General features: G+C 39.3%; 7 protein-coding genes across 7 annotated transcripts; 3 read left to right on the top strand and 4 right to left on the bottom strand.

The window, feature by feature from the left end:
- Positions 1-8,075: 8,075 nt before the first annotated feature.
- On the bottom strand, positions 8,076-9,522 carry LOC135935951 (protein yellow-like). Its single transcript, XM_065478587.1, has 4 exons — positions 9,483-9,522; positions 9,072-9,402; positions 8,380-8,988; positions 8,076-8,264 (listed from the first exon to the last, which is right to left on the bottom strand). Exons 2-4 carry the CDS (start codon positions 9,384-9,386, stop codon positions 8,076-8,078), a joined length of 1,113 nt encoding a protein of 370 aa, XP_065334659.1. The 5' UTR covers positions 9,387-9,402; positions 9,483-9,522.
- A 3,022-nt stretch (positions 9,523-12,544) lies between these two features.
- LOC135935691 (glutathione S-transferase-like) lies at positions 12,545-14,061 on the top strand. Its single transcript, XM_065478204.1, has 4 exons — positions 12,545-12,737; positions 13,397-13,567; positions 13,648-13,790; positions 13,849-14,061. Exons 1-4 carry the CDS (start codon positions 12,602-12,604, stop codon positions 14,014-14,016), a joined length of 618 nt encoding a protein of 205 aa, XP_065334276.1. The 5' UTR covers positions 12,545-12,601; the 3' UTR covers positions 14,017-14,061.
- Positions 14,062-15,548: 1,487 nt separating this feature from the next.
- On the top strand, positions 15,549-21,679 carry LOC135935955 (uncharacterized). Its single transcript, XM_065478594.1, has 10 exons — positions 15,549-15,579; positions 15,633-15,726; positions 15,785-15,996; positions 16,049-16,230; positions 16,290-16,425; positions 16,477-16,690; positions 16,785-17,035; positions 17,088-17,305; positions 17,366-17,447; positions 17,504-21,679. The coding sequence occupies exons 1-10, from the start codon at positions 15,549-15,551 to the stop codon at positions 21,304-21,306; spliced, it is 5,223 nt and encodes a 1,740-aa protein (XP_065334666.1). The 3' UTR covers positions 21,307-21,679.
- Positions 21,680-26,585: 4,906 nt separating this feature from the next.
- On the top strand, positions 26,586-28,026 carry LOC135937924 (uncharacterized). The gene is made up of 3 exons (XM_065481281.1): positions 26,586-27,049; positions 27,102-27,433; positions 27,494-28,026. The coding sequence occupies exons 1-3, from the start codon at positions 26,606-26,608 to the stop codon at positions 27,966-27,968; spliced, it is 1,251 nt and encodes a 416-aa protein (XP_065337353.1). The 5' UTR covers positions 26,586-26,605; the 3' UTR covers positions 27,969-28,026.
- A 3,114-nt stretch (positions 28,027-31,140) lies between these two features.
- On the bottom strand, positions 31,141-32,809 carry LOC135936635 (hatching enzyme 1.2-like). Its single transcript, XM_065479515.1, has 7 exons — positions 32,801-32,809; positions 32,598-32,745; positions 32,373-32,546; positions 32,114-32,310; positions 31,544-31,652; positions 31,369-31,490; positions 31,141-31,319 (listed from the first exon to the last, which is right to left on the bottom strand). The coding sequence occupies exons 2-7, from the start codon at positions 32,740-32,742 to the stop codon at positions 31,233-31,235; spliced, it is 834 nt and encodes a 277-aa protein (XP_065335587.1). The 5' UTR covers positions 32,743-32,745; positions 32,801-32,809; the 3' UTR covers positions 31,141-31,232.
- Positions 32,810-35,319: 2,510 nt separating this feature from the next.
- Positions 35,320-36,874, bottom strand: LOC135937260 (zinc metalloproteinase nas-13-like). Its single transcript, XM_065480372.1, has 5 exons — positions 36,846-36,874; positions 36,617-36,781; positions 36,001-36,174; positions 35,754-35,950; positions 35,320-35,703 (listed from the first exon to the last, which is right to left on the bottom strand). The coding sequence occupies exons 2-5, from the start codon at positions 36,771-36,773 to the stop codon at positions 35,377-35,379; spliced, it is 855 nt and encodes a 284-aa protein (XP_065336444.1). The 5' UTR covers positions 36,774-36,781; positions 36,846-36,874; the 3' UTR covers positions 35,320-35,376.
- A 6,799-nt stretch (positions 36,875-43,673) lies between these two features.
- On the bottom strand, positions 43,674-45,852 carry LOC135935958 (putative ankyrin repeat protein RF_0381). The gene is made up of 2 exons (XM_065478599.1): positions 45,242-45,852; positions 43,674-44,292 (listed from the first exon to the last, which is right to left on the bottom strand). Exons 1-2 carry the CDS (start codon positions 45,850-45,852, stop codon positions 43,674-43,676), a joined length of 1,230 nt encoding a protein of 409 aa, XP_065334671.1.
- Between the last annotated feature and the right edge of the window lie 24,588 nt (positions 45,853-70,440).

Here is a 70,440-nt window from a genome sequence, read left to right on the forward strand (position 1 = left end):
AAAAAAATGCCAGACTATTTATATATCACTTAATTCGGAGACGGTTTTGAAGATTATTACATTCTTCTTTTAAAAGTTAAACAATCAGGATATGCTGCTCATTTTTCCACCACAAAATACTCAAGACTAAAACGCTTTAACCTTTAACAACGGTTCAATTATCTTCGGGCGCGTCATATTCGTCATATTCATAACTACTTTCATATACATATTCTACTTCCGTAGGTGCAATAACAACTTCAGTTTTAAGAAGTTCGAACCCTCCATCGAATCTTATCAGAAACCAGACATCATCGCGTTCGTCAACGGTGAATCTTGCGTACCATCGCACAGGTGACAGTTGTTTATCGTCCTGAAAAGGAAATTAAATTAGCACTGGAGTTTTTTTCCTATAGATTTCTTTGAAAATATCACATACTCGAAAAGCCACTCCCTGCCAAAAGGAATAGTTGGTGTTCCATGAGCCAACTGCAGTGTCTCCTCTTAAGTCGAAGTACAAAATTCCCTTGCGGTCCATTACCAGTCTAAGCGAAACCGAAGTCTTGTTCGCAACTAGTGAGGGCGTGAGAACATTCTTCTTCCTTTCAATCAGATCGGAAACCAGTATCGTGTACACTGCCGGTTCTGTTCTTCCCCTAGAGCTGAGATAGAGTAACTTATTCTCTCCTACCGACGAGACGGCCATTCCACTCAAGGGACTGCCTCCAATCATTCCTACGAACCACGTCTCTTTCGAATTTAAGCTGAACACAATTACACGTCTGTAGTTTTCTTCTAATATGAACGCGTAGACATCGTTTTCTTCTTCATATAGTGCCAAGCTGCCCAAGTCCATTTTGAAATAAGGAGAAGAGTAGACGGGGATGTCGTGCACAAGCACATCCACGTCGTTGTCGTTCAGGTTGAAAATCCAAATCCTACTTGATCGACATTTCCCCCAATTTTGATCGACTACCCAAAGGTGGCCGCGGCTGTCCACTTCTATGTCCTTGACATTTTGCAAGGTGGCGCAGTCTCCTTCTTTCTAAATTTTTAATTTTATAAATATAATATAATGAAAAAATTAAAGACTTACATGCATTTTCAGTGACGGGAATGGTTGAAGTGGTGGAGATTGTAACTCCGATTCATAGCGCAGCGAGGTGAGGGTCACTCGAATATTCGACGATTTTGGAAAACTGATGAAGAGCCGATCTCTGTACACGGCAATGTCTCCCACGACCGCGTTTTCAGGGCTGTAGAATATCCCTCCCAGATCCCCATTACTTTTTTCCCCGCTGTGCGACGAAAGGTTAAACGCACGCCACGCAAAGAATGAAATAATGTTCACACGGGCCGTCGAAAGGCCAAAAATAATTGCAAGAAGAATGAAGTGCTTCATCGTTGAGCTGTCAAAACAAGACTATGCCTTAAAATACACTAAAAAGGTTTGTTCATATTGTACTTTGAGCTCTTCGAGGTTCGCAAATATATAAATATTTACTCGACACATAGTCTTTTGGATTCTATAATGTGCTATGCAAGGAGCTGGGTTTTGGGTTTTTTAATCAAATGAACAAATTATAAATCGATGTTATTATATGCAAGTTTTATTTTGAGCAAGAAATGACCCTTAAATTTTACAACAATTAGCTCTGGTTTTAATAATAATTGCAAGACTAGATGTAACACAACACAGATGTTTTTCAAACAGACGAAATATGTATTTCATATAAAAGTTGAACAATCAGGTTCACGTCACTTATTGTGATAAAAATCCTGCCCTTTTCGATCATAGAGTCAACCACAAAACACACTACACTAAATCCATGATCAATTTTATCTCACGGTGATTGGGCACGAACTCGGCTTCATAAATATCAATTTTCCGATCAGCCAATTCAGCAACAACTCCAGATGTAAGGAGTTTGAAACCACCGTCGAATCTTATCAGCAACCAGACATCATCGAGTTCGTCAACAGTGAATCTTGAATACCACCTGTCAGGCGAAAGTTGTTCGTCCTTAAAAAGAAATTAAATTAGCACTGGAGCTTACTTCCTTTAAAATATTTAATACTTGATAAACCACTTCCTCTTCAAAAAGAGCACTCGTGTCCCGTGCGCAAAATACAGTCTTTTCTCTTATGTCGAAATACAGCATGCCTTTGCGGTCCAATATCAGTCTGTACGAGCCTGAAGTCTTGTTGCCGATTAATGTGGGCGTGAGAGGATTGATCTTTCTCTCAACCAACTCGGAAATCAGTACGACATACAGTCCTGGTTGAGTCCTTAGCCAAGAGCTGAGGTAGAGTAATTTATTCTTTCCTACCGTCGAGAGGGCAATGCCACTCAAGGCAATACCCCCAATGTGTACAATCCGCGCCTCTTTCGAATGCAAGCTGAACACAACCAATTTTCTGTAGTTACGTTCTACTATGAACGCGTAGGTATCGTTTTCTGCTTCATATATTGCCATGCAGCCCAAGTACATTCCGAGAGGATATGAAGAATAGATGTGATCGGGGAGGTCGTGCACAAAAACACTCACGTCGTTGTCGTTCAAGTTGAAAATCCAAATCCTTGATCGACATTCCCCCCAAGTTTGATCGACTGCCCAAAGGTGGCCGTGGCTGTCCACTTCTATGTCCTTGACATTTTGCAAGGTGGCGCAGTTTCCGTCTTCCTGAATTTTTAATTTCATTAATATTTTAAAAAAAATAAAAGACTCGACTCACGTGCATATTCAGTGACGGGAATGGATGAAGTGAAGTAAAATTTGAACCAAGGCTCCGCCAGGCGAGCGTCACAGGAACACTATCCCTTTTTTCAAAACTGATGAATAGGCGGTCTCCATACACGGCAATGTCTTCCACAACCGCGTTGCGAGGCCTGTAGCGTATCCCTTTTAGTTCCTTATATTTAATTTTTCCATCGCCGGGCTTTGAAAAGTTAAACGCGGGCAACGTAAAGTAGGGAATAAAGTTGACAGAGGACGCCGAAAGGCCGGATACAGTCGCAAGAAGAATGAAGAGCTGCATCGTTGAGCTGTCAAATCATGACTGTGCCTTAGAATATATACAAACATAGAATTGTACTTTGAGCTCTGGAAAACAAATATTTAGATAGTTGACACCATAGTATTTGGTCTCTGTGTGCTATGTAACCGGCTGGGTTTTTGGAAATATTTTATTTATTAATTTCCTTGAACACGTTTTGATCGAGAGTCTATATAGATTGGATTTGATTTCAACCATAACGTTAGGTCCTGCTCGAAAGTAAAATGAAGTTTATGGGTTTCTAATTAAATGAACAAATTAAATCGGTGTTATTATGCAAGTTTTTAAATTTTACAACAATTAGCTCTAGTTTTCATAATATTTGGAAGTCCATAGATGTCATACAATACAGATGTTTTTCAAACAGACGAAATATTTCATATAAAAGTTTAACAATCAGGTTCACGTCGCTAGTGATAAAAATCCCGCCTTTTTCGATCATAGATAGTCAACCACAAAATACCCAACACTCTGTACACTTAAACAATGATCAATTCTCGTCTTCATAAATATCAAATTTCCGATCACCCGATTCACCTACAACTATCTAGATGTATGGAGTTTGAATCCTCCATAAAATCTTATCAGCAACCAGACATCATCGAATTCGTCAATGGTGAATCTTGAGTACCATCGTAAAGGTGATATTTGTTCTTTGTCCTTAAATAGAAATTTAATTAGCAATGGAAATTTATTCCTTTAATGCTTTTGAGAAGATATAACGTACTTGAAAAACCACTCTCTCTCTAAAAGGTAAGTTGGTGTCCCATGCGCAAAGTACAGTCCAATCTCTAACGTCGTAATACAGCATGCCCTTGCGGTCCAAGATCAGTCTATACGAGCCTGAAGTCTTGTTGCCAATTAATGTGGGCGTGAGAGAATTGATCTTCCTCTGAACCAAATCGGAAACCGGTACCGTATACAGTTCCGGTGTTGTTCCTTGCCAAGAGCTGAGGTAGAGTAATTTATTCACTCCTACCGGCGAGATCAGGGCCATGCCACTCAAGGATCTGCCCCCTTCAATGCGAACACTCCACGTCTCTTTTGTTTTCAAGCTCAACACATGCACTACTGATCTGTAGCTATTTTCCACCATGAACGCGTAGGTATCGTGCATTTCTTCATATAGTGCCAAGGTGACAATGGTATTTTCCAGATATTGATATGGAAAGATGGAATAGGGAAGGTCGTGCAAAAACAAAACCTCATCGTTGTCGTTCAAATCAAAAATCCAAATCCTTGATCGACAGTCTTTCCAACTATGATCGATCACCCAGAGCTGGCCACGCATGTCCACTTTTATGGCTTTGACATTTTGCAAATTGGCGCAATTTCCTTCATCCTAAATTTCAAATTTTATTCATTTAATAACAAAAAATAAAAGACTCGACTCACATGCATATTCAGTGAATGAAATGGATGAAGTGAAGGAAAAAATAAACCAAGGTCCAGCCAGGTGAGGGTCGCTGGTATACCAGACATTTTTACAAAGCTGATGAATAGCCGGTCTTCATACACGGCAATGTCTTCGACGAACGCGTTGTGAGGGCTGTAGATTATCCCTTCTATTCCCTCATAATTACTTTTTCCATCGCCGGGCTTTGAAAAGTTAAACGCGGGCAACCTTAAGTAAGGAATTAAGTTGATAGAGGCCGCCGAAAGGCTGGACACCATTGCAAGAAGAATGAAGAGCTTCATCGTTGAGCTGTCGAAACTAGACTATGCCTTAGAATATATGAAAAAGATCTATTATAAGTTTGTACTTTTAGCTCTGGAGATTCAAATGTGTGTAAATATTTAATAACTTGACACAGGCTTCGGCTTCTATATATGTGCTATGGAACCAGCTGGATTTTGGGATATATTTTTTTTAATTTCCTTGAACATGTGTCGTTCAAGAGTCTGTTTTTTAAAGCAGCCATAGATTAGATTTTGATTAAAACCACAACTTTATAGTTCCTGCTCGAAACGGAAATACAGTTTTTGGGTTTTCCAATTAAATGAACAAATTAAATCGAGGTTACTATGCAAGTTTTATTTTGAACAAGAAATAATCCTCAAATTAAACCATTAAATTGACTGTCACGTAATAAAGATGTTTTTCAAATAGACGAAACTTTTCTTTTCAAAGTTAAACAATCAGGTTTGTGTGTTGCTCATCGCTACAGGGCTCGTGATAAAATCCTACATTTATTCAACCATATAGAACCAACCAAAAAAAAACCCCAAGACTAAAACGCTGTTTACACCTAACCATAACCACTAATCAAATGTTCCTCGACTTGCTTGGGCACGAAATCGTCGACATCTTCATTATTATCAAATTTCCGATCAACCAATTCAGCAACAGCTCCAGATGTAAAGAGTTTGAATCCTCGATCCATCGAATCTTGACAGCAACCAGACATCATCGAGTTCGTCAACGGTGAATCTCGAATCCCATCGTGTATCCGATATTTGTTCTTCGTCCTTAAAAAGAAATTAAATTAGCACTATTTCTTTAAAATTGCTGTGAGAATAAAACATACTTCAAAAACCACTTCCTCTTTAAAAGGTAAGTTGTTGTCCCACGCGCAAAGTACATTCCTATCTCTAACGTCGTAATACAGCATGCCCTTGCGGTCCAATATCAGTCTATACGAGTTTGTAGACTTGTTGCCGATAAATGAGGGGATGAGCGAGTCTTTCTTCCTTCCAACCAAATCGGAAACCAGTACCGTATACAGTCCTGGTGTTGCTCTTTTCCAAGAGCTGAGGTAGAGTAATTTATTATTTCCTGTCGTTGAGAGGGCAATGCCACTCAAGAAAATGCCCCCTTCAATGCGTACACTCCACGTCTCTTTCGATTTCAAGCTGAACACATGCACTAGTGATTCGAAGTTAGTGTCCACTATGAACGCGAAGGTATCGTTTGCTTCTTCATTTACTGCCAAGCTGACCGTGGTCATTCCGAGAATATTATTTGGAAATATGTAATTAGGGAGGTCGTGCACAAACACAACCACATCGTTGTCGTTCAAGTTAAAAATCCAAATCCTTGATCCGCAGTTTTCCCAAGTTTGATCGACTACCCAAAGGTGGCCGCGGCTGTCCACTTCAATGGCATTGACATTTTGCAAGGTTGCGCAGTTTCCGTCTTCCTGAATTTTTAAATTCATAAATAACATACTTAAAAAAAGAAACGACCCACATGCATATTCAGTGAAGGAAATGGATGAAGTGAAGGAAAATGTGAACCAAGGTCCAGCCAGGTGAGGGTCACTGGAAAACCAAATATTTTTAGAAAACTGATGAATAGCCGGTCTCCATACACGGCAATGTCTTCCACGAACGCGTTGTGAGGGCTGTAGCTTATCCCTTCTATTCCTTCAAAATTACTTTTTCCCTCACTGGGCAATGAAAATTTAAATGCGCGCAACTTAAAGTAGGGAATAAAGTTGACAGAGGACGAGGACGCCGAAAGGCCGGACACAATTGTAAGAAGAGTGAAGAGCTTCATCGTTGAGCTGTCGAAACTAGACTTTGCCTTAGAATATATGAAAAAGATCGGTTATAGGTTTGTACTTTGAGCTCTGGAGATTCAAATGTGTGTAAATATTCAATAACTTGACACAGGCTTCGGATTCTATGTGCTATATAACCAGCTGGATATATTAGAGTTGTTTTTATTTATTATTTACTTCCTTGCACATGTTTTGATCGAAATTCTGTGTTTGAAGCTCCTGTATAGCCGTAATGGCATTCACATCCTCTACATAACCTATCATTACTTAGTTGAGTCGCTCCAAGTTGATAAAAAGAAAGACAAGCAGAGATATAACTGGCTCATATCATTCAAGGACTAATTATTCAGAGACTATTTAGTTTCAAAATTAAGTTTATTATGGGCTATTTACATATTGAACTACTTGAGTGTGTAGCATGTCTTGTAGATTCTAATTTTTATACTTGGATATAGACAGAGAGACACTGCATTTCGTTGCTCAGGCAAATAAGTATCGCATCTAATTTTTAATGTCATTTACAGCGACCAAAACTAGGCTAAAATTTACTTACTTCCTTGCACATGTTTTGACTGGAAAAGTCTGTTTTTGAAGTGGTCAGATTGGGTTTGATATCGACCACATGTGTCTGCAGTTCGTTAATTATAAAAATGCTTTAATTAAGCTGACGTTTTTATTGAATATTTCCTTGTTATAAGTTGTACATGTGGTACTAATTAGTTCTGATGAACATATTTATTTTCAATAGATATAATGTATAATATATGGAATTATGGGAATATTATATTGTTAACAAAGCTAGCGGTAGGACTTTGCGCCGAGAGACTGGACATTAAGATAAATTTCTGATCCAGCAGGCGATGGAACGACTTCATCGTATATATCCGAGTTATAATAAGGCCTGGAGTTCCCGAAGCCGACTTGGCCTGACGTGGACGCGATTGGGGGACCAACGTCGTCGTAAATTTCCTCCTCCAAATCGTCGCGTTCGACTACGTTCTCAACAGGAATAACAGACATTTCCTGGTTTTCCGTCTCCGTCCCTGTGACGATTTTCCTCAATCCATTCCCCCATATGGCCAACCACAAAATAATGCAACAGGAAACCTTGCTGGAAACTACCAAGCAGATCAAAGCGATGATCAAGTGCGATTTTTCGATGGGATTGACGTCAAAAAGGCCCCACAACAAGGAAGGCGTCTGTAAAAGGGAAGAATTGAGTTTAAATTTCGGCAATCGATATGGAATTTTTCTTACTTCTTGCTTAGGCTTGGGCTTTTCAGTTAAAATTACTTGAACGGCCGTTGTTTGAATTGACACTTTGACAGTTGTAGAAGTTTGTGGCATCTTGGTAGGTTTGACAGTGGTCAGTTCGTATTTTTTTGTGAGGTAACTCGGGGGAATTCTTCCGCACCCTGTAAACACAGAAAACATTGGTTGAGAATCTACCTGACAGTTAAATAATTATTATTATATAGAATTAAGTATGTCCCCTTGATTTAATTATCTGTAAAACCCCCTTTCGGTTGGTGTTAATTAGAGTATTTCGCGTGCTTTACCTTTGGGAGGGATGAGGTCGTTGTATAAATAGGACTTGACGCCGACTTCAGCGCGAAGGAGCCGAAAATTCGTCGTTTTTGTATTATCTTTGGACATTATCCAAAAATTATTGCACGTGTCAAAGGCGAAATTGAACTTAAAGTCGTAATGCGTCAGTCGCTCGTCCTACAACAATGCAAAATAGGAACCTTAAATTACGAATTTAGATACCGTTTATGATTATTTAATATTACTCAGGCATTGAATTGCCCACAGTTAAAATTTTAACCAGGAAAAATACCTTGTAGAGTTCTTCTTCCTTGATTTGAGCATCTCTGTTGGTGTCCCAAGTTCCGACGTAGTTAAACGTTTCAAGGTCAAAGTACAATTTTCCTTTGTTGTCCATGAGCATTCTCGAGGAGCCGGCTTTCTGATCGCCAACCAGAGTGAGGGTCAAAGGAGTATTTGCTCCCCTCATCCTTAATTCCGAAAGAGGAACTGAATACAGTTCGGATTCTTCCCGAGATCCCAGATAGACCACTTCTTTCCCCTTTATTGGTGAAAGGGCAATGCACCTAACGTGGATTTCCTGAATTTCGATGGTCCATGAAACGTTCTCCTTCAGGCTAAAACCGATCAGGTTTCCTGATTCATAGTCATGAATGTACGCCAAAGTGTCGTTCGGTCTCTCATCAAGGACCAGGGAATTGAGTTCCCTGCTGCTATAAGCATGATCCACGATTTCATTGGAGAATTGATGCACCAGGCTGACCGAATCTCCTTCCGTTAGGTCAAATATCCAGAGCTTAGCTGGACAAGTCTCATTTCCGTTATCGACGGCCCAAAGCCGACCACAAACATCGACCACCATGCCCTTGATTTGCTGCATGGTCTTGCAGTTTCCTTTGATCTGTTAAAAACGGCAAAACCATTCTATAATTTCACCCCAGACTCTAAATAATATCATTACAAATTAAAAAAAAAAACACTTACTTGCAATTTCCATGAAGGATAGGGATTCAGTTTCGGAGACTTCGAAGACGCAGTGGATGGCAGCCAGGTCAGGGTGTACGGAAATGGGTGTGTTTTCGATTCGTAAATGCTGATAAACACTCTCTCCCCGTAAACGACATGCTCGTGCGGAACAATGGTTTTGTGATAGTAAATTCCCTTTTTCGAAGCTTCTTGCTTTTTTTCTTCTGAGGGCCACTCATATTCGAAAAAGTCCCACTCAAAGACGGTAGTGAAGTTGATGGAGGCCGCGGACAGACCGAGCGTTAAACCCAGTAGAAGGAGGAACGGACTCATCGTTCAAGAACTGCGTCTGAGAATGATATGAAAAAAAATAAAAAATAAATGCAAAAAACCTGTGGCTCCAGAAAACATGTACGTGTGAAAACTAACCTTTGGTTGAGTGTGAACAGCTCAAGTCTTGTCGCGTTCATTACTTGGAAGAAATGAATTTCAAGCCAATTAGTTTATCCTTTTTAAGCAGTCAGCACAAGGAAGTTCTGGTTAACCGCTAAAAGAACCCAAAATAGCAGCGCCGGATATGACTGGTCTGCGATTTCCAGAAGCTAATATGGCGCAAAATCTCTAAACAAATAAGAAAGGAGAGGAAAGGGGCCCAATAAGAATTCGTGAGACCACGTGATCGCATTAACTTTCGCTTTTACCCTCTTCCCGTTTGCCATGCCCCTCAAATCCTCCGATCCTATGCGCAACGCATGAATCATGATTAATCAGAATCACTCCTTGTACTTCTACTGCCTTTCCAAACACCCTATTACATTGCTGAACTAGATTCAAATAAATGGCAGACGGGTGCGTAGGGAAGATTCCTCTGGCCACCGCGGATATGTGCAACTCTCTCACTTTTCCTCTCGATTCTGCCGAAACAAGTGTCGGGCTGGCACATGACGTGTTTTTTGTTCTTGGCGTATTTTGGGTTACGGAGGAATTCGCGACCAGAACCGCCACCAGGATTACCAAGCAGGCGTACTGCATTCGGGAAATTCAGGAAATTCACGCAGCAACGATCGCAGAGAACTTTCAACTTCAAAATTCTCACGCAGACTGATTGTTTGAAATACTGCATTGTAAAGAGAATTTGATTTTGTTAATTGTTGATTATGTATTCAAACGAAACAATTGAATTGGAATTAGACCAACAGACAGTTTTAAAATGTTTTTAACTGTCATTGTCAGCTAAAATTGGTACTCATACTCATTGTAGCTCAATAATATTAAATTTCCCCCATTTTTTAATTTTATAAATGTATCGCAGGGACTCTCAATCAGGGCTTAAAATAACTCGCAATTAAGAGTTGCGTAGCTTAGATATTTATTTTGAAGCTTTTTGTCTCGTTCAAAATAATTTATTATGTTACAATTCGTACCTCAATTTATTGCAAAGAAATAACACAGTAAATTATTAAAAAATCGTTTTTAAATTGAGCCAAAAAAGCGCTTCCTCTCAGGAGAATTTAATTTTAATCTAATTATTTGCTCTTGGAATCAGATTTGCGTCAATGCCAGATGTTCAGCATGCGTATGTGTGCATGGCTGTCGGAAATAAATTTAAAATTAATTAATTTTATACAGAAACCAGACGTTTTCCTGCGGTTGCGGCGGCACCAACGGGTTCTCTTTTTAAATAGATGTGTTTTGCGCGGACAAGTCATCTGATCGGAGTGTGGTTGGCTCGTGAAGTCACATAGCGATCACGTGACTCGTCTTGCTTTTTGAAATCCCGGCAAGAAAATACAATCCGCCATGACAGAAACGAACAACGAGTCTGATAGACGACAACGGGAACGATGATTTGCCCCTGAAATTGAACAGCATATGCTTATTTTCGTGATTATTCGAAAACTGCACCTCATTTTTTACTAGATACCGATTTCTTTGGGGTCCCTCCTAACTTGTTTTTAAAAAAAAACCGCTGTTTTTCTGATTTTTCTTGCCTTGAGAATTTGAAGCGGTTTTAAGAAACACTGAATTAATTAATCTATAGGCGAATACAGTGCGAACGTTTGTAGGTATAATCGTGTTCTTGTTATGTCAAACAAAAATCACAAATATTTTCAAGTGTATTTTTTCAGATTTCTTTGTGCAATAATACGTCGAATACTTAACCCACTGCGATTCACTCTTTCGTCCACCAGCTGACAGAGCGGACAAGAGAGGCGCACCCCAGTTTGCTGTGCACGCGTTTCATCAACTGAATTAACATCTTAAAACGCGAAACAAGAACAAAATGAGCGACCGACAGACTGAACTTTTCATTTACAAGTACACGGAAGGGTCTGAAAGCCGCAGAATATGTAAATTCAACAAATACGGGTTCCTCATGTTCATAGGTTGTATATATTTTTTTAATTTTGGTTCACTTAATCCGTTTCTGCCCGCAGCTTGTTCGGCTGTGAGCTTTTTAGGGTTGCTGGCGTTGGTCGGCTGCCCGCAATCGCAGATTCACCCATCCTACAACGGAGCCATCGGTGGAATTGTATTTTTCTACCTCATTTGGGCCCTGGTATCCCTGATCTGGGGCGTTAAATTCATCAGCTACGCCTGGATTTACTCAGTTGGGGCAATGCTTGGTGAGCAGTATTTTTATTCTTTAATTTGAGCCAGAAATGCCCCAATTATGTTGAAAACAATTTATTTGTGGTCTGTCAATATTAATAATCAAACTTAATTGAGAAATTGATTGGAGCAAGTTCCGAGGCGCTTTTACTCTTTTGAGTTATTTATTTGGTTGAGAAGATTGAACAGTATCATTTTTCCTTAGACTATACTCGGTTTTCTCTTCGATTTTGGCTTTTCTTGTCGAAGTACTGAAGAATTACGATCAAGACGACAGCCAGCACTGTCGCTTAATTGAGTTGATTGTCGCTTTGGCGCTACCGTCTCGATCTTAGACCAACCAGTGCTTTGTTCATTAATCAAACATTTTTTTTACTCAACAGTATCTGGACTCATCGCCGGATATTATTTTTCTCACAATCAGGAAACTTCAGACGATGATGTGTCAGAAGAGTAAAATATTGAATTAGAAATAAGATTGATTGGCAAATAATTCAAATGTACGATCGCATTATATGATGCATAAAAAAACATTTTTCGTATCCGTCCCATGCAACAATATTATCAAATTTTCTAGGATGATTGAATAAAGAAAATATACAATCTACAGTAAATATCGGTTTTATTTTAATTGTCGATGAAACATAAAAAATGATGATTTTTTAATGATTTGCAAGTATCTCGCCTCTATTTAGCTGCCCTTATCAGCAACTCTCGCTGAATCACGGCGCTTATTTATTTCTGTCTGCAGGCAGGGCACGCATTTTAGGCATATGTGACACTCGTAATCGAGTGCGTCGGGCGTCGGACGAGAGCAGATATCAGCAGCGGCCTTATCAAAATCGAACGAGCGATAAAAAACGAGGGAGCGGACCATTTTTTCACTTTGTCACGGCGAACGCAGGCAAGAGCAGCAGCAAAAACCACTGACCACGATGGCGCCCACGGTGAAAATGATCTACTTTCCTTTCCACGGCCTCGGCGAGCCGCTGCGCTTCCTCATGGCCTACACCGGCATCGAGTGGACCGAGGAAATCATCTCTCTCGAGGAGTTTCCCGCCAAGAAACCGAGTAAGTGTTGAATTTTAATATTTTAAATTTTGGAAAGGGCGTAATTCATCTGGATTCCTGGATATTCAGTTTTAGTCTGAAAGGGGTTGGCTTAGAAAAGGTCTGAGGGATAAATACAGTTGATTGGAGGTATTTTAATATTATAAATGTCGTTATTAAATGGCTGAATTCATAAGAAAATTAAATTTAATGAGTTGTAGTTTATAAAATACTCCTTTTTGAGCGTAATAGATTTTATTTAATAATTTAAGAGTATGAATTAAACTAAAAATCGTAGATTTTATAATTGATTCTCGCAAAAAATCTTATCTTTCAGCTGTTAAGTGCTTCAGTGACTTGCACAAATCCGTTAATTTAATATTACCATTAATTAAATAACCCGTAAAGTGATAAGTTTTGCTGTAAAACGCTTGAGTTGTAATAAGATTTACACAATTTTAAGGCATTTTCTGCCAAGTCGATTATTTCATCGCACTCTTTATCTACAACTCAGATAAGGAGCACGCTCTTCCGTTAAGTTTGTAATTTCTTATCTCTTGCGTAATCTGCTGCACCTAGCTGTCTCTGTTAATGAGAGCATGCACTTGAAAATATTCACTGTCATTGTCTTTCAAAAATTGTTGCAACCCTTTTATTATATTTTCATGCTCTCCTTTGAGGCTATCCCTTCGGGAGGTTGCCGGTGCTCGAAATGGACGGTTTGACGATGCACCAGTCGGCGGCCATCTTGCGCTACCTGGCGCGCAAGGCCGGCGGCTTGTACGGCAGAGATAAGGTCGACGCCCTGCACTGCGACGTCGCCTACGACACCATCTCCGACCTCAGGATCAGTAAGTCTATAATTTTAATTAAAATATGATACTAATTCTTCTCACGTGGCCTTTTATTATTATTTTGATTGTGATCGCAGTGATGCTCGGCTACTTCTACGAGCCAAATAAGGAGTCTTCGGACGAGAAGCGCAAGACGGTGCTTGAAGAGCTGGCGCCCATGTACATGCGGAACCTGGAGAAACTGGTCAACGAAAATGGCGGATACTTCGTCAATGGACAGGTATGTCAGCAACCTTTGGACATAATTATAGACTGTTGGTGTTTGTTGCGTGTTGCAGTTGACCTGGGTGGACATCGCGTTCGCTCCGTTGATCGACTACATGTCGCACATGGCCGGCAAGGACCTCGTCGCCGACAAACCGGCCTTGAAAGCCATCAGGGACCGCGTCTACGCCCTTCCTTCCATCGCCAAGTACGTCGAGACGCGCGTCAAGTACGCCTACTGACCTGCCAAATTTGTTAAATTCAAATAAAATGAAGTAAAAACACGAGTCTCCTGATTCTTATTGTTGAAAATAAACAAATTTTGAATAAATCTGATCCTCAAATGGTTTTAAAATATGCCACTCATTTTGATGGAGATGTAAATTTAAGATAAATTTAAAATTATAAACCCTTTCCAGTCTCTATGTAGTTGCGATTAAAAAAAATAACCGGAAATTTTTTGAATTCCACTGAAATTTAATTTGGAAACTTTAAAATAAAACATGTAAGCTGCTGATATAATGCAATTTCATTCATCCTCTCATTAAAATCATTGTTTTGGCAGCGTTAATCAAGGCCTGTTTCGTCCGTCTTTCTAATCTCCATTAATTACCGCTGACGTCACGGTTCAGCAATCGAATCAATGAGAGTAGAGATAGGACTGGAATAAACTCATGCGGGCCTTTGATGGAAACAAATCAGCTGTTGGAGGTAGCACCTCTGTTTTAAAGGTAAATTAATATAAAAATCTTTTCTAAATAGTCAGCTGATTGCTCCAGCCGATATTAAGACCCTCTGAGAAACTGATTTATCGCAGCGACCGTCCAGATCTATTTTAAGTTAAAATTTTGTCATGACTAATTTTTACCTAAATGATATTAATTTATTTTTACCTTTGTACAAAACTCAATACTGTTCAATTTGTCCACAGTAAAATAGAAACAAAATTAACTAACAAAAAAGCAAGGAGTGTGGCTGGTGCCGCCTCTGTGCAGACGACTGTGGAGAGAGCGAAACCGCTTAATTGTGACTCACTCTCAGCAAAAACGCCTTACTCGCGTCGCGCCAGCCGCACTTTGCACTCAAAAAGAGAAGCAGTGGCCGCGAGTGTGCACATCCGCGCAGTGAGTTGCTCTCTTTTATAGTTTTGTGAACTGTTTTTCATCAATTCTCTAACTGAAAGGGTGGCATCAATTACACGGTAAGTCATTTATATCTTTATAAAATTTAAAAAAACCTCTTTAAGACCCGCGGAGTTGTCAATTAAATTAAAATTATTAATATGGTTATTCTAGCAACGTTACAGTCAACAATAATTGCGTCTAAAATTTAACCGCATGTAGAGCTCGCGTAATGCAGTTTCCGTCTGCGATTAATAAAGAGCGCGAGCGAGCCAGCGGTTATCGCTCTTGTTATGCGCACTTGTTGCTCTTTCCTCTCGCGCCCATCCGCCGTCAAACCGCGGCAGTTCGACAGGCAGGCTATCCAGCATCCAGCAAAAAATAATTCAACTTTTTGGAATTATGCTTATTAGTTAAATGGTTGCCGTTTGTTTTATTCTATTATCGCGATTTTAACTCTCTTTATAATTTTTTTAAATCAAGATGAAAGCTTCAAGATCAATATTTCTTTTAATTCTGACTTATACAGAATTTTTAAATAGTATTTGTAAAATTCATATTAATTATTAAATAGAAATATCAACGAGAGGAGAGAGATGCTCGGTTAATTGATTTTATTGGCAACCTCAACTCCGTAGAGCTTCCATCCTGATATGGAGGCACTCAAAACTTTTGTTGAAGAAGGTAAGGAAAATTGTATTAAGGTATTCATTTAAAGTAAACGATACATTTTATAGTATTTGTAGGGAAGAAAAAGGGTCGACCTAAGGATCCAGCAAATTTGGGATATTTTGTGTCGATGAAAGACCAAACGAGAAAAAACGCAGACAAGTAAAATAAAAATCGTGGATGTTATCCAATATAATTAATTAAAAACCCTAATTCTCAGTGTTTGCGTGCTCGTCATCCACTACAACTTTCAAAATGCAAAAAACAAAAACCTTTTTCGGAATGGAGATTCTCAGGACGTTGAGAATCTCGAGAGAACCTTCAGGGTGAACCGAAACTGTAACTTTCGCAGTATTTTGTCACCGGAAAAAGGGCACTTGCTTCAGCTTCTCGCTGATCAAGAAAATCTGTTACAATTATTCAGCTGTTCAGGTAAAACGAATCACTTTTCGATAAATTGTGTTCTATCATAGTGATTTTACAGAAGTTCCATCAGTTTTTGTGCTTTACATCCTTTCTCACGGCTACAGAGATGGAAAAATATTCACAGACCACTACCAGAACGAAGACCCGAACGACTTTATTTCGTTCACAACAACGGAGATATTCGATTCTCTGAAAATGCTGACTGATTTCGAGGAATGTCTCAAATTTATAAACTTTGGTGTAAGTTTAAGACAAAATTACCTAAGTATTTCAATTAAAATAATAATTAACCCTTACAGCCATGTCGAGGGGAACTAACAGACGCTGTTTTTGTTGCAAACCTTAAAAATATTCCGTTCAAGAATGAACATTCTTGCCGAATCACTTACCGCCCTCTGATGAGGAACATGGTCGTGTTCTTCTCGACAGTTGAAAGTAAAACTTTTGCCAGATGAAATATTCTTAACCCTGCAATAAATTTCTCAGCGACCAAGGCAAAACGAGACCAGTCAGGAACCACTTTCACCCGCCTAACTTGCCAGGTCTTGAATTCAATTGAGGAGGACGAGAGTCTCATTAATGTCCTGGCAACAATTCAAAATGAGAGTCACAAATATGTAGACATCATGGAAAACAAATACACGGGACAAACCCCAGAAGTGAAGATGTTTTCGCAGGACAGAGGTTTTGTCATCTCAAAGTGAGTTTTCATCAACTTAAACTTATAATTTTCCAACATTAAACAATATTAATCTGCACGCTGATAAACTTTATGCTCAAATAATATATTTCAGGATAACATTTCCTCCAAAATACTCGTCTTGCTCGACCACTGACGCAATGGGTGTCAAAAATAAAAGGAAGCGCGAGTTTTTCTCTTGGAAGTCAAGCTCAGGGGAAAACTTGCGACACCGCCTTGCGTTCCTTTTTTCCACAGAGCCAAATGAGTGGTTGAAAGAAATTAAAAGGGCGCTGTCCCAAAACTTGAATTTTGAGACCAGTGAAAGGATGCTGAGTGGAAAGCCATGGACGTCAGTTAATGAAGGTTTTGGGATAATTTAATCAATTTACTAATTAATTATACGTACTTCTTTCAGCCTCGCGGCTTGGCTCCAACATTGGCTGCATTTTCCTGATTTTGTTCGGTCAAGTGAGCGAACAAAAGGACACGAACGAGGTTTGCGTTCAGGTGGACAGCAGAGAAACTGCAGTATCTGAAATATTGCGCGAGTTTATCGGGCCAAAAAACGATCAATGGATCGGAAAACCTAAAATATTGTTCCTTGTCAATCAGGAAGCGAGCTCGTTTGACGATGTAAGTGATTGATATATCGTTATATGCTTCAATATATTTTTATTGTTATTCTGCATCAAGATCGGGTCATTATCACAGTCCAAGCTGGAAATATCAGCAACAAACCACAGTGGATGGTTAGTTCTTGTTTTACACGGCAAAGGTAGTTTATATTTAATCCAAATGTAACAAAATAGTTAACGTTTTTCTTATCTATAGCTACACTTGAAAAGCTGATCGAAATCTTCAACGGGCCAGAGCTGAAAAAGGAGAAAAGTCTGCAAGAACTGCTCGCAAGTCTTCTCATTTCCGAATCAAAAGAAAATAGGGATTTGCTTGACTCGACTCTTCAGTATCTCCTCAATTTTCCCGACTGGCCCAGGTCTTTTGTTAAACTTCATTTTTCAGTGAAAAATTCTCAAGAATATCAAGAAAAGCACGTCTGTTTCGATGGCTTGGTTGAAGAATCGGCAAGAAAAAACCAAATCTGGCTCTTGAGTTCGGTCGCAGGTACAGGAAAGACTACAATCCTCAGGGAAATGGCTTTTCAGCTCGGAAAACTAAATCCAGAGTTAAAAATTCTACGCGTTTCCCTCCCGAGATTTTCATTCAGTTCTCTCAAGCGGAACGTTACTGAGATTGAATTTCTCGCGAAAGCCACACACAATCCCCCAGAGGAAATCGCCAAGAGCATAGAAAACAAGCAATGTGTAGTGTTTCTTGACGGGTTCGATGAAATCCATCCTCAAAACCAAGAAAAAATGTTGAAAGTAATCGAAGCTCTAGAAAAGAAGCAGATATCCGTGTGGATTGGAACGAGACCTCACGCACTAGACACAATCAGAAAGCGGACATCAAAAGCTGTCTTGGTAAAGATTGCTCCCTTGGACATAGAGCAGCAAATCGAGTTGTTGCAGCAAGAGACGGGCAAGAGTCAAGACGAATGTGAATCATTCATCGAGAACTTTGCGTCAAAGGACATCCTGGAAAATCCTTTGCACCTTTCTTTGGTTGCGCAGTGCGGGGCTGAAGGAAACTTGTACCAAATCTACGACCAGGTTTTGCGACACAAAGTGGAACTCTCTCTGATAAGGAATGGATATGACAGGAACAACAAAGTCAAGTTTCAAGAGGAATTAGACATTGCATTGGAACGTCTTCAAGAGATAGCAAGTTGCCACATCAGAGGAGTTGAACCAACTGGTTACACGAGAGAAGACCTTGAAGAAATCAACTGCTATGGCATTGCCACGTTTGAAAACAACAAGATTATTTTCATTCATCAGACTTTCGCAGAATTCCTTGCAGCCCAGCATTTCCTACGTGAAATTGAGGATAATAACGATTGCGAATCCCAAACCAGCACTGAAGAAATTGCAAGCGTATTTTACGAGCAAACGTTCTGGTGGTGCAGAAAGTTCGTCGATCTGTTCTATTCCACAGTTTTAAATGACGAGGAAAAAATTGAAGAGCACAGAGCATCAATTCTTCCAGTCATGAAATTAGATCCAGACAGGTTTTTGCAATTGATTGCTCGCTATGGCTGGGTAAACATTTTTAAAATGGTTTTTCCCAGTATTGCCTTTCATGGAAACCAAGAGGGTAATTTCATTTCTGTTACGAAAGATAAGACTCTTTTGGTCAAAGCAATCGACGGAGCGGTAGAAATTGCAATCATGCTGCTCGACACGGACTTGATTGGAAATGATGAAGAGTTGCTAATTATTTTACCTTACCTGTTGAAGTCAGTTGCTGAATCAAACGCAACTCTCTTCTTTGAGAAGTTGAAGACAAAACATCCTAGATTGCCAGAGATGATGCGCTCCAGAAGATTTTTGATTGACGCTGGAGTGATGGCAGCGAGAAAAAATTGCGATGAAATCCTTGAACTACTGCTGCAAAGTGGTGTTGACGTAGATTGTTTCAATATAATTCACGGAAATGCTCTCAATTGTGCAATCAAAAACAGGGCAATGAAAAGCGTGGAAGTTTTGCTACGGCATGGAGCAAAAATAGCCATAGAGAGTAGTGGTGACAATTGGGATCCATTGATGCTGGCTATTCTTGAAAATAACCTTGAACTAGTCCAATTCCTTTTGGAGGAAAATATCGGTGGACCGGAACGCAACAAAGACACTTTTGAAACCAATCAATTAAAAGCTTTCCAGTTTTCTATTCAAAGAGGACAAAAAGAAATTGCAAAATTCTTATTATTGAAGAACCCAAGTTTGAAAAACTCCTATGAAGGGTGTCCGTTACAATATTCTGCTAAACATGGATATTTAAGCATGTGCCAATGGCTTGTAGACGAAGCAGGCTTCGACGTAAACACTTTGCGTCCCAGTGGAGAGCCAAAAGATTGGTCCTTGCATGACAATGTATGCATGGACTATTTCTTAATTCTGCAGAAGAGTAACGTCGACATGACGGACGAAAGAGGAAAAACTGCTCTTCACTGCGCTGCGGAACATGGATATCTTGAACTTGTCCAAGAGTTGATTGATGCTGGAGCAAATATTCGAGCCGTTGACAACAATGGATGGAATGCTTTCCATTTTGCTTGTAAATGTAACAGTGACGACCAAAAAGAAAAAGTTATTCGATTGTTGCACAGCACTGACAGTCACCTGGCCAAGGAGAAAACAAAAAACGGAGAAACAGGGCTGCATATTCTTCCGAAATTCAGCAATAGCCACTTGGTTGAGAAAACGCGTTTTCTGGTCGAAGACATTGGAGTCGACGTAAGAGCAGAGGACAACAGTGGCTGCACTGCGCTGCATACTGCAGTTCAGGAAGGAAAGGATTGCGTTGATTATTTGATGGCCAAAGATATCAACCTGGAAGTAAAAAATAAACGGGGGCAAACGTACCTGCATTTAGCCGCTGAAAGGGGAGATTTAGAAGCTCTGCAGTTTTGGGTAGAACTGGGTGGAGACTTGGATGTAGTGGACGATGAAGGATCAACTGCACTGCATTTTGCCGCTAGAGGAGGACATTTGCAATTTGTGAACGGGTTATTAGACCACATCACCAAGAATGCCAAAAATTCCGTGGAATCTGTGCTCGAAAAGAGAGCGAGAGCGAACAGATGTGACAATTTCGGAAGGACGCCTCTGCACTTTGCTGCTAGTTCAAAAAATGTTGATTTGGTACAAATGTTGCTTGATATCGACGCAGATTTAACTCTAACGGATCTGGAAGGAAAGAATGCAATGCACTACGCTGTCAACAATGAACGAATGCTACGATTCATCATCGAGAAGAACGGATATCTTGTGAAGGAGCGTCTGAAAAACGGAAACACGATCCTCCATTTGGCAATAAGGTCTAGCTATCAAACTGACAAATTTCTCTGGCTTGTGGAACAATGCGAAATCGACTTGAATGTAAGAAACAGCGAGGGTGAGACCCCGCTTCTGCTGGCTTGCAAGATGAGGAAGTGGATGATTGCTAAAATTTTGCTGGCTAGAAACGTCGATATTCATCTGCAAGATAAAAAAGGAAGAACAGCTCTGCACTACGCCGTGTATTTGGAATCAAAGTCTTGGGACAACGATTACAAGCTAGAACACACTGACGCTTTTGATTTGATGCAAGAGTTGTGCAAAAGAGGTGCAGATTTGGCTTTGACTGACAACGACGGGATGAACGCATTTCACCACGCAATAACACACTTCCACATGGCGTTATTCATTCATGAGTTAAATAGAGATTTGGTCAAACAGCGATTGAAAAACGGAGACACAACTCTGCATTTGGCAATCAAAACCATTTCATTGCTCAATGACAACGTCATCTTGATTCTTTGGCTTTTGGAGCAAGACAACGTCGATTTGAACGCGAGAAATGCTCTGAACGAAACCCCGCTGATTCTGGCTTGCAAGGAGTGGCACTGGAATCGGAAAATAGCTGAATTACTTATGTCCAAAAATGTGGATGTCAACATAAGAGACAACGAGGGCAAATCTGCTCAGGACTACATCGAAACATTTGGTGCTACTCAATTACTTCAAGGAGATTAATCAAATCGAAGGATAGAACGAAAAAAAATTAATGAATGTCTCACTAAATGATTTAAAAGTTCTTTGATGAACTACGAAGTTTGCATTCATGACAGATTCATAGCCTATAAGTTGATAATTGTCATTATCACAGAGAATTTAGTGCATGTACTATATTGGCTGCAACGAATGAATACCACATAGAAAAGCGTTAGTAAAAATGTATAGCAAAAAATATGTACTGTAAATAAATACCTTGATTTGCTGAATAAAATAAAATCAAAATAGTTTTTCAATTGGTTACTGCGTATAATTAATGAAATTATAGGATTATCTTTGTGCAAATGTGTATTATTTTTATGTATTCAGAATCATAATAAGTGCAGAGCATCGTCGGGAGCCTTGAAGAGAAAGTTGTTGCATGAAATCATAAGTTGACAAAATTAATTTAATTTTAAGACAATTTCCTAAGTTTATCCAGTCTGCTATGTGAAAATTATTACTTTTGGGGAATTTTTTATGCATTTAAGTTTGTTGTAAATTTATGGGATATTCTTAAAATAAAATTTCTAAGCGCAGAATTTGAGTTTTAATTTCGAAACACCCCGTTATTGGCTGGGAAATTCGCCTATCTGTATTAGTACCAACCACTTTTATATCCCTCCGCATCGCCGCCAAGATTATGGGAGGAGTTTGAGTTGATTTTGAATAGAATTTCCAGCCTATAGCCAAATTTATAAATCAAGGACCTTAAAAAATATTCATAAGCCAAATATCATCTCAAAAATTATCTCTGCGTAGCAAGGAAAAAATTACGGAGATTTTATCATAAATGAGCGTGAATACACACTTTATAGAATTTAACTCAATCCAGGTAGAACTCCCAGAATTTGGGCCCTTTTCATATGTTTAGGGGTGAAAAAGGAAGAAAGTATTAGGAATTCAAAGTTTATCCGGGGCAGAATTCCCCAGATACTCACCAAAAGTACAAAATCGGGTCAGAACAAATCACTTGTACACTCCCGCTAGGCTTCAAACGCGAAACAGCTGTGTTAAAGAGACTAGCGGACACCGACATTTTTACAGACGAAATATAAACCCGTCCTCCAATGACGTCACAGACTAGCTGCCAGCAAAACAGCTGTGACGTCATTGGAGGAGGGGCTGTGTATATCTCACTCGCATCTGGTCAGACCTTTATATACTACCCTGAAGATGGCAGCTGTTTTCACACTGAACCTTCTCGATTGCCCTGAAGGTGGCAGGGGAGTGCGGCAGGCAATCAGCTGTGAAATCACAAACACTCAAACGCCACTGGATAAAACTCGGTACTGTCTTGCTAATTAACTTAACGCTATTTATTTTTAATTTGCAATGAGTTTTGCACATTGTTGAGATGGCGTTGTGCGCCCTGTGTAATTGTTCAATCAACGAGGGCAGATACGTGTTCGAGCTGTCCGAAGTGGACACAGAAGGAGACTCCATCTTTGAACGCGATATCTTCATTAATGATCACGAAACCGAAGAAATAACTCTGGAACTCTCTGACGCCGTTTGCAATGATTGCATCGACATTCAAGGGTGAGAGCTTGAAAATTCGCTTATATAAGATTGATTTTAGATGTGGTTTTTCAGTTTCTACTTGAAAAGTGAACAGCCTCGTCAGCAAGGAGTGGTCATTCGTGATTTAAGTGGTTTGTAATACGTTTATTTACTTCTAAAAGCAATTTCATTTTCTGTAATTTTCTAAAATTTGTCTCGTTTATTTTCTTAACTGATTGAATTACTTTTTTCAACCCTTTAGAAGCTGAAATTCCTTTACCACCCTCCCTGGACAAGTCAAAACCTGAGCTGTGCGCAATTTGCGGAAGTGCTTCTCCATTAAAAAAGATCTCCCGAGGTATTAGTCTGAAAATAGAATCTGAGAAGATTTGTAGTGTCTGCGTTCAGTCAACAGAGTAATAATAACCAAACCGAATTTTGTGCTAGGAGAATTTCTAAAATTCAAACTTACAGGCTGACACTGGACGATTTCTGCAAACGTTTGGTCATTCCCCAGAGAAAGCTATTAACTGCTGAAACTCTTGAAATGATTCATGCAATTTTAGGTATCTAAAATTCATCTTTTTAAAAAAATAATATTAATAGGTTTTAATTGAAGGTACTGATGATTGCGTAGGCTTGTGGATTGAAAGGGTAGAGTGCAACCTCTGCACCTTGGAGGGTAAAAACATCACTGTAGGCGTTCACGAAATGGAAGTCCACGTGCAGAAGCATCACCACGATCTCGGGACTGGCGGTAGATGCAGGAAGAATTGCGACCTTTACTTCAGGACCGACGTGGAAAGGACCAGTCACGAGCGCTACTGCGGCGCCTGGTGCAGAGAGTGCGGCAAATGCTACCTCAAGTTCGACGCCCATTTCGAAAATGTGCACCAGGCTTTCGTTTGTCCGGCCACAGGGTGCGTGGGGACCTTCCGATCCCTCCGCACTGCCTGCAAACACGTTTCCTGGTACCACCTTTGGAAGGTCAAGCAGTGATTTTGTCTTCTCCTAATCTTTTCCTATGATGACGACTCACCGCGATTTAATCTGATAGGATGATGTAGTAGCCCAGCAAGAAATTGCGGATATCCTTCAGGATTTACTTAGGAACAGTGGATATCCTCAAGTATCTAACTTCTTGCTAAGGTTTACTCAAGGAATGTAAATTTTGTTTCAAATATAAGAAAATATGCAATAAAATCTAGCATTAGAGAGTAGCTCAATAAAACTCATTTTTCAACCCTGAGGGATTAAGGGTAGTTATATTTTTAGAAGCAGATAGAGGGCATTCCTAAGATCCTGACAAATTCAAATTCATAGCAAAGTCCTCGTCAGTTTGAAATCAAAGAACAATATAATAAGACAAATATCCTGCGTTCATTGAACCGCAGAACAAGATTTTGGGCTTCAAACAAAATAAAAAATCGATTGATTCTTCAGGGTCGATGTTTATTGAGTATACCTTTGTCATTAAGTGCTACAAAACGTTCTAAAATGTACTAGCAAGAAATTGGATATCTTTCAGGATATCCGGAAGATATACTTTTGCCAAAGACGGATATCCAATTTCCTGCTGGGACACCTAAACATAGTTTGGTTTCTAAAATGGCTAATGAACCGCACGAAGAATTGTTTTCAAATCACCAGATGAACTGCTTCAAGACGCAGATCTCCACAAATGGTAGAAGGCGACGTGTTTGCACAAAGTGCGCAAGGAAAGGAAAGTGCCGACGCACCCATAGCCCGGACATACGAATGCTGGATGCTCCTGCCGGAAGTGGGTGCTGCCCTTGGGGAAACACTTGCTGCACATCCTGCACCACGCGCCGCAGTAGCGTTCGTGTGCGAGCCTGGACTTATCGTCGGTGAAATATTGGAAGCAAGTAGCTTTGCAGCGGCATCTAAAGACGTCATTTCCCCTGTCGTGGACTTCAAAGATATGGTCATCGATGGCGTCAGTGTCCACGATCACGTTATCTCCTTCTGACAAGCAAATGTTGCATTCTTGCCTTTCAAACCAATAACCGACAGTTCCATCATCTGATTACATAAATAAATTAAATGCACTCAAAATATATGTTATATATAAAGGTAATTCGACGAGCGCACCTTTAATAATTTCGACTCTGATTGATTCCAAAATTTGTAGAAAAATGTGTTCAGCTTCTGGATGCACTTGCAGCAGTTCGCGTAGTTCCAGCACTTTAATCCTGCGAATCAAATCAATCAAGAACCTTTTGTGCCAAAGAATGAGATTACCGAACAGTTCCACTGCACTCAAAACAAAGTGTTGCCACTTCCTTCTTTGGACCAATGCCTCGGGAAACAGTTGTAGAAACATTATCGCAACCGTCAGAGCAAAGGTAGCATTCAGGCAAGTCTTTTCCGCTGCCTCTGTCATCGTCATCAATAACGGTTTTCGGTTTAGGTTTTTCTTGATCAACCGCAACTTTGGGAACTAAAGAAATAATATAAGAGAATATTTTTCATTCATTAATCAATTAACACACATACTCTTTAAGTCAGATTTTGGAGGACAAAGATCCTGATTAGCTTCCTCCTTGACGACGAATCTAACAAACAAAACGATTTATGAAATTTGAAAATAATTTCTTGCACAAATGCTCACTTAAAGTCAACCACGCACGTGACGCAAACATATTCACCACGTTTCAATTTCTTGGTTTTTGGCGGATTGCTTGAGGTGATGGAAATCTCTCGGAAAATATATCTTCCGCTCTCATCAAACGTGTCCAATTGAGACTCGCTGAGAGTTGCAAACTGGGATTCGCAGAAAGTACACTTGTAATCCATGTTGATGCAAGATCGAGAGGAAACTGAGCCTTGGATATACTTTCCAAACAAGCAGACGACGCCGCCGAAATTTAAACTTCAACGTGCGTTTGGCCTGACATCTATAAAGGGTGAACGTGAGAAAAATGAAACAAAACTGCCCCTTCGCTCTTATTGTTAGTTATCAAGGAAGCAGCTGTGAGCACAGACGTCATTGAGAGAGATATCTCAGAACCAGCAATTGTTCCAATTTTGAATCAGGATGAACCAAAATCAAGCCCAGCAACTTTCACCAGGTAAGGAATTTTTTTTGCCATAAATCTAAATAATATTAAAACATTTTTAAGAGAGGAAGAAAGAGTTGTTGAGACTGATGATGGTAAAATGTTTCCAACCGATGGATCGGGAAAATATTTTCCAAAATATATCTCTCCCGGCCTTTCAAGAATTACTAATAATCGGAACACAACTCCACACACTCAACCTTACTGGCTTTGTAGATAATTGTCCTTACTCAACGAGGATAGCACAAATCAGAGAGGTACAGTGCAACCTTTTACTTATTCTCAATTTCATTTTGGACGAAAAGCAAAACGATTCCTGCTTGTTTGTGACCGTTAAATTTAGGTTAAGCATCGAAAACCGTTACTTTGGCGGTATTGTCTGAGCCAATCGAAAACTGCCACCTGAGCGCTGGCGACCAATCAGAGAGTATTCTCCTGGCACTTTCCGATTGGTTTAGAGCAATAGCCGAAAGAGTAACGGTTTTTGCGAATTAGGAACCAAAAATCAATTCTTAATTTCATGGAAGTTATATAAATGCTGATATTTCCCAGCAAATAATAATAAAGCTTATCTTATTATAAAGACGATCATCCGCATTTCCGATGACGCGCCACAACTGGTCCGTCTGCGTATAACACGGGACCGAAAACTTCGAGCTGAACGGTACGAGGAGAATATCGTCCCTGCAGATGGCGCGATGGTTGAGAAACTTTCGAATTTGAGAGACCTGCAAGTTCTGCAATTGGAAGTGGTGATCTTCAACCTGCCAGACTTGGTGCGGCTGAGTCAAAGACTGAAACGTCTTCGTTTGATCAGCACAAACCTTACGGAAATAATAGCCATGCCAGCTGTCGAAGACTTGAAAGAGAGTTTCGAGGGGCTAAAAGTGTTTCTTTTCTGGACGCAAGCGAATCAGGCAAATCGTCGTGCATTTACAAGATTTTGCATCGAGAATATACCGACCTTGCAAGTTGTTGGTGATTTTGCCAATGAATTTTGCACCGTAAATGATTTCTACCTGAACGCTGAGACTCTTATTTGGCCTGGATCTTCAGACTTACGGCATTTCACCCTGGATCTCAATTATGAAATTATACCTACCGACCTTCACACTAGGTTCAAAAAAATAAATCACCTCAAGGTAAGCGCTATAATTATCAATCGACTTTTGCAATAAAAATATTTTGTTCCAGATTATTTGGACCAATCAGGAAAATTCTGATGATAAGAAACCATTTCGCAATGAGGAATTGTTGAAGAAATTCAAAAAAATCACAAGTCTAGATTTGCTCGGCGTTCCATACTCTACAATTTTATCTCGCTTTTTAAATAAAAATAGCTATGGATCAACTCTGCTCGCTCTACACGTCACCGAAGTTGGGAATCACCATGTAGGGCTGACCTACAATCAAGTTTTCAAAGACTGTACGAAGCTGGAAAAACTTTTCCTGGACGTTGACGACTCGGCTCAGCGAATCACCGAAAAATTCCCCCCACTCAAGGAACTCAAGCTGAATTTACAGCGGTAAAAGCGATTACACTCATGCAAAGTCATTATTTTTATAGAATAATTAATTTTCCCCAGCTTTAAAAGAAACTCCCGTACTCTTTGGGATGTCCTAAAAGCACCGAAACTGGAAAAAATTGAATTGATGGGAGAATTAACATACCCGGAGGATTTGGATAAGTTGCAGCCATTGTTGGCACGTCATCCTAGAAGCCTGCGCAAGCTCAAGACTCTCATTGTCAATTTAGGATGGACGGACGACACTGATAGAATTGAAGAGAAGAAGGTCTCCTTCGAAAAAACTTCCCGTTTTCTCAAGGTCGCAATGGAAGAACTGAAAGGAACCTTGACCGGAGTAAAATTCTCTCTTAATGACTCATGCGAGTTCTTGCAACTATTTAATTGTATAGAAAATGCAGCCACAATAATGGAAATAGTAACCTCGCTGGGCCCCTCATTCCAAAATGTTAATTCGGGTGATTTCTATTGGCTTTACGATGAAGAACTCATCGACTACCTTATAAGTTTCCGCATCATACATTTTACAACTTAAAAGCTTGTTTTTGCAGCTTTATATTCGTGACATTTACACGCGAATAGAACACACAATTATAGGTTTTTACCTATTTTTATAATTCTTGAGAACTTAAATAATTTAGAATAACTATTATAATGCCCTAGCTGTACTAACTTAAAATCTAGGTTTTAGAAATAAAAAAGCAGTATTGCAGCTTAGAAAAAATTGATTTTATTTACTTTGGTTAATCACTAGCATAGTTCAGTTTTTCGATGTCATAAAATCATAGCTGTTTGAAATTCACGATGCGCATATAATTATACATAGCATTTATTTTCATGACGTTCTTTGTACTTAAACCATTCCTTTGTCCAATTTTAACTCCAGGAGGCTGAATATTTTGATATATATTAGCCAACCAAGTTTTGCCTACAAAGTTTCAATTGTTTTTAGTCCATTGGAAGAGGAATGTTCGGACGAGACCTATTGTAGTCGTAACCTAGCAAGACATTCGATATCCAAAGATATCTGCCTAAGGCATCGGGCTGTACATTAAGTACATCCTCCGGATTACCATTGGATTCCTGGATATCCTGAAGGATAATTCAATTTCTTGCTGGATCGAAAGGAAATTGAATTCCAAACGAGCAGACGATACCGCCAAAATTTAAATTTCCACGTGCGTTTGGCCTGGCATCTAAAGGGCAAACGTGAGAAAAATGAAACAAAACTGGCGCTTCGCTCTTATATTGTTAGTTATCAAGGAAACAGCTGCGAGCCCAGACGTCATTGAGAGAGCTTTTGGACCTTTCCCGATATTTCAGAACCAGCAAATGTTCCAATTTTTAATCAGGATGGGCCAAATTCTACCTACGATTGAGGAGGAAGAGGAAGTCCTTTCGCCTGCACTTATTGGTAAGAATGTATTTTTTGTCATACACATGCATATAAAATATTGAATCATTTTTAAGAGAGGGAAGAAAAGTTGAGAATGATGACGGAAAAATGTTTCCAACCGATAAATCGGACTCCTATTTTCGAAAGTAGATTCCTCCCGACCCTTCATGAATTGATCGGACCACAGCTGAAGGTACTAAACATAACTGGCTTCATAGCCCATTGTCCGAGCTCGAGGAGGAAAGCACTAATCAGAGCGGTAATGCACCTATTTTTTTTAATTTTATTAATTACATTTTGGACGAAGCCAATCGATTCCTTTGACGGTCGAATAAGATTAGGCAGTGACGGACGCACTGAAAAAAATCAGACACGTATTAAAAACCCAGCAAGATTATGGATATTCGAGGATATCCACCTATTACTTAAAAAATTATAACTTGCTGGGAACCGTTACTTTGGCGGGTTTTGGTCTGAGCCAATCAAAACATGCCACCTGTACGCTGGCGACCAATCAGAGACTATTCTCCTGGCACTTTTTGATTGGTTCAGACCAATTGCCGAAAGAGTAACGGTATTTACGAATTACGACCACTAAATTAATACATACTTAATTTCATGGAAATTACATAAACGCTGATTTCCCCAGCTAATATTAATAAAGCATAATCTTATAATATGTAGGTCATATTCCGTATTTCCCATTACGCGCCAAACCTCGTCCGTCTGCATGCAGCACGTGACAGAAAACTTCGAGGCGTGCAGTGGGAGAAGAATATTTATGCAGATGACAAGATAGTAGAGGCCCTTTCGAAATTAAAACAGCTGGAAGTGCTACAGTTGGAAGCGATCATCTTCAACTTGCCAAATTTGTTGAAACTGAGTGCAAAACTGACTCATCTTCGTTTGATCAGCACAAACCTTACGGAAATAATAGCCCTACCAGCTGTCGAAGACTTGAAGGAGAGTTTCGACGGGCTCAAAGTGTTTCTTTTCTGGATTCAAGACAATTCGATAAAGCAATTTGCATTTACAAGATTATGCATCGAGAATATACCGACCTTGCAAGTTGTTGGAAATTTTGCCAGTGATTTTTGCACTTTGGAAGATTACATCCTGAAACCTGAGTTTCTTAGGCCTGGATTTTCAGGTTTACGGCATTTCACCGTGAATCTCAATTATGAATTTATACCTAAAGACCTTGACACTAGGTTCAATAAAATAAATCACCTCAAGGTAAGCGCAAATCATTAATCGACTGGTGGAATTAAAATTATTGTGTTCCAGATAATTTGGACTAATGTGGGAAATGGTCGAATTGTGGCACCAAATCAGCAAGTAGATAAAACTACGAAGAATCTTACCAAAATAACAAGTCTAGATCTGCGTGGCGTTCCACTCATAAAAATTTTGGTACACTTTTTACCAAAATATGGATCAAATCTGATCGCTCTACACGTCGCCGACGTTGAGACATACCAAATAAATCTGACCTACAATCAAGTATTCAGAGCTTGTCCAAATCTGGAAAAGCTTTTCCTGGACGTTCCCGACTTGAAAGAGCGAATCACCGAAAAGTTCCCTCCACTTAAGGAGCTCAAGCTGAATTTGGAGCGGTAAGATTATGCAAAATTGGTCATTATTTTTATGGAATTCGTTTTCCCCAGCCTTAAGGAAAATTCCTATAGTCTATACGATATCTTAAGAGCGCCGAAACTAGAAAAAATCGAGCTAATGGGAGAATTAACATACCCGGAGGATTTGGATAAGTTGCAGCCATTGTTGACAGGTCGTCCTAGACGCCTGCGCAAACTCAAGACTCTTATAGTCAATATAGGATGGGCGGATGTCACTTATAGCATTCAACGGAAGCAGATCTACTTTAAAAAAATATCCAGTTTTCTCAGGGACGCAATGAATGAGCTTAAATGGACCTTGACTGGAATCAAATTTTCTCTGAATGACTCATGCGAGTACTTGCAACTGTACAATTGCATACATCAGGAAGCCGCAAAATCGGAAATTGAAACCTCGCTGGGTCCCTCGTTCAAGAATGTGAATAAACACATGCCACGATTCAAGTGGCTTCACCATAATACACGACTAATCAGCGACCTTAATCGTTTCAAGATCAAATATTATACAATTTAAAGGCATGTTTTTGCAACTTAATATTCGTGACATTTACACGCGAATATAGAGAAACTCAATTAGGATTTTTTTATCTATTTGAACTTAAATTATTTAGAATATCTTTATGCCCTAGCTGTACTAACTTTAAATATAGGTTTTAGAAATAAAAAAGCAATACTGCAGCTTTAAAATAATAAAAAGATTTTATTTACTTTGGTTAACATGCATAGTTCAGTTTTTCGATGTCACAAAATCATAACCGTTTAAAATTCACGATGCGCAATTATACATAGCATTTATTTTCTGGATGTCCTTTGCACTTAAGCCGTTCCTCTGTCCGATCTGAACTCCAGGAGGCTGAAACTTTTATATATAGCCAATCAAATTAACAAAAGATAAATTTTACCTGCAAAGTTTCAATTGTTTTTAGTCCTTTGGAAGAGGAGTATGTGTCCGTGACATGCATCACACTATTGTAGTCGTAAGAGACGCCGAACGCATTCGAATCTTGTATTCCAAAGCCTGAACCTGATTTCAGACTTTTAAGATTTTACATATTGGCAATTTGAACATTAAACTACCTCTATCGACATTTTCCCACAAAATTTTAATCCAATGATCTCTGTCAGGTCGTGTGTGTTCGTGGAAAAAGCCAAGCGTGTGCATCAGCTCGTGAATTGGTGTGCCAATCTGCGCAAAAAAGTGCACAAAGATAGCTAAGCTTGAATTTCATTCTTGACAGAGTTAGTTGATTCCTGAGGGTCGAATCAAGCTAGATCAATCGGTTTTCAGTTCCACACAACGCGCCGAAAACCGTTTGAAACGTAAAAACCGTTACTCTAAAATGCAGATTTTGGTTCTAACCTATATCAAAAAGAGCCCCAAAACGCAAGGCCGCGATTCTCTGATTGGCTAGCTCTAGCCGAGGATCGCATCAACCACGCCAAAGTGAATGCTAGCAGCCAGCATTGTCGATTAATTGCGCTGTTAGCCACTTCGTCGCTGCTGTCTCGATCTTAAACCAATCAGAAAACCGCGCTCCCCCCTCCGATTGGTCCCTGGCTAGTTTCAAAGCAAAACCGCACAAAGTTATGGTTTTTACGTTCTTGCTGATTTTTGGCTCGTCAATAAGTCGAATTCATTAAACTTACGAGTGTGACACATCCTGGAATCTGCAGATTGACGTACTGTATGCCGCCCGCCTTTCCGAGCGTCGCCCAACACCCTGAGTTGTCGCTTTTAATGATGAGGTAATTACTTTGGCTGCCATTGTACGGCTTGAACCTGACGCAAGTGTTTGCGTGGAACGCATCGAAGGCCTTGTAGATCAGGGCCGTCTGGTTCGCATCTAAATTCCCGAAAAAAATGTTTATAGTCCTTCACCAAAGGATCTACCTTAATGAGACGTACTGAAGGTTCCTATGATTTTATAGAACACCTCCGCATTTGGCCACCGATAGAAGGTATTTATGATTCCGTTTCTGCCCTGTGCGCTCAGCGGCATCAGCATGTCTCCTTCAAAATACGAACCCAGCTCCTCAGGGTTGACGCTGGATTCTGGATTCCATGAGGTCAATCTTTGCCCTTGAAGGTAGCATTTCAGCTAAGCATTTCCGCAATAATCGACAATCTTACCGACTTCAGCGTCCGGCTTTCCAAGACTCAAGCGTCTAATCTTGTTTACATTAGCGCTGTATTCTTCATCATTGAACTCACTCAAGCACCAGGCAGGACTCATCACCAGGGTAAAGCACAAAATAGAGGCGAGCTTCATCTTCATAGCCTTCATATCTCACATTAATTGTTTTCTGAGTTAAAATAATTAAAAGGATACTCACTTGTAGCTCTCTGTCTGTTGAATGTGAGTTGGAATAACAGCATGCCGCTTTTTATATCGTCAAGAACATATTAATCTCTATAGGTGTGGTTTACTTATTAGGAAATTAAATCATAAAATTTTTTAGTCTCTTCAAAAACCGAGCAGATTTTGTTTGCACACCAATAAGAGTTCCCCGAATTAAGGGCGTGAGAATAGTTTTATAGATAAAGGCATATCATATCGTAAAAAGAAGTTCAGTGACTTTAATAAAAATTTGCGCTTTTGATGTGATTGTGCAATAAATTGGTTTTATGATTTGACTTAGAAGAAAGGCATTTACCGCCAAAATTTAAATTCCCCCTTGCGTCCTTGCGTCGACCTGCCACCTCACGAGAGGGAGGGAAACGAAACGAAGCTTATTTGCCGCTTTTAGATAGGAAGCAGCTGGGAGATCAGAGACGAAGACTGAAACAGCTCGGAACTATCCAGATATTGAAGATGAATCGACTTTTACCAGAACAGTCAAGAGGAAAACGGACAACTGGTCCTGAAAAAGCAGTTTCAGCGGAACCTTCAAATGGTAAGAATTATTTTTTGGGAGCAATATACAATTTTAACATTATCAACTGCACAATTATAGAGAGGAAACAAGAGCTGTTAACACTAATGAAATCCAAATGTTACCAACCGAAGAATAAACCCAAAATGTTCCGAGAAACAATTCTCCCAGCTTTCAAAGAACTGATTGGTCCACATCTGACGATAATCAACATTTCTGGCTTTGTGTCCCATTGCCCAGATTTAAAAAGGGCACCGCTCATCAAAGCGGTAGAATTCCATTTTTTACGGAGCCTGTCGATTCCTGAGGGTAGAATCATGTGATTTAGCTTCCCAACCTGGGATTTGAACCTCAGGAGTCGATAAACTGGCACTATACTTCCTCAATTCTTTAATTAATTATCGACTTATCAATTCAGGCCATCTACCGCATTTCCCATTCCGCGCCCAATCTTGTCTGTCTGCGTGCTGCGAGGGATAGAAGCCTTCGAGCCGAAATATTGGACGGAGAGGAGTTCACTGCAAATGACGACATTATAGAGGCCCTATTGAAACTGAAAAAGTTGCAAATGCTGCAAATGGAAGAGTTGAGCTTCAACCTGCCCGACTTGTTGCTGCTGAGTGCAAGACTGTTGTGTCTTCGTTTGATCAGCACCAACATCACCGACAATGAGAACAACCAAATGGTCGACGGCTTGACGTGGTCTCTCCGTCGACTTAAAGTGTTTCTTTACTGCGCAAATTCCACATCTAGGGCAAATCGTCTGGCTAGATTATGCATCGAATATGTTCCGTCCTTGGAGGTCGTTGGCAATTTCGCCAGCGACTTTTGCACCTTTGACAGTTACAACCTGTCCAATGAGATTATTCTACCTGGATTTTCAGACCTACGCCATTTCACCTATGATTTCAATTATGAATATATACCTACAAACTTTCCCACTGGCTTCCAAAAAATCAATTCCCTAGAGGTAAGCTCTAATCATCAATAATCGATTGATGGAAAACCTATAAATATATTTCAGATCATTTGGCTAGAAACGAAAAATCCCCGCAAAAATATACGCTGGAGCACTTTGCATTTGCTGAAGGAACTCACCAGTGTCAAAAGTTTACATCTCCGTGGTGTTCCAATCGATGCAGCATTGGCCGTCTTTTTCACAAGCTTTGGAGCAAATCTGCACACTCTGCACGTCACCTCCGATGAGACAAGCAATACAAAGCTGACCTACAATCAAGTTTTCAAACACTGTCCGAAACTGGAAAAGCTTTGCCTGGACGTTGACGACTCAGAAGAGCAAATCTCCGTGAAATTTCCTCCACTCAAAGAGCTCAAGTTTAATATGCAGCGGTAAGTTGTTGGGCCTGTCATGTAAGTGAGCAGATTTTATTTGTATAACTCTCCAGCTTCAAGGAAGTAGACTTCACTACTCTCTGTGAGATCTTGACGGCACCAGAACTGGAGAAATTCGAGTTGATGGGCGAACCAGATTACCCTGAAACTTTGTACAAGTTGAACTCATTGATGAACGAATCCGAAAACCTGTGCAGACTCAAGACGGTTGTAGTCAATTTCGGATGGACCAACTTGACTGAGAGAATGGAAGAGAAGAGAAGCTACTTCCAACAAATGAGCAGATTTCTCTCCATCTTGATTCACTTCCGAAAAGAGAACTTGACCGGAATCAGATTTTCTCTGAACGATTCGTGCGAGTATTTGGAATTTTATAGCTGCTTGAAGGTGTCAGCCACAGGGAAAATAGTATCTGCACCCTTAATTGGAAAACTGTTCCAAAATGTGGATGTACATGACATTCCTAATTGGCTTCAAGATGTCACCGTCTTCAACAAACTCGAAAAGTTCAAGATACCACTCATCCAATGACGTGTTTCAAAGCAGAATTAAAATATTCTTGATACACATAAAGGTTTTTATTTTTCTTCCTGGATCCTTGCCATATTTAGTAAAATTCCACTCGATTAAACGTTTAAATCTAATTAATATTTATTAATCAAAGTATAAGTAAAATCAACAATTCAGACAACACATTTATACATAATATTAATTTTCTGGACGTCATTATCGCTCAAAGCACTTCTTTGCCCGATCAAAGCTCCAGGTGGCTGAATCGTTTCTATCGTTGGCTGTCCATTGGAAGAGAAACTCTTGGCCGAGTAGTGCATGACGCTTCCGTAGTCATAGGCGACACCGAACGCTGACGTCGAGTTTCTGATGTCGAAGCTCTTCACTGAACCTGGATCAACATTTTCCCACAGGATTTTGATCCACTGATCTCTGTCTGTTCGCGCGTGTTCATGGTAAAAGCCGATGGTGTGCATGAACTCGTGAATGACGGTTCCTACCTGTAATTCAATTCTAAAGACGATAGCTAGGATTTAAAATTACAACTCACGATTGTGACGCATCCTGGAATCTGCAGATTGACGTACTGCATTCCACCGTATCTTCCGACCGTCGCCCAGCACCCCGTGTTCTCGCTGTTGATGACAACGTAACTGCTCTGGGAGCCGTTGTACGGCTTGAACCTGATGCACGTCTTCGCGTGGTACGCGTCGAACGCCTTGTAGATCAGAGCCGTCTGGTTCTCGTCTAAAACCAGAAAAAATCATGAGACCTTGCGAGTCCAGACCCTCTCGTACTGAATGTTCCGTTGAACTTGTAGAATACTTCGGCGTTCGGCCAGCGGTAATACGTGTTGATCAGACCGTTCCTGCCCTGCGTGCTTGGTGGCACCAGCATATCACCTTCAAGGTACGAGCCAAGCTCCTCGGGATTCACGCCTGAGTTTGGATTCCATCTTCGCAACTTGTATCCTTTGTTAAAATGAAGCGGATTTAAAATACTCCTCAACGTCTTAAAGATAAAGACCGTCTTTGATGAGGTTTCTGAACACACCAATCGATTCCTGAGGGTCAAATTAGGTAAAGTGGATATTTTCCGGCCTAAAAGTGCAGCGCGACGCGCGAACTTTTTTTCCCGCCAAAACAATATGGACGTATTTGCGAGAACTGCGCATGCGTCAGAGCTGGATTGAGCACTTGCAGAGAGACCGCCTGCACGAATGACTTATTTATCAGATCCAGCCAGCTCTCACGCATTTACGTTCAAATTGTTTTGGCGGGAAAAACAGTTCGCATGACTCTTTGGACTATTTGGAGGGAAAAAACCTCCACTTTACCTAATTCAACCCTCAGGAATCGATTGGTGTGCTCAGGAACCTCGTCAAAGACGGTCTTCAAAAGATTTTGTTCTTACCGACTTTCGAATCTGGCTTGCCAATGCTTAGCATCCTGACCTTGTTCAATTCAGCCCGGTAATTCGCATCATTAAACTCGCGAGTGACCTCAGGCAGGGGGCTTGCGACGGCTGCACACACCAACCAGGTGAAACAAATAAAAGTGGCAAGCCTCATCTCCTCGTCTTTAAAAATCAAATAGGGATAAATTACAATTAATGACTGGGAGGAGAATAAATGTATACTCACGACTATTTCCTTAAGTGACTGTGCTGGAGAATGTTGTGGAATTGCAGAGACTGCTGCTTTTATAGCAAACCGAATTATCTCCGAATGGCTATAAAAATTTATGCTTCTCTTTTGCGAGGACGTGCCGCTTTTCTTATCGCGTGACATTGGCAATAAAAACGTGTCAAGGGATTTATCAAATCACGTGCAAGTTAGTACATACAATAAAAATCTAGCCTTTGATAAAAATTTGCGACTGTTGAACCCCAACTTTAGATGAAATAGCTTATAGTACGTGCAATAAAAATTCTAGTCTGCGATTTTGCGAGATTGTTTTATTATGACCTCGCAAAAATTGTATCAAATCGAAGCAACTCTAATTTATTAACGAAAATAATTGTAAAGATAACAATTATAGCCTTTTCTTATGACTGTTTTAATCATAAAAGCAACATATCGGAACATATCAAAGCTTATAGATATAGAAAAGTATAATAACAAAATTTTACACTGCTTCAGGACCAAGCATTATTAGTCCCACTAGGATTTGATTCACGCGACGATCATGAATGGCGTCTGGCGTCCGAATTGAACACTCACTCAGCCTGTCAGTTGCAAGAGTAGAAAATGATTTCTGTCCCTTCGATTTCCTCGTCCAAAACCAGTTCACAGACCTTGAAAAACCAAGTCTGCAATATCTCAAACGCGTCACAGCTGTTTATTCGCCTGCATCATCATCCTCGAGTTAAACATAAGGGATTTATGAGGCGTGTAGGAATGAAAGTTCTCAAGATCCGTTGATAAAAACTGCCAGAAAATTGTTTCCTGTTATAATAATAATATGGATTTTATTTAGAAAATAATTTTAAGAGTGCAATCACGTTAAATAATTTTTGAAACAGAAATTCTAAGGAAGTTCCTCTCATATTATCTTTCACTCCACTGTGTTCTCCCCAGTCTCTGCTGTGAAAAGGGGAAAAAGGGGAAGCTCAACTAGGAGATTAACTAAAATCAGGTGCTCACAGGAGGTTAGTAGGATGGTTGTATAAATTGTGAAGCAGGCCCGCTATTAGGGGTTTGATTTCTTAATAATAAATTTACAAAAAAAAAAATAAAGTGGTTTGGCATTTTTTTATTTGTTATGTGAAAACGTCACCAAAACAAATGTTTGCGGATCGAAGAATCATTTGTGTCCGCTGATCTGCTTGTGCCAGTAAACCTTCTTTTGAGTTTTGAATTTTCGATCACATTGTGAACATTTGAATTGCTCCTTGTGCATATTCTTTTGATGTTTCTTTAAGATATATGGGGCATCAAATCTACCATCACAGTAAGAGAAACATGGATACAGCTTTTGTAGGTACTCCTCAAAATGGAGTTTTGTGTGCTCTAATCTCTCCTCCACTGTACAGAAGTATATTATGCATCTGGGTTTGTGGCAAATGTATGCATCTTCAAAATTGTGACAGTCATAAAAGTGTCTTGGTACATGGTTCTGTTCAATAAGGTGTGGATTTCCATTAGCATCTGGTCTGCAGTAAAAGCAAGGTATTTTATGTCCCGAAAATGTACGGCACGGCTGCTTAGGCACGGGAATGGAAAAATCAATTTTTCCTTCGTTTGGCACAGACACAGCTGAAAAGCATGGCGTCACTAAAATATATAAATATGATTTTTTTAATTATACCAGCGGCAGGCTCCACTTTCTGATTGGGAACTCCTCGAATTTCCTCTCTTTCGTTGAAGCTAAATATTAAATCATGGTTAGAATTTATAAGATTTTATACATTTTTGTACTTACCCACGGTACCAAAAGCAGTTGTTGCAAAGAAAGTCTTCGTGTTCAAGCTGGACCATTCTTTCATCGTGCGAGTCGACGATGGTCATCGGAAGGGCAATGTCCAAATTGGACACGGGAACGGCACCCTTGACCACGTAGCATAGACGACACATTACCCCATTTTCTTCCTCCACGTTTCCTAATTTTTAATTTTTTTTTAACTATACCCTTATAATTTAATTCATTTGCTTACCACCAATCGCAGAGCAGTATGGGGTTAAGCTTTCCAAATATGGGAAGAATCCGGGGAAGAATTTGGGGTCAGAAATTGGCTCTCTGTGAAGAGAAGAATATTAAGATATAATTAAAATAAATAATTTTGTTCAGTGTGTACCTTTTTATGCAGTTCTCGCATAGTAGAAAAGGCGTCAGAAGAGGCAAAGAGAACACGTCACCGTCGCCGCATTTGCAAAAAGCACAAATTCCCTTTCCTAAGAACGTCAAGTACTTTTCGCCAATGGCAATTTTCGCTTCTTGAAAAGTAATTTCCATGCTTTTGTTGACGAAAAACTGAACAAAATAGATTCTTGCGAGGAAAGATATCTTGTTTATTTGGAATATTTTCAAGAGAATCCCTGTTTTGGTTGTTCGATCAAACGGTACGACATCTACGAGGTTGCCAAAATTCTTTGAGATTGCGACAGCAGCACCAAAGTGACAACAGCAAGTCCGTCAATTCCTTTAGACTCTTAAAACTTTGATTGTCAAGAATCGTTATCAGTCTGGCTTTCGTCAACTCCAGTTTCAAATTGTTTTCTATATTTGCAGGATCTTCTAAAATAAATAAACAAATTTAAGATATGAGCATTTTAAAGAAGGCTTTTTAAACTAATTGCAAGAGTCATCAATATGACTTTTTTACGGAGTTGTTTTTCGTTGTTTAATTTTTTAATCTATATTTTCGAGCGGAGGCGTGAATAATACAAAATTGCATATTTTTTTAAACAACAAAAATGTATTTATAACATTGAAAAATCAATTGAATTTCTCAAAGATTCTACAGATCAAGCAGTAAAACAAAAAAGAGAATACAACGACTGTTAGCCCTCTTTGAAATGCCGTTTCTGTAGAGCTCTGTTGATGCTGTCTTCTTGTGAATAGCTTGTCACATCGATCGCACTCCACTTGTCCAGTTTTAGAAATGGGAATCCCATCTTTGAGCAGTGTTAAACCTAAAATTTTTAAAGATCTTTTAATTTCCCTCTCATTGAGCCAGATAAATCGAACAAGAATGAACAAAACCATACTTACTCTCCTCTATTTCAGCAAGTTTCTTCTCAATTTTAGCTGATGTTAGAGCCATTTTGTCGACTGCCTTCTACTGCTTTCACCAAATTCAGTGAGTTTACTGTTATTGCACGTACTAGCCACAATTATTTTTGTCTTGAGTGTTTTCCATGCCTGCGAAATAATATTTTCATTACCACTGAAAATGTTTGTGGTGGGATAACAATTTCAAAATACTTGTTATGATTTTTGTGCTTTATTTTTGTTTTAAATGATAAACAAAATTACCCAATTATACATTCAGAAATCACACATTTTCTGATTACGCTCTTGTCATTTTTTACTGGAGTAAGTAAAAACTACGTTTTTGGAAATTGGCCTTGTCTTCATAGAATCCTTTTGTGTTTATTATTTGGCATAGAGAAATGGTGGCGAATCAAATTTATTGACTAATGACTTTACATATTGGTTGGTGAAATTTACACTTTGGTTTCCCGGCCAACATTCGCAAATTGTTTGAAAAAGGCCATGAGCTCGTCAAACCACATGTCGTTGAGTTTTGCCATCTCCAGGGGCGGGATTCCAAAGCCATAATTAGAAATGGCATTCGGGTCGGCGCCATTTCGAACCAGCCATTCGCAGGTGGGCAGGTCGCAACACCGAGCGGCGACGTGCAGCGCCGTCTCGCCGCCAGATCCGCACACCTCGAACAACTGCTCTCTGTTGTTTTCCAGCACAAACCGGGCGCTGTTTATTACATTTTTCTCTAGGCACACTTGCAGCAGGTTGTAGCCATTTTTATTCCGGACCATGCAGTCGGCGCCAAGCTGAATTAGTCGTTTAGCCGTTCTCAAATTTCCCTGCAAGAGAGCAACCTGCAGTGGCGTCTCTTGTGCCGACGTCCTGGCCTCAATGTCTGCACCGCGTGACAAAAAGAGGTCGACGAGTTTTTCGGCGCCTTCGCTGCCGTTCATTGCCATGTGGTGCAACGCGGTGCCACCGTAGACGCCGCACATGGTGGTCACGCTGGCGCCCTCTTTCAACAGCCACTCGCAAATTCTAACGTCTGCCACAGCCGCAGCCAGGTGGAGAGGCGTCCTGAGGGCAAATTATTATATTAATAATAAGGAAGTTTAGGGTGGGGAAGTCATGAAGTTGAAAAGGAAACCAACCCTGTACGTTTGACTGCAAGAAATTGGATATCCATTAGGATATCCAGAAAATATCCTTCAGGATATCCGGAAGATATTCTTTGGAATAGCCCTATGTCATAAGTGGATCTCCAATTTCTTGACTGGATACTCTAATTGATGGCATTTGCTGTGAATGTTAGTTTTTGTTTTGACTTTTAGTTGATATTGGGATAAACAAAATATTCATAATCTTTTGCTATCGTTTAACTCCTACAGTCTTTACGTAACCCCAGAGGCATAAATATACATATTTTGCCACTCAGCCTATGTTTGTCACCAATACATGTTTTGACCAATTTATCGATAACTTGAAGAATACACTGAGAGGTTAATAAAATATATTAATAGACAAAAGGAGGTTCTGGGGTAACCATTACACAATCAATAGCCTGTTATCTATTATTCCTTTAAATATCGTTAATCACTCTAGCATATATGATGTATATTAACCGAGCAAGAAATTGGATATCCTTCTATGACATATGTTCAAAAGTATATTATCTGGATAACTTCCTGGGTGGTATCTAACCTATCTGGGTTCACAAATATGTAACAACATGGTCCACCCTAATAGGTCAAGCAAGACGCCAAAATGTTTATTTCCTTCTAAGATAAGATATTGTCACGTACCTGCCCATTTCTTCTGGCGTTTCCAAGAGCCAACGGTATCGATCAAGCACCAACTTAGCCGGGCGGAGGAGCCTATGTCGGACGCAGAAGTGCAGCAACGAGTCGCAGGAGGAACCAGGGCCTCCGCGGCGGAGTCTGAGCAGCATGTTGGCGATGCCGAGGTTTCCCACCCTAAGGGCGTAGTGGATGGGCTCGAGGCCATCTTCATCCGTGACGCACGCGTCGATTCCCACTGAAACGAAGTAGGAGATCAGCCCCTCGCCGTGACACTCGTTCAAGGCCGCGTAATGCAGCACCGTGGCACTGAAGTCCCTACACCTGGCGCCGACGTCGGCGCCCTCCTCCACCAGTCGACGGCAGGTCGCCTCGTCGGCCAGCGACGCCGCCGCGTGGAGCCGCGTACCGCCGCCGCTGTGCTCGTTGAGGAAGTCGTCCATCAGGGCCCGCAGCACCGACGTCCGCGCCGTTGTCGATTTCAGTCTGTCCTCCTTCACTTTGGACCAACCGCGCTCCTCCTCCTCTATCGCAGTCATCTTGCCTTCTCTTTGCTCATTTTTCCCAATCAGCCTCTTAGTCTCAGAGGAACTCCGTCGCACGCTAAAGCAGTTCATTTTCCTATAGTAGTACAATTTTAAGTGGTTATAATCGGTTTCATGCTAAGGAAGGGAGATTTTGTTAGATCAAATTGTACCTTAAGATGAAACTGAAGTTTCAGGTTAAATTTAACTCCAAGGAATAAGCATGGTGCTGAGGCCTGGAATTCTTTTTAAAGTATATGCAAGGTATTTCTTGACACTAACTAACCTAAAACGTGTAGAAAGTTCAAAACAGTAATTAACGCAACCTAATCTCTTTATAGATAAAAGAGGGAAAGTTTGTATTTGTAGACTATCAGAGGCTATTTGGGAATTTAACAATAATATTGCCATTTTAACGTTGGATTTTGAACAGCAGGATATTTTATATCTAATTACGTTCTAAGTGATTATTAAAAGTATAAATCAAATTCCTCTATATTGCAATTTTTTGCGCATTATATTTTGTACTCTAGGTGTTTCGAAATTGTGTTCCAAATGATGTTGTTCTTTACGTAATTTCCAAAACACTTTAACAAACAAAAGAATAGGGGTGCCATTTCCGATACGCGTGAAATTTTAACTTTGAAAAAGAGAGATTAAAACCAAATCTCTTAGGTGGACCAAAAGCGAAATCCTTAGAATAATTACGCTGGCAGGAATCTAATTCAACAAGGTGCAAGGGTTCGTCTTGTTTTAGAAATTATTTTACGCAATAAAATTAAATCAAAACTAAGATTATATTTTTCTACGGGAATGTAGGGTCAAAATGAGGAACGGGAATTGTCACCAACAAAGAGAAACAGATTTTATTTTGTAGACATAGACAAACAAAAATAGCCGTGTTTTCGTGCCCGAATAGTTGATTCTGTCGGTGAAATCTTATATATGCAAAAATAGGAATGGTTAGTGGGGAGAATAGATTTGAATACCAAATTGAAAAAAAAATCCTTATGCTAAATTGACAGCTGTACTCATCACTCGAAATTCTGCTGAACGACCTTGTTACTCAGGTTGTCCTCCACCGAGGAAGTTAAAACTAGTTACCCACTGGGTGACCAAACAGGAGGGTTAAGTTCACGATGCGCCGTGGTTGTGTAGGCGCTGCAACTCGAACCTCCGGGGCGGGCCGGCTGAATTACGTAGTGAAACAAACGCCCACACTGAGCACCAATTGGGGGCAGTTTGGAGGTTAAGATTGGTTTGGCCCTGTTTGGGGTTTTGGTATTGCACGAAGAAATACAGGTCGTGGTTAACAGACTCCATTAGTGTTTATTTTTTGGCGTTTATGGAGAGGTGGTTGCCCTGAATGGCAAGGGAAGTGAAACGTTAGCTCGCAGATAAAATTTATTGGCTATAATAAATACATATTGGTTGGTGAAATTTAAACTTCAGTTTCCTGGACAACATTCGAAATTTTTTCGAAAAAGTCCACGAGCTCGATAGACCACTTGTCGTTGAGTTTTGCCATCTGCAGGGGCGGGATTCCATAGCCATCATCAGAAATGGCAGTGGGGTCGGCGCCGTTTCGAACCAGCCAGTCGCAGGTGGGCAGGTCGCAACACCGGGCGGCGACGTGCAGCGCCGTCTCGCCGCCCGATCCGCACATCTCAAACAACTGCTCTCTGTTGTTTTCCAGCACAAACTGGGCGCTGGTTATCACGTTTTTCTCGAGGCACACTTGCAGCAGGTTGTAGCCGTTTTTATTCCGAACCGTGCAGTCGGCGCCGAGCTGAATCAGTCGTTTAGCCGTTCTCAAATTTCCCTGCAAGAGAGCAACCTGCAGTGGCGTCTCTCGTGCCAACGTCCTGGCCTCAATGTCTGCACCGTGTGACAACAAGAGGTCGACGAGTTTTTCGGCGCCTTCGCTGCTGTTCATGGCCATGTGGTGCAACGCGGTGCCACCGTAGACGCCGCACATGGCGGTCACGCTGGCGCCCTCTTTCAACAGCCACTCGCAAATTCTCACGTCTGCCACTGCGGCGGCCAGGTGGAGGGGCGTCCTGAGGACAAATATGATACTAATTATATGGAAGTTTAGGGTGGGGAAGTCTAAAGTTCAAAAGGCCCCACCCTCTATGTTATACTCCAAGAAATTGGTTATCTTTCAGGATATCCAGAAGATATTCATCAGGATATCAGGAAGATGTACTTTTGAACAGCCTATCGTAATAAACTGATATTCATTTTCTTGCCAGCAGTCTGAAAGATGCTACTTGTTATCTATTTATTCCATTATAGACTCTACACCCGGCAAGAAATTGGACATCCGAGGTTATCCGCCTATGACATCAGGCTGTTCAAAAGTATTAGTCATCCAGACACCCTTTGGATATCCATTTGAATATCCTTGTGGATATCCAGATGATATACTTTTAAACAGCCCTATGTTATAAGTGGATATCCAATTTGTTGACTGGATATTCTAATTGATGGCATTGCTGTGAATGTTTTTGTTGTGACTTAGTAGATAGTGGGATAAACAAAATATTCATAAACTTCTTATCGTTTAACTCCTACAATCTTTACGTGACCCCATGCAGAGGCATAAATATATTTTACCACTCAGCCTATGTACGTCACCAATACATGTTTTGACCAATATTATCGATAACTTGCAGAATGCACTGAGGTTAATAATATATTAATAGACAAAAGGAGGTTCTGGGGACACCACTATGTAATCAATAGCCTGATATTTATTATTACTTTAAATATCGTTAATTGTTCTACCACACAGCAAGAAATAGGATATCCACCTATGACATATGCTGTTCAAAAGTAAATCATCCGGCTATCCTTTGGATATCTTTCTGGATGGTATTTGACTTATCTAGAGTCACAAATATGTAACAACCTATTCCATCCTGATCCTACAGCCCTAAATACAATTTAGGTCACACAAGACGCCTATATGATGTTTTTCTTCTAAGATAAGATATTATCACGTACCTGCCCATTTCTTCTTTCGTTTCCAAAATCCACCGGTTTCGCTCAAGCACCATCTTAGCCGCGCGGAGGAGCCTATGTCGGACGCAGAAGTGCAGCAACGAGTCGCAGGAGGAACCAGGGCCTCCGCGGCGGAGTCTGAGCAACATGTTGGCGATGCCGAGGTTTCCCACCCTGAGGGCGTAGTGGATGGGCTCGAGACCGTCTTCATCCGTGACACAAGCACCGATTCCCACTGAAACGAAGTAGGTGATCAGTCCCTCGCCGTGAGACTCATTCAAGGCCGCGTAATGCAGCACCGTGGCCCCGAAGTCACTACACCTGGCGCCGACGTTGGCGCCCTCATCCACCAGCCGACGGCAGGTTGCCTCGTCGGCCAGCGACGCCGCCGCGTGGAGCCGCGTGCCGCCGCCGCTGTGCTCGTTGAGGAAGTCGTCCATCAGGGCCCGCAGCACCGACGCCCGCGCCGTTGTCGATTTCAGTCTGTCCTCCTTCACTTTGGACCAACCGCGCTCCTCCTCCTCTATCGCAGTCAACTTGCCTTCTCTCTGCTCATTTTTCCCAATCAGCCTCTTAGTCTCAGAGGAACTCCGTCGCACGCTAAAGCAGTTCATTTTCCTGATATGCATATCAAATTTAGTGGTTATAATCATGCTAAGGAAGGGAGATTTTTTTAGATAAAATTGTACCTAAAGATGAAACTGAAGTTTCAGGTTAAATTTAACATCAAGGAATAAGCATGCTGCTGAGGTCTGAAATCCTTTTTAAAGTATATGCAAGGTATTTCTTGACACTAACTTACCTAAAACGAGTAGAAATTTCAGAACAGTAATTAACACGAACTTATATCTCCAGAGATAATACAGAAAGTGTGTATTTGTACACTATCAGAGGCTATTTGAGGAGTTCAGAAGTAACAATAATATTTTCATTCAAACGTTGGATTTTGAACAACAGGATATTTTCATATCAAATTACTTTCTAACTGATTATTAAAAGTGTGAACGACGTCGGTCCCCCAATCGCGTCCACGTCAGGCAAAGTCGGCTTCGGTAACTCCAGGCCTTATTATAACTCGGATGTTTACGATGAAGTTGAACCATCGCCTGCTGGCTCAGAAATTTATCTTAATGTCCAGTCTCTCTGCGGCAAGTCCTACCGCTAGCTTTGTTAACAATATGATATTCCCATAATTACATCTATTTAAAATAAATATGTACATCATAACTAATTAGTACCACATGTACAACTTAACAAGGAAATATTGAATAAAAACGTTAGGTGAATTTAAGCCTTTTTATAATTATTGACAGACATATCCCAATCTGAGCACTTCAAAAACAGACTCCCATTCAAAACATGTGGAAAGAAGAAAATAATAATGTAAACAGCTCCAGAAATCCAGCTTTTTACATAAAACGTAGAAGCCAAAGCCTGTGTCAACTTATTAAATATTTACTCAGTTGATTCTCCAGAGCTCAAAGTACAAACCTAAAACAGTTCTTGTTCGTATATTCTAAGGCATAGTCTTCTTTTGGAAGCTCAGCGATGAAGCTCTTCATTCTTCTTGCAATTGTATCCGACCTTTCGGCGGCCTCTGTCAACTTTGTTCCCTACTTTAAGATGCCCGCGTTTAACTTTTCATGGCCCAGCGGCGAAAAAAGTATTTATGATGGAGGACCAGAAAGGAAACAATACAACCCTCGCTACACGGCCATGGACGACATTGCCGTTTATGGAGACCGGCTAATCATCAGTTTTACAAGAATTAATGGTATTCCAGAGGTGGCCTTCGCCTGGATGGACCTCGCTTCACATATTCCTTCACTTCTTCCATTCCCGTCACTGAAAATGCTTGTGAGTCGTTTCTATTTTTTTAATATGATTTTTACGAAACTATAAATTTAGGAAAAAGGAAACTGCGCCTCAATTCAAAATGTCAATGCCATAAAAGTGGACAGCCGCGGCTACCTCTGGGTAATCGATCGGAATTGGAAGTGTCGATCAAGGATTTGGATTTTTGACTTGAACGACAACGATGTGCTTTTGCGTACGTTCATTCTCCCGGATTCCATCTTTCCAAATGAATATCTCGAAGGTACCAATATCAAATTGGAACTACCCGTGCAGAAATTTATTGGCAAAACATATTCCAGGAATAATCCAACTTTGTCAAAGAATATTCCGCGAGAATATAATTCGATTAAGAAATGTTTACGCTTTATTTAATCCAGGATTAATCCATAGAATATTCCAAAAAAGATATTCCAGGAATGTTCCTGGATTAATTCAAAAGGAGAACTTTTGAAATACAAAATTTCTCCTTTGGTTTAATCTAGGAACAATCCTGGAATATCTTTTAGGAATATTCTTTGGATTAATCCTGGATTAAATAAAGCGTAAACATTTCTTAATCGAATTATATTCTTCTTATGTAGCTTATAATATTCCTAGAATAGTCTTTTTTCCCCTTTTAGATAATCTTAGAATATTCCCAGAACATTTCCTAAGGGTGAATTGGGTTTTATTAGGTAATTATTTAAATAATCAACTACATATTTTTTAAATTAAAAATTTGCAAAATTTATTGATTTATCGACGCATTTCACATTTTATCAATTCATTACATTTACATTTTTTGGTTTATCTTTTAAAAATCTGATGACAACGAAGGGTTTTCGCGACCGCCATGTGATTTTTTCTGCAAGAAATGATAACACACGACGGGGTTAAACACAAAACAAAAATATTTTGCTCACCAAGCGTTTTACCGTGCACAAAACCATAAATAATTGAACGAAATGATTTCGTTTAAAATATAAGATTGTAGGAAATACACAAACTTAACATTAGAATATGACACTGTTCGCTGCTTAAATTTAAATTTATTTAAAACCATTTAAAATTTCAGAAAAATATTTTCAAACAAAAAGTCGAATTCAACAATACTGCAAAATCGATGATGTAAATAAATGTTGAGTTCAAAGGTACAAAAGCATACATGTTACATACATTTATTATGCCAGCCCAATCTTAAGTTTAATTTAATGATGTTAACAATATTTGTTTTATGTATCTAAACGCCTTTTTTGTTACTGAACTTTCTTGCATCATAAGTATAGTATTAGAAGACTCTGTACATGATATTAGAAGTGATAAAAATTACATACAATACATGGCCGGAATAAAAAAACTAATATGCTTACATTTATTTCAAAGGCAAAATCGAGTAAGTACATACTGCTGTTACGAACGATGCTTGGACACATTAAATAACATTGTTCAAATGTAAATTAATTAAGTTACAGTAGTTAATATATAAATATTATCCAAGGCAACTACACAATTATGTATACAAATAATATACATACATACATATTACTGAATAGCATTAATTTTACATAACATCAACTATGCATTATAATTGCGCAGGTTCATTCAAGCATTCGCGATGGTGTTTCCGAACACACATAAATGATAATATTCTAAAATACATAAGTTAACCACGTATACATATACCTTTTACTGCTCATGATGAGGTGACACTGATTGTGAGTGATTGATTTTGCGAGTACTTATTCAACTGAGACGGGATTGCAAATGCAAAAACATACGCTGGATGCGACTACCATGCGCGCGTCAGAGCGTCTTGAGGTCTTGAGTCTTGATGAGGATTGGTATGCGGCGCTTGGGCGCTCGTGGTTCAAGGACAGTGCGCATTGAGGAAATGGAAGGAATCGACTGTAATTCTGACATTCCATCAACGGCAGAAGCGAGTCCTTGCAAGTTTGGGCGACGGCAGAAACCCAAGCAGCCAACCGCCTGCTGCCGTAAACCCCTCCTACGCTGGACGATTGAGCGAGAGTAGTGTAGCAATGCTGCAGCTCTAACGTGCGCGCTCCTTTCTTTCCCGCCAAATATATTTCTCTCTTTATCTCAACAAAATAAAGAAAACTTGGAAACTTATAAAAACCTCGATCTCTACGCGTTCTCTGAATCTTCTACCGCAACACCATAAATTGTATAAAATAGTGCGCCCTCTCTATGCCTTTCGCCACCCATTATATGTAGGAGCGTACATGCTTGTGCAGTCGCCGCAAACGCGAGCAGACTATAAAAGCCCTAAAATCCTCTTTTTAACCCTTTTTGTCTTTCGTGACCAGACTTGTTACAAATTTGACAGTTTATTGGTTATTAAATACAAAAGAATATTCCTGGAATATTCCTTGAAATAATTTTTTGGATTGTTCCTAAACTGATCCAAAGAATATTCCTAGAATAATCACGAATGCAAATTAATTTTTACACCATCAGGATTAATCTAGGAATATTCTTTGGATCAGTTTAAGAATAATCCAAAAATTTATTCTAAGGAATATTCCAGGAATATTCTAAAAATATTCTTAATGATTAATCTTCAGATTGATCTCCAACCATTCTCTGACTTAACCAAAGATTAATTTTGGAATAATAAAAAGATATTTCTGGATTAATCCAAAGAATAATCCTTTGGATTATTCCAGGATCATTCCAAGATCATCTCGAAGACTATTTTTTCAGGATCATCTTAGAATGTCCTTAGAATAGTCAAAGATTAATCTAAGATTGTGTTTTTGGGAATATTCTGTTCTGCCATCCTCAGAATATTCTGGAATATTCCGGAATAATTTTTGCCAAAAAATTTCTGTGCGGGTATATGAAGAAGAAAATGATACCCACGCGTTCATAGTGGAAAGTAGCTACGGAGCAGTAGTGCATGTGTTCAGCTTGCAATCAAACGTGATATGGGATGTAAAAATTGAATGGGGCATTTTCTTGAGTGGCATTGTCCTCTCAACGATAGGAGAGAATAAATTACTCTACCTCAGCTCTTGGAAAAGAGATCAACCAGAACTATATTCGGTACTGGTTTCCGATTTGATTGGAAGGCAGAAAGACTCTCTCATCCCCTCATTTATCGGCAACAAGTCTACAAACTCGTATAGACTGGTAATGGACCGCAAGGGCATGCTGTATTACGACGTTAGAGAGAGGAATGTACTTTGCGCATGGGACACCAACTTACCTTTTAGAGAGAACGTGGTTTTTCAAGTATGTTTTATCCTCACAGCAATTTTAAAGGAATAGTACTAATTTAATTTCTTTTTAAGGACGACGAAAAAATACCGGATACGCGATGGGATTCAAGTTACACCATTGACGAACTCAATGATGTCTGGTTGCTGTCAAGATTCGATGGAGGATTCAAACTCTTTACATCTGGAGCTGTTGCTGAATTGGTTGATCGGAAATTTGATAATAATGAAGATGTCGACGATTTCGTGCCCAAGCAAGTCGAGGAACATTTGATTAGTGGTTATGGTTAGGTGTAAACAGCGTTTTAATCTTGGGTTTTTTGGTCGGTTCTATACGGTTGAATAAATGTAGGATTTTATCACGAGCCCTGTAGCGATGAGCAACACACAAACCTGATTGTTTATCTTTTAAAAGAAAAGTTTCGTCTGTTTGAAAAACATCTTAATTGTGAGAAATCTATAGTCTTACAAATAATTTGAAAACCGGAGCTAATTGTTGTAAAATTTAACGATCATTTCTTGCTCAAAATAAAACTTGCATAATAACATCGACTTAATTTGTTCATTTAATTAGAAACCCCAAAAACCTCATTTTACTTTCGAGCAGGACCCAACGTTATGGTTGAAATCAAATCCAATCTATATAGACTCCGATCAAAACGTAATGAAGTTGAAGATAATTAAGTAAGAAACTTATAAATTTCTCTTAATAGCTATGAGGAAATCTACGATATTCGCATCTAATATTCTGAGAGCAGCTGCAAATTGCCTATCAATGAACCTGGCATCGTAGTCGTGCCGTTGCTCTCTATTAAATTCAAATCTGAGATGATAAATACCGTCTTTAGAGCTATATCGATAAAATAGGGATGGAAAGCGGAAGCATTTTAATCATTTCACTAAATGCATTAATGGTGGCCATAAAACTTTGGTCCTCCATTGGATTCTTCAGTTCGACAAAATCAACGTCGATCGTGCTCATGGATTGCAGTTTCCTGAGGATTGTCTTCTTGGCAATCAGGTCAGAAACCTTCTTCTTTCACGTCAAAGCTCTCGAATTGGAATGTAACCATTCTTAAATTTAATGAATGTCGATTAAAAATTATACTCCTAGTTTTACTATATGCAACCAGAGTTTCAGTTTTTTCTTAGGACTTTGCTTGAGGAATTTTAATTTAAGTATTTGTAACAAAAATCGTCCAATTCTCACAGAAGAATCTAAATTTTATTGAGCTTGCTGACAGTGAAACATTCAAGAGGTGATTTTTCTTTTCAGGTAAGACGATTGTCTAGAAAGGCATTGGTTGTCTTTGTGGCAAAGAGTTGTCTTCTAAAATGACTTTGTGGTAAACTATTTGAATTCACAATCCTAAGGACGCACTAGAGGGAGCTGCAAAAAGCAGCACAACATGTCCTAGAAAATAGTATCTATGGTATGCACATCCTAATTCACATCTAGAATCGATGTATGTGGTAGAAATTGAATTTCTAGTTCGTTCAAATACTGATCAGATTTGGGCATCAATTTCCAAAAGTAGTTTGAAGCTTCCAGATGACGAATCAGCGAACTGTCCTCCATGTGAATGTAATTGCACCTTGGGGCAGGGCAAACGAATACTTGTTCGACGCATTTTCCGTCAGCTCCGATCTCAAAATGGTTATTTTTGTAGTGGAGACTGTCTTTGGGAAACCGTTGTGAACAGTCAACACAGTAAAGGCCACACCTCAAAGTATGACGATACAGTTCATATCCTCTCTGTATGATACTCTCAGAGCATATGGAACATGCGACAAGTCTCAAATTCTCAGAGTTTGAATAATGTTTCTGAAAGTGCTGATCCATCGTCTGATGCATGGTCAGATGCATCTGACAGATGTTGCACTCGCGTCTTTTGTACACGAATCCCAAGACAGCGCCAGGATTCACCCCATCCAAGCCTGAATAATGGAGATTATTAGAATTATATGAATAAAGCCAATGTTTCACTTTTACCATAATTGATTCCCATTGAGTGAATGAAGAATCTGAGCTTTTCAGACATTGTCCACTCGTGGCAGTTGAACACATCAGCCATGTTTTCAACCGTCAACCTTTGGGAAAATATTGAAATGACTAAAAGAAATATTCGTGATCTTACTTGGTCTTTTCAGCGCAGCCTGTGCAAATGAAAATCGGTTTTCCCTCGAATTCTTTGGGGTTGGAAACTTCGATTGTTTCAGATATCAAGACCAGAGCGTCGCAAAACTCGCAGTTTGTATGCACATATCGTAGCGGTATAGTTCCTAAAACTTGTGTGAATAATCATTTTAATTGGCCCATGTTTAAATTTGAAAGGATTTTACGTTAGATTAAAATAAGGAAAAATATTAATTTAGAGAATAAATACGAATCGTACCTTGAGGAAAGTGGGATGCGCAGACACCATTAGCTTCTTCTGTCTGAATCACTCTTCTAGCGTTTTCTATATGCGAAGAAAAATGTTTATCCCAATTTTAGAATATATCAATAAAATACAACATATAAAACGATATTAAGTATAAGACTGATCATATTATATAGCCTTCTGATATAATATAAAATAAAAATAAGGAAAGTTTACCTTTGAGGGGAACCCAGAAGTGGTTAGACACTCTAAAATGAAGCAAGAGTTTTACATCTGTCCTACAAAATCTTCGGCAGTCTTTGATGGGGCACGAAAAAGATTGTTGAATGATTTTCCCGTCAGCGTCTAATATGCGATACTTTTGTGAGTTCTTCTCTGCCTGGCGTAATTCCTTGTGCGCTTGACATTTTCTTTCATGCTCCTCTAAAACAAGTTGACCTTCTGGAGCTTTTTTCCTTCGTCCCTTATTAATGAACCGTTCACAGAAGTTGTTGCAGCAAATAAAGAAATTTGATCCGTGAAATTTTTTGAAGTGATCATGTTCCGTCTCCATCAGGGGAATGTGCTTTGGAGGTTCGCAATAATTGCATATTTTCTTTCTATGCAAAAAGCCAATGATTATATCAGGAGGGGAAGCTGTCAAAGAAAATTTGTTTTAATTAGATCAAAATGATGCGGTTTTAAGTGAAATACCTCGTCCAAAGGAAATATTAGCGATATCTGTTCTAAATTCAGGGGATTTCTTCCAATCCTGGCAATTCATCTTCGAAACAAAGTTGTTCACTGTGAGCCTATTTTGAATATATTTTTAGAATCGTAATTAAGACAAGTGTTTGTTATTTTACTTTGTAAACTCAGCGCAAGCAAAGCATATTCGCTCAGCTTGTTGTGGAATTAATTCCTTATTCTTGTATAATGTCACTTGGATTGCAGCGTCAGTTGAAACTTTGTTCTCACAGAATGAACATTCAATAACTGTTGTCTCTTCATGAATTGCAGCGTTTGATTTCTTGCCAAAACCATCTTGAAAACAAACATTATACATATTCAGAATGAACAAATCATTTTAAAATCTCATTATTTTTCAGACATATGGCTAAATTATAAAAGATATCTCAAGTTTCATTACCGTCTTGAACACCCTCACTCATTCCTTCAATAGCTCCATTTTCCACCGACTGACGTCGAGTGGCGTTGCTTGGTTCTAAAATAAAACACACATAAGATAAAACTCCGAAGTTCAAAATTAAAAAAATATTATAAATACCAGTCTGAGGATTCATTTTTGAAATCTAAAAGAGGATGATCAGGCTCCAGAAATCAGCTGCGAAGTAAATCTTGAAACGATCGGATCAGCCAGGGCTGGAAATAAGAGCTTCCCTCTACTATCACGGTTGACAAGCGAATAGACTCAATACGTCAATACTGGATATGAATAAAACAGCTGTGTTTCCCACCTGAACACCTGTGTGCCACCTTCAGGTGAGTTTAGGAAATAGGAAGCCCGGGCGTGAACGTGATTGAACAGCTGTTAGCTGCTAAACCGAAATCTTTTAACAAGGAAAAATAAAATCTATAATTTGTTCCAAATTAAATTTGATTTTTCTATTCTAATATTCGCGACATTTTTATAAATAAAAAACCAATTCGTTTTTGAACGCATTTAAAAGACAATCACAGAGAGATATTGTTTTCTCAAACTGTTATCTTTATGAAAACAAATTAATTATGACAAAATTTATGTTTGTTGTTGTTTCCTGTTCAGACAAGTATTAAAAGCGGTGATGTAGGATGTTGATACATGGAAAAGTATTTGCCCCGTATAAACAAAAAGGCTGTACACAAAATCGGAGCTTCTTCCTTCTTCCTTCATTCATCTTTTCACCAAAAACCAAGCCGCACGCACCATGGCTTCATGGCTGAACGTACGAGAGGGCAGAACCGTGGACACCTCGAACGTCGCACCTGAGTTTCGAGTCGACGGAGAGGCGCCGATTTGCATGGCCAGGGCGTGGATCGACGACAACCTTGTGCCAGGGTACGTGCGGCTGAGCAGCCACGTCGGCTTCTTCGTCCACCAAGGCCAGGTGGTCACGAAAAAGGAATTCCAACTCTTCCTCGACGGAAACCTCGAGTGGTTGCAGTACGAGCAGGGAGACCCTTTTCCCCTTGAGGCCCTTCAGGTCGGCAGGACTGCCCAGAATGAGCCTTTGTTCGTCGGAAATGTCGAGGTGGAAGGCGTCGTGATGTACGGAAAGGTGCAAGGACGCGTTTGTTACGTTGCGACCGACTCGGGCGTCATCGAGAGGACATCCTTTTTGCTCCTGGCGATTATCGACTGAAATCTGACTCCGACGAGGGAAAACATCCTGATGGTGCTTTGAACTGAGAGAAGAAGGACGAAGGACAGAACAAATAGACTGTCCTTGACAACGAGTGCAGGAATGGAATTCATCTTTCCATGTAGCCGTTTCGGCATCTGCAATATTGTTTTTTTATCTTTTTTGGGGCCTTATACTGTTCTAAAATTCAAGTGTTTCGTCGGATCTTATTAATTTTACTCATTCAGTCACACTGAAGTCTGATGATAGTTCAAAAGGACGCACGGTCCTTTACATTTCAACATTTCAGAATGTTTTGGTTTTGGATGAAAATAGATACATTTCCTGCTAAATATACTCGTTTTAAGAAATATTTACTCATTTATGATTTTGAGATCAGTTCTTATTTGATTGTAAATTGTTCTTCATAGTTTAGTGCTTTTATAAATGTGAAAATTTTTTTAATTCGTAAGTCGCATATATTTGACAAGAATGAAATAGTTATTTAATGTTGGTTTATTTTTTACTGAACCTAACATGCAGTGATGTTGTAATAAAATGAAGAAATGTTTATGTTACGCTTAAAATTGCCTGTATTTTATTTACGATTGGTCAACCAGCATCTAAAAAATGTATTTACTAATCGGTACAAAATATTAAAATTATCAATAGCAAAAGGATAATCATTGGAGACGAAGCAACAAGTTCTTAAACAAGTTCAAAAAATTTGAACTAAAATCTTTTTCTTAAAGAACTGACGGGAAATAGAATTTTAATGATTTCAATTTTTTATTTGAAATAAAAATCCTCGATTTTTACTTATATAATCCTGAATTTTATTAAGCTTATTTCGACATGAAAGAATGAACTTTGAAATATTCAAAGAGTGTTTTTAAAAGGTAAAAAGGCTATGGTTATTATATTTTAGTATAAAATTATCTTCTAAAATTACTTGGCGGTATACGATTTGAATTCTCAATCAATTGCATATCTGTAAAGAAATTTGCAGTGAGTAGCATTGCGTGACCTAGATATTTATGCCTTCGATCTGCGCTTTCATAATCGGTATATGTGGTAGAATTTGAACGTCTAGGTCGATCAAATACTGATCAGATTTCGGCATCAATTTCCAAAAGTAGTTTGAACCTTCCAGATGACGAATCAGCAAAATGTCCTCCTTTACCCTGAAAAAGCAACCTGGCGCAGGGCAAGCGAAGACTTGATCGACGAATTTTCCGTCAGCATCAATCAGAAAATGGTAATTTTTGAAGTGGAGACTGTGTTTGGGAAACCATTTACGGCAGTCAGCACAATAATAGCCGCACTTCAGAATATGTTTAACCCGTTCATATTCTCTCTGTATGATCCTCTCACAGCCTTTGGGACACACGGAAAATGTCGAGTTCTCAAAGCTTGAATGATGTTTCTGAAAGTGCTGTTCCAGAGTCTCATGTATTGTCAGGTGCATCTGACAGATGTTGCATTTGCGTCTTTTGTAAATGAATCCCAAGACAGTGCCAGAATTCACCCCATCCAAGTCTGAATAATGGAGATCTTTAGCATTCCAAAAGAACTAAATAAGAATTTGTGTCACATACCGTAATTGATTCTCAGTGAATGAATGAAGAATCTGAGCTTGTCAGACATTGTCCACTCTCGGCAGTTGAGCATATCAGCCATGTTTTCAACCGTCAACCTTTAGGAAAAATAGTTAAACTACTTTTAGAAATATTCGTGATCTTACTTTGTATACTCAGCGCAGCCTTTGCAAATCCAAATCGGTTTTCCATCGAATTCGTGTTGGTTGGACACTTCGATTGTGTCTGATATGAAGACCAGAGCGTCGCAAAACTCACAGTTTGTTTGCACAAATCGTAGTGATGTAATTCCTAAAACTTTCATTTATTACGATTTCGATTGGCCCAGGTTCAAATTACAAAGGTTTATAGGATAGTTAAAAATTAGGAAAAAAATCATTTAAAGACTAAATTCGAATCGTTATACCTTGTGGAATGTAAGATGCGCAACCGTCATTTGCTTGTTCTGTCTGAATCACTTTCCTAGCATCTTCTATTCAATGAAAAAACACATTAAACATGAATATCGATAAAAAGTATAAAACGGAGCATAGCCCTTGATGAAGTTTATATGAAAATTAGGAAATCTTACCATCGATAGGAATCCAAAAGTGGTCAGATTCGCTAAAATGAAGCAAAAGTTGTTCGTCTGTCGCACAAAATATGCGGCAGTCTTTGATAGGGCACGAAAAAGATTGACGAATGATTTTCCCGGCAGCATCAAATATACGAAGCTTTTGTGAGAAATCCTTTGCCATTCGTATATTTTTGTGCGCTTGACATTTTCTTTCATGCTCCTTTAATACAAGCTGATGTGATTCAAGTTGATTCTTTGCTGCTTTTTTAATCCGTTCCTTAATGAACCGTTCACAGCAGTTGTGGCAGTAAATGAAGGAAATTGATTCGTGGAATTCTCGGATGTGATCATGCTCCGTCTCCATCAAGGGAATGTGCTTTGGAGGTTCGCAATAATTGCATATTTTCTTTCTATGCAAAAAGCCAATGATTGTATCAGGAGGGGAGGCTGTCAAAGAAAATGAGTTTTAATTAGATCAAAATGTTGCGGTTTTAAGTGAAATACCTCGTCCAAAGGTTAGAGTAGCGATTTTTGCTCTAAATTGAGCGGATTTCTTCCAATCCTGGCAATTCATCTTCGCAATGAAGTTGTTCACCGTGAGCCTATTGTGAATTAATATACATAATCAAATTTTTTTTTGATACTTTACTTTGTTTTCTCAGCGCAATCGAAGCATATATGCTCGATTTTTTGTGGATCTTTGAACAATGTCACTTTGATTGTATCTTCAGTTAAAACTCCAGTCTCACAAAATGAACAGTAAACTGTTTCTTTAAGAAATGGAATATATGATGGTGATTTCGTGCTGAAACCATCTAGAAAACATCAATATTATACAAAATCAGAATAAATAAATAATTTATCTGTTGTAAAATTATAATATTTTTCAGACATATAGCTAAATTTGAAATGATTTCTCAGGTTTCATTACCGTCCTGAACACTCTCGCTCATTCCTTCGATAGCTCCAATTTCCAACGACTGACGTTGAGTGGCGTTGCTTGGCTCTAAAAAACATCATATTAATCACGCATGTTTAAAATTCAAAATATATAATATATATACCAGTTTCAGGATTCATTTTTGCAAATCTGAATGATGCCAATCAGGTGTCCGAAATGATCAGCCACGAAGTAAATCGTGAAACAATCGGATCAGCCTGCAAATGATTGCGCAAGGGCTGGAAAGAGCTTCCACCCTTTATCACGGTTGGAAAGCGAATGGACTCAATACGTGCAGCTAAACAGGGTAAAAGAAAAAACAGCTGTTTCCCTCCTGAACTTTCTCATCTGCCACCTTCAGGTGAGTTTAGGAAGTTCGGGCGTGAAGGGATGGAACAGCTGTTAGCTGCTAAACCGAATCTTTTAGCAGGAGAGAATCAAATCTATCATTTTATCTCCGATTTTATTTAATTTTGCTGTGCAAAATTTACATTAGCCATAATTTTACGAATTTAATCAAGATATAATTATCTAACCTAAATTCACGATCTAAAAACTGATTGCAGCGTATTTCAAAGGGACTGATTAAAAGTTAAATCGCGTTGAAACATGACGCTTCCAGCCTGAATAAATTTAAACGCAACCTGCGCTGCTTGATTGTGCATAACACATCACATACAATAGTTTTGTAGATTAAACGGGGGATTCTCTCTCTTTTCAATATTTAAATCAAATCTATATATTTCCTTGGGATAAAACTGCATTGATGTCTGTAACTAAACAAAAGCTCCAAAGTCTAGGCAAAGTACAAACAAAACAAATAAGTCCAATATACGTTCTCTCGTTGATTATTTTATCTCACTCAGTGAGTTCTATATCTAGACTACCGTCTGCTTAACTTCAAAAGCCTAGACAGTCTGATTTATATCTTAAAATGAATACCCAACTTCTTCTTCTGACCCTTTTCTATGGCCTTTCCGAGGCTGCATTCGCTGTCACACCTGTTTACGAGTGGGGTGAGCTTGACTACAAGTGGCCTTCAGCGGAAGCTAGGCAAAGGGCCCTTCAGAACGGAGACTACAAGCCAGAAAACCTGATTCCGGATGATCTAGTGATATTTGAAAACAGGATCTTTCTCAGATTTTCCACGAATTCTGGAGGTGTTCCTTGGACCCTGGCCTGGCTCCCTACTGACGGAAAAAAGAAAAAAATTCCTAAATTAAATCCATTTCCATCGAAGAAATTGAGTGTGAGTAAATTTTCTAAATGTTAAATTAGCGTATCAATTTTGTTTCCTTTGATAGGAAAAATTAAAATGCAATAAGATTCATTTGGTAAAAGCCATGCATGTGGATAGCGTTGGCCGCCTCTGGGCCGTAGATTTCGGAAGCACTATTTGTCCTGCCAAGCTCTGGATTTTCGACCTAAAAAATAACGATTCTATAGTGCTTGTTTACAATTTTCCCAAAGAAACTTTGTCTCATGATTATCACCAACTAAGTCTAATTGACATGGTTGTGGACGAAAGGATGACCGATACTTTTGCCTACATTTCGGATCATTACTACGGAACTATGATAGTGTTCAGCCTAAGGACGAGAATTTCAAGAAATACAAGAGTAGCAATGCAAGAGAACTTTGACAATATAGCTATCTCATCTGGAAAAAGGACGAAATATCTCTACTTCAGCTCGAGGGAGAAGTCAGGAGTGTTTGCCCTTCCAGTTTTCGATCTCAGGGATGGAAAAGCCAAATCTGTGGCTTCTTTTCACGTTGGCAACAAGGCATCAGGTTCCTTCAAAATGCTTATGGACAGCAAGGACATATTGTACTTCGACGTTTTGAATAAGACACTCATTCGCACATGGAATACTAGCATGACTTTTAAGGAGGAATTATTCTATTTGGTAAGTTTCAAGTCCTGAAATTGTTAAAGATTATTAAAGCTATATTTGATCCAGGGTGATCCTGACGATTCGGAGCCAAAGTTTTGCCTGGACCACAACGATCATTTATGGGTGCTTACTAGAAATACTGTAAATAGAAGAAGCTTCAGACTAGTCAGAATTAAGGTTATCTCCATGAAAGTGACAGGTATGAAAATTTAGGATAAGTAAAGCGCACTATCAGTTGATCCGAAAACTCCCGTTCGAGGGAAGGAAACGTTTAAATTTACGGATCAATTAGTGCGCTTCTCTTGTACATGAATTTGTATTATTTGCAGAAACCTCCCAAATAGATCCTGAAGTTTCCACGCCATCCCCTTTAATATCTGACGTTGAAGACGAAGCAGTGTGCAACGAAGAAATCGGATTGAAAATCTTTTCTGGACTGATAGTTTTGATTCTGCTTTTCATCATTTTGTTCTTGTGCTTCCGGGTGAGAATTTTGCAAGGAACTTTCATTCGGATTGAAAGCTGCCTCAGGGAAACGCCTGCTTATTATTCTGGAGTCGCGATAAAGAACAGAAGCTTATCTGTGAAGTCACACGAGCCGCCAATCCCTTCAATTTCTCTAAAAGTGGACTCGGGGCATTGAAATAATATCGATCCTACTGCTCCTTCTACTTCTACTCAAGTTAAAAGTGGTTCCATCGTAATGAACCCTTCCACAACTTAAGCACACTTATGAATTCTCCGCTGTTCCATAAATTTGAATTGTGTGTTGTGCAATCCATCTGTATAAATAAACGTTGGAATTATCCTTCATATTGTTCAGTAGTAAAATCTATATTTTGGCTTCTATTTAAAACCCTTTTAGAAGAACAAACAGCTAAAGAAATTCATTGCTACCATTGCTACCGTGATTGGCAGCTAATTTTTTTGTTTATTCATTAATAATTCATATTGCTTTCAACATAAATATTAAAAAAGTAGGGTCCAAAGTACCAACACTACATATAAAATTGACTCAACAAAGCTGTTGTTGAAATCAAACCGATACAAAAACATGTGCTAGGAAGTGCACAATAAATAAGATAACTTCAGACATCCAAATGGTTACATAGCACACAGAAGACGAGTACTATATGTGTCAACTTGTTAAATATTTACACATATTTGAATCTCCAGAGCTCAAAGTTCAAACCTATAACAAATGTTGTCGTGTTATATTTTAAGGCACAGTCTTGTTAGACAGCTCAACGATGAAACAGTTCATTCTTCTTGCAATTTTGTTTGGCCTTTCGACGGCCTCTCTCAATTTTAAGACGATCTTTACATGGCCCGCGTTTAGATTTGAGCGGTCCAGAGAGAATGAGGGTCATGAAAATTTACGCTACAACCCTTACAACGTGGTCGTGGGAGACATTGCCGTGTATGAAGAACGGCTCTTCATCAGTTTTCCAAAAATGGCGAATATTCCAGTGACCCTGTTCACATTGAACTATGAATCGAACAGACATTTTCCGCCACTTCATCCATTTCCGTCCCTGGATATGCATGTGAGTCGATTCTTTTATTTTTTTTTGTGGAAATAGTTTTTAAATTAAATGTTTAGAAAGAAGGAAACTGCAGCACCTTGCAAAATGTCAAGGACATAGAAGTGGACAGCCACGGCCGCCTCTGGGTAGTCGACCAAACCTGGAAAGACTGTCCATCCAAGATTTGGATTTTCGACTTGAACGACATGAACGCGGGTGCCCTCATGTACGAGTTACCTCATTCCCTATTTCCTTCGTATTCCATCGCAATGAACTTGGACAGCTTGGCCCTATTTGAAGAAGAAAACGATATCTACGCGTTCATAGTAGAGCGTACCTACAAATCAGTGATTGTGTTCAACTTGAAATCGAAAGAGACGTGGAGTGTACGCATTGAAGGGGGCATTTCCTTGAGTGGCATTGCCCTCTCGTCAGTAGGAGCGGATAAATTACTCTACCTCAGCTCTTGGAAAAGTACAACACCAGGACTGTATACGGTTCAGGTTTCCGATTTGGTTGGCCGGAAGAAAAATTCTCTCGTCCCCTCACTAGTTGCGAACAAGACTTCGGGTTCTTTTAGACTGGCAATGGACAGCAAGGGCATGTTGTATTTCGACGTGAGGGAAAAGACTGCACTTGGCTCATGGAACACCATCTTACCTTTCGAAGAAGTATTGGTTTATCGAGTAAGTGGTATTCTTATACAATATATTCTAAAGGAAGTAATTTAATTTCTGTTTCAGGATGAACAAATACCATCGGCTGTGCGATGGTACCCAAGATTCACTGTTGACGAACTCGATGAAGTATGGTTGCTGATAAGACACGAAACAGGATTCGAACTGCTTACAACTGAAAGTTTTTGGAGAATTCGGTAGTAACGAAGAAGACGACACCCGAGGAGGCCATTTGTACCACTATTAAGTTTACATATGGTAGTTGGCTCTGTGGTCGAAAAAAGGCAGGATTTTTATTAGGAGCCCTGTAAGAAGCGATGAGCAAAATAAATGGCTAATTTTTTTACCGTTTTAAATGAAAAATTTCGTCTTTGCATCTTGTCTTGCAAATAATTTTTATTCTCGAACTTCAGGTTGTAACGTATTATCAATTATTTCTTGTTCAAGATTGCTATTGCAATAAAATATTCAGCTGCTGCTTAAGTTTGCTTAAAAAGATGTAATTCTGTTTTTTTTAATTTTATTTTCAGTTGATTGCAATCAATCTAGATTTCTTGGATAGATATACCTAAAAGAAAGAAAGAATAACTCCATTTCTAAAATTATGTATATTTGGGCATCTCGATAATATCGATTTATGTCTCCTGGAAAAACAATGATTAAAAAATATTCAAGTTCTAAAATGGAAAACATGATACGTTAAAGTCACTATATACTTTCTCACGAAAATATGGAGATTTTAACCGTATTTAAAACGGCCTGTTTAAGAGTTAAATCACGTATTGATCGAAACACGACGTTTTTAACCTGAAGAAATATAAACGCAACCTGCGCTACATGATTGTTTGTCAAATTGCATAACCACTTATCTCTCACGTTGGAATAAAATTGGATCATTCAATGAGCGCAAGCAAAGCTTAATTTCTCTTTTTTACGGCCGTCAATTTGCATCTAGAACTCTTTTACCAAAACATCGACCTAATTAAAATCTCTCAATTCCAATTCATTTTATAAACTATTTTTATAGTTTAAACGGGAGTTATCTTTTTAAATATGTAATTTAAAACTGTATTTACATATGGTAAACACACTCTATTGATGTCTGCAACTAAACAAAAGATCCAAAGTACAAAAAAAGTCAATAAACTCTACCACCACCACAATTCTCTCTTGATAGTTATTTGAACTCACTCAGTGTGTTCCAGACTACCGTCTACTAAACTTCGTAAAACCTATACAGGTGGATTTACATTTAAAATGAAGTTCCATTTTATTCTTCTGACACTTTTCTTTGGCCTTTCCGAGGCTGCAATCGGTGTCAGATTTGTTTACGATTGGGGTGAGTTTGACTACGAGTGGCCTTCAGAGGAAGCCAGGCAAACGGCCCTTCGAGACGGAGTCTACAAGCCTGAAAACGTAATTCCGGATGACCTAGTGATATTTGAAAACAGGATCTTTGTCAGATTTTCCACGAATTCTGGAGGAGTTCCTTGGACCCTGGCCTCGCTGCCTACTGACGGCCAAAAGAAAAAATTTCCTAAATTAAATCCGTTTCCTTCAAAGGAATTACAAGTGCGTAATTTTCTCATTGTTAAATTTAACATTTATCTTTTGATTTCTTTTATAGGAAGAATTGAAATGCGACAAGATTCAGTGGGTAAAAGCCATGCATGTGGATAGCGTTGGCCGCCTCTGGGCCGTAGATTTCGGAAGCAAAATTTGTCCAGCCAAACTCTGGATTTTCGACCTCAAAAATAACGATTCTATAAAGCTTGTTTACGATTTTCCCAAAGAAATTTTGTCTTATGATTATCACGAACTAAGTCTAATCGACATGGTCGTGGACGAAAGGACGACCGACACTTTTGCCTACATTTTGGAGCATTACTACGGAACTTTGATTGTGTTCAGCCTAAGGACGAGAATTTCAAGAAGTACAAATGTAGCAATGGATAAGAACTTCGACAATATTGCTATCTCATCCGGAATAGGGACGAAATATCTCTACTTCAGCTCGAGGGAGAAGTCAGGAGTGTTTGCCCTTCCCGTTTCTGATCTCAGGGATGGAAAAGCCGGATCTGTGGTTCCTCTTCTCGTTGGCAACAAGGCATCAGGTTCCTTCAAAATTCTTATGGACAGCAATGACATTTTGTACTTCGACGTTTTGATTAAGACATTCATTCGCACATGGAATACTAGCTTGCCATTCAAGGAGGAATTTCGCTATTTGGTAAATTTCATGTCCTGCAATTGTAAAAGACTTAATATAGCTTTTTGATTCAGGGAGAAACTGACGATTCGGAGCCGAAGTTTTGCCTGGACCACAACGATTATCTATGGGTGCTGAATAGAAATATTGTAAATAGAAGTAGCTTCAGACTGGTCAGAGTTAGAGACGTCTTCTTTGAAGAGACAAGTAATAAAATTGAGGACAAGGGAGGCGCTCCATTTGATCTGAAAACTCCCGTTCGGGGGAAGGATACAATTCAATTTTTGGATCAATTGGTGCGCTTCTCTTGTCAGTATCTGAACAGAAGAGCAATATAGAAATATATTGAAAATAGTATTATTTGCAGAAACCTTGATGGCTGATCATTCTTCGGATTTTACCTCCCCAATAGAACCTGAAGTTGCCAGACAATACCGTTTAAAATCTGACGTTGAAGACGAAGCAGTGTGCAACGAAATAATCGGGTTGAAAATCTTTTCTGGACTGATAGTTTTGATTCTGCTTTTCATCATTTTGTTCTTGTGCTTCCGGGTGAGAAGTTTGCAAGCAACCTTCATTCGGATTGAAAGCTACCTCAGGGAAACGCCTGCTTATTATTCTGGAGTCGCGATTAAGAACAGAAGCTCATCTGTCAAGTCGAACGCGCCGTCAATCCCTTCAATTTCTCTAAAAATTGACTCTGGGCATTGCAGTAATATCGATCCTACTGCGGCTTCCACTTCTGCTCAAGGCAAAAGTGGTAACGTCAGTATGAACCTTTCGACAACTAAGAGCATGCTCAATAACCCTCATGAAATCTCTGCTCTTCCTTAAATTGAATTGTGATATCTGCTTCTGTCTATTAATTTGTGTAAATAAACGTTCAAAATATCCTTCAGAGTGTTCAATCGTTATCGTTTTTGGCTTCTGTTTAAAACCCTTCTACAAGATTAAATAGCTAAAAACTTCATTGCTGCCATTGCTACCGTGATTAGCAGCTATAATTTATTTGTTTATTCATTGATATTTTAAATTGTTTCCAATTATAAACATTACAAAAACTAGGGTCCAAAGTATCAACACTATATACATAGCAAATAAACTCAAATATTTCTGTCCCCCACCAAGAGATATCTACGAGCATTCGTTCATTCGACAAACCTCCTGTACACAATGAAGATCCTTCTTTTCTTTGGCTTTTCCTCAGCTTTAGTTAACTTCACACTAGTTTACGAGTGGGAAGAGTTTGACTTCGAGTGGCATAATTTCATTCTGAGAAGAAATTACGGACAATTGTCCATGCTCCTTCTGAATTCGTGGTGTTCAAAAAGCGGTTATTCGCATGCTTTTTCTCGCGTTTACATTATCCTATACCATTCACCCTCACTTTATGCCGACTGATTCAGCATTAAAATCTCCAAAACAATAATAATTGTATGTAATAATTATAATTGTTGAATATTCAATTTAGATCACTCCAACAAAGGATTTGGGATTTTTAATCTCGGATTGATAGTGTTTTTGTTCTTCAAGATAATGTTGTTGGCCTTTTGGGTGAAACGTTTGCGAGGATAGCCTTCGATCAGCATCAAAGTTACACCAGGGAAAGGGAAAGGCCTACTTCGTTGCATTCCGAGACATCCATTCTCCATGAAAATGATCCTGATGTATTGCCCTAAAGCACATCACCAAGGAAACACTAAGCATTGTCATTGAACTCTAGGAAGAGAATGACAACGTCTAGCTTTTCCCCCTAATTTTGTCATTAAGATACTGTCTGCTCGAAATTCAAACGAGAACCGATGTAATTCCCTTTTTATCCATGAACATACATATTTTTTAATAAAATTTTATGGAGGAACTATATTGACGTTTCCTTTGCATCGTTTGCAAAAAGTACCAGTTTTGCAGAAGCGTATTTCGACGAGTGAATAAAGAAAAAGAGCATTTATCACTGCTCACAGCGTCTCGTAATCAAATGAGGAAAACGCCGCGCCTGGCTGGCTGTCATGTGTGAGATAACGCACTCTTTCACGACTGGCTCTGTCTATAGCTATGTAAAATTCCTGTTGTACAAAATTAACTTAATTTTTCTCGTTCTATTAAAAATAAATACTTGGATGACTATATGGTCGTTTTCTATTTGAATAAGACATTTTTTAACGCCAACAGTTGAAACCAGAAATTAAATAGGCACCCACTGAACTAGAAATTCAAGATAAATGACTAATATAACATTTAAAATGCTGAATAGAGTCGACTAAATTAAATCCGACTGGTTTTGTTGCAGCAGATGAATAAAATCAATCTGCTTTTATTATCACACTCTTATGTGCAGTCAATTGAACGCTTTATCTCTCGCTGCTGGTTGATAAATTAAAGCGGAAGAGTGATTCAGCCGCGTCTCTCCGCAAAGAGGAGGAAATTGTGATTAATTCATTCACATGCTCGCGCTCGCACACTCGACACCAGTCTATCCGCGTCTTTTGATCTTGACTGACTTAAATTAATTGTTGGGACAAAACTGAGGGATCAGGATCACACACTCACATTCAAGGAGGAAAGGTAAGTGAGAAACTCCTTTGATATGTTGATTGATAATTTTAAAATAAGTAAAAATAAATAAAGCACAAGGAAAACTTTAAACCAGAAAAATTATGGCGGATCCGAATACCATAAAAAACTCCCCAATTGTTTATTGTTTTTCTATTGTAGATTCCAAAAAATGACTTGTTGGCTCTTCGTGCTGGTAATGATGGTTGGTATTTCCACGGCCTTCGTCAACTTCACAACCGTCTTCGAGTGGGACACACTGGACTTCATATGGCCTTCAGAAAACACCCTTCAAGACAGAATTACGAAGCCGAATAAAAGCTTGATTCCGGATGACCTCGTCATTTACGGCCAAAAGGTGTTCATCAGCCTTTCAAAAGGGTCTGATGGTCAAGTTCCTGCGTCCCTGGCCTGGCTGTCGACCGATTCGCCATCAATTTCTCCCAAATTAAATCCATATCCATCCTGGAAAATGCATGTAAGGATCATTTAATAGGACATTAATGTTAAAAATAATATTTTTATCAAGGAAAAGGATAACTGCAACAGTATGCAGGAAGTTCGGGGTCTGGAAGTGGACCCCATGGGCCGCCTGTGGGCCGTTGACATGGGAAGTGTGATTTGTCCAGCAAAGCTTTGGATATTTGACTTGGCCAACGGAGATTCCGTCTTCATTTGCCACCAGTTCCCGAAGGAAATCGTGTCTGGCATCTACAGCAGAAGGTGGATGCACGATCTGGCGCTGGACGAGGGACTCAGAGATTCTTTCGCGTACATCCCGGAATACATCACAAGAAAACTGATAGTTTTCAGCTTGAAGAGGAAAAGTTCGAGAGCCGTGGAGGTTCCAAGCATTAATTTCAACGCCGTTGCCCTTTCGCCGATCCGAGAGCGGCAGTTTCTCTTCCTGGGCGTGTGGAACTCGCCGGAATTGTATTCAGTTCCGGTTTTTGACTTGAGAAACGAAAAGAAAAATACTCTACTTCCATCGCTGGTCGGCAAGAAGACGGCGAGTTCCTGGAGAATGCTCATGGACAGCAAAGGAAAATTGTATTTCGACCTCAAAGACATGAAATACGTCGGCACGTGGGACACGACTGGTCCTTTTAAGGAGGAAGTTCTTTATAAGGTACGATTAATTAAATTGAAATTACATATTTAGTAAAAAACTGTTAAAAAGGATGAAGAACTCACAGCTTATAAATGGCCGTTTAGTTTTGGCTTCGACTCTTGCGACAATCTTTGGCTGCTGACCAGAAATGCAAATCAAACAAACAACTTCCAGCTCTTGAGAGCAGCGGTTGGCGCGAAATCCTACTTGTTTGACGACTTTGGGGTTTCCAGAGGTGATCAAAATATTTTAATTACAGTAAATAGAAATTTGTAGTGCCTTCTACAAAACACTGCAGTAATTTTGTGCGTTTTTCCTGAAAAGACATTAAAATTATTAAGAACAGATGTTCGAAATCCGATTCATAATTGGAGCCACGCCCATCCACGTTTATAAAATAAGCTTAAAAAAATTAAACTATCTTCCAGGGTCGGAGATGATTGAGAATTGCATTTACACCGAGGAAATCAATAATTCTACCGTAACAAACTACATCAGCGCTACTCCAGTGTCTCATAATTCTGAAAAAATCAACTTGCGAGGTTCATTCGTGCAGAAATTAAACTTGAATAATCCTAAAAGAAATGTTTTACAGAAGAGAACAATTCCAGCGTGATCACCTATTTGATCTGCTCCATCGTATTGAGTTTGGTGTCTTGCAGTTCTATCATTTTGTGGCTGATTTTTAGACAAAAAAGGATGTACCAGATTGTGCGATACAAAAACGAGATTCAGAAAATGTCTGATTTGCAAAGTGACGATGTCACTCCCAGGTCTTCTCAAGCACTGTGCGAGCGACCCTTTACCATTGACTGTGATTGAAGTCAAAACCATGAATTTCCGATTATTTTCATAAAATAAAATAGGCAAATTATTACCCATGCTTTAAGATAAAAATAGCTCTTATAGAATAACGAAATCAGCTGGCCTCTCGCATGCTTTTTCTCTTCTTGGTGCGTCACGAGAGAGATAGATAACTGTGTGAGCAGACGGAAATGCTCGCTACAGATTAAAAAAGCCTTGTATTTCTTCAGCATGAGCACACAATAAAAAATAAAAAAATACGGTTTGCATGCTTTAAAAAAGTTTTGCGTTTTTATTCCTATAGTTACCGCTAGCATTAATTTTTTGTATTAAGGACGGTATAACTACGACTGGCGGAGATAGACATATTTAAAGACAGGCACATTTTAGCCCTTTCTCCAATGACGTCAGAGACTGCCAGCAAAACGTCACATTAAGTCATTGGACGAGTCCCTTTTAAATATTCCCGCCTGTAAATATGTCGGTGTACGCCAGTACTTATACTTATTGTTTGTAAAGGTTTTTGGATAAGCAGCTGACACTTTACGCCCGACCTTCATACACTCGCCTGAAGGTGGCAGAGGAGAAGGTTCAGGAGGGAAACAGCTGTTTATTTCTCACCCTGTCTAGCTGCACGTATTATGTATTAGCAGCCGTGATAGTGCGTGGAGGTGGAAGCTCTTCCCAGCGCTTGCAAAATCATTTTCTGGCAGATCCGATCATTTCACGATTTACTCCGCAGCTGATCGTTTCCAGAGCCTGATTATCCTCATTCAGATTTGCAAGAATGAATCCTCAAACTGGTATTTATAATATTTTTTTTAATTTTTAGCTTCAGTGAGACTCATCTTTTGTTTGCTTTTACTTAGAGGTAAGCAACGCCACTCAACGTCAGTCGTTGGAAATTGGAACGATCGAAGGAATGAGCGAGAGCGTTAAAGAAGGTAATGAAACCTGAGAAAACATTTAAAAATTTAGCCATATGTCAGAAAAATAATGTGATTTTGCAACACATGAAAATTTAATTATTCTGATTTTTTGTATAATATTTATCCTTTCTAGATGGTTTCGGCGTGAAATCACAATCAAACACTGAAAATCTTTATGAATCAGTTGTGTGTTCGTTTTGTGAGACCAGAGTATCAACTCACGCTTCAATCAAAGTGACACTGCTCAAGAACAAGCCATTAATTCCACAACACGTTGAGCAAATATGCATCGTTTGCGCTGAGTTTACAATGTAAAATATTTAGCACCTATCTTAACTATGATTATAAAAATAAATTCACATTAGGCTCACGGTGAACAACTTTCTTGCGAAGATGAATTCCCAAATTTGGAGGAAATCCCCTGAATTTAGAGCAAGAATCGCAACTTATACCTTTCGTCGAGGTAATTCACTAAAACCAAACAGTTTGATCTATAATTAAAACAAATTATCTTTGACAGCTTCCCCTCTTGATCCAATCATTGGCTTTTTGCATAGAAAGAAAATATGCAAATTTTGCGTACCTCCAATGCACATTCCCCTGTTTGAGACGGAGTATGATCAC

The sequence above is a fragment of the Cloeon dipterum genome, chromosome 2 (genome assembly GCF_949628265.1).
Source record: "Cloeon dipterum chromosome 2, ieCloDipt1.1, whole genome shotgun sequence".
In the NCBI taxonomy this organism is placed as follows: Eukaryota; Metazoa; Arthropoda; class Insecta; order Ephemeroptera; family Baetidae; genus Cloeon; species Cloeon dipterum.

Excerpts from the sequence above, each read along its gene's own strand:
- LOC135935951 (XM_065478587.1), bottom strand. The coding sequence starts at position 9,386 with ATGAGTCCGTTCCTCCTTCTACTGGGTTTAACGCTCGGTCTGTCCGCG. Across the intron at positions 8,989-9,071 it reads ATCCTTCATGGAAATTGCAA|ATCAAAGGAAACTGCAAGAC; the intron begins GTAAGTGTTTTT and ends CGTTTTTAACAG. Across the intron at positions 8,265-8,379 it reads AGGAAGAAGAACTCTACAAG|GACGAGCGACTGACGCATTA; the intron begins GTATTTTTCCTG and ends GCATTGTTGTAG.
- LOC135935691 (XM_065478204.1), top strand. The coding sequence starts at position 12,602 with ATGGCGCCCACGGTGAAAATGATCTACTTTCCTTTCCACGGCCTCGGC. Across the intron at positions 12,738-13,396 it reads GTTTCCCGCCAAGAAACCGA|GCTATCCCTTCGGGAGGTTG; the intron begins GTAAGTGTTGAA and ends CTCTCCTTTGAG. Across the intron at positions 13,568-13,647 it reads CATCTCCGACCTCAGGATCA|TGATGCTCGGCTACTTCTAC; the intron begins GTAAGTCTATAA and ends TTGTGATCGCAG.
- LOC135935955 (XM_065478594.1), top strand. The coding sequence starts at position 15,549 with ATGGAGGCACTCAAAACTTTTGTTGAAGAAG. Across the intron at positions 16,231-16,289 it reads TCAAATTTATAAACTTTGGT|CCATGTCGAGGGGAACTAAC; the intron begins GTAAGTTTAAGA and ends TAACCCTTACAG. Across the intron at positions 16,691-16,784 it reads AGAGGTTTTGTCATCTCAAA|GATAACATTTCCTCCAAAAT; the intron begins GTGAGTTTTCAT and ends AATATATTTCAG.
- LOC135937924 (XM_065481281.1), top strand. The coding sequence starts at position 26,606 with ATGGTTGAGAAACTTTCGAATTTGAGAGACCTGCAAGTTCTGCAATTG. Across the intron at positions 27,050-27,101 it reads AAAAAATAAATCACCTCAAG|ATTATTTGGACCAATCAGGA; the intron begins GTAAGCGCTATA and ends ATTTTGTTCCAG. Across the intron at positions 27,434-27,493 it reads CTCAAGCTGAATTTACAGCG|CTTTAAAAGAAACTCCCGTA; the intron begins GTAAAAGCGATT and ends AATTTTCCCCAG.
- LOC135936635 (XM_065479515.1), bottom strand. The coding sequence starts at position 32,742 with ATGAAGATGAAGCTCGCCTCTATTTTGTGCTTTACCCTGGTGATGAGT. Across the intron at positions 32,547-32,597 it reads AAAGCCGGACGCTGAAGTCG|GGCAAAGATTGACCTCATGG; the intron begins GTAAGATTGTCG and ends GCTACCTTCAAG. Across the intron at positions 31,491-31,543 it reads GTGGGAAAATGTCGATAGAG|GTTCAGGCTTTGGAATACAA; the intron begins GTAGTTTAATGT and ends GTCTGAAATCAG.
- LOC135937260 (XM_065480372.1), bottom strand. The coding sequence starts at position 36,773 with ATGAGGCTTGCCACTTTTATTTGTTTCACCTGGTTGGTGTGTGCAGCC. Across the intron at positions 35,951-36,000 it reads CAAGTTCAACGGAACATTCA|ACGAGAACCAGACGGCTCTG; the intron begins GTACGAGAGGGT and ends TTCTGGTTTTAG. Across the intron at positions 35,704-35,753 it reads TTCCAGGATGCGTCACAATC|GTAGGAACCGTCATTCACGA; the intron begins GTGAGTTGTAAT and ends ATTGAATTACAG.
- LOC135935958 (XM_065478599.1), bottom strand. The coding sequence starts at position 45,852 with ATGAACTGCTTTAGCGTGCGACGGAGTTCCTCTGAGACTAAGAGGCTG. Across the intron at positions 44,293-45,241 it reads ACGAAAGAAGAAATGGGCAG|GACGCCCCTCCACCTGGCCG; the intron begins GTACGTGATAAT and ends ATTTGTCCTCAG.